At 41.4% G+C, this 59,691-nt stretch overlaps 6 protein-coding genes across 6 annotated transcripts; all 6 read right to left on the reverse strand.

Moving 5' to 3' along the window:
* Positions 1–5,022: 5,022 nt before the first annotated feature.
* LOC142204522 (olfactory receptor 5F1-like) lies at positions 5,023–5,928 on the reverse strand. The gene has a single exon (XM_075275839.1). It carries the CDS (start codon positions 5,926–5,928, stop codon positions 5,023–5,025), a length of 906 nt encoding a protein of 301 aa, XP_075131940.1.
* A 9,963-nt stretch (positions 5,929–15,891) lies between these two features.
* On the reverse strand, positions 15,892–24,200 carry LOC142204523 (olfactory receptor 5F1-like). Its single transcript, XM_075275840.1, has 2 exons — positions 24,142–24,200; positions 15,892–16,855 (listed from the first exon to the last, which is right to left on the reverse strand). The coding sequence occupies exons 1-2, from the start codon at positions 24,198–24,200 to the stop codon at positions 15,892–15,894; spliced, it is 1,023 nt and encodes a 340-aa protein (XP_075131941.1).
* Positions 24,201–24,797: 597 nt separating this feature from the next.
* On the reverse strand, positions 24,798–25,736 carry LOC142204524 (olfactory receptor 5AR1-like). Its single transcript, XM_075275841.1, has one exon. The coding sequence runs from the start codon at positions 25,734–25,736 to the stop codon at positions 24,798–24,800; it is 939 nt and encodes a 312-aa protein (XP_075131942.1).
* A 13,773-nt stretch (positions 25,737–39,509) lies between these two features.
* On the reverse strand, positions 39,510–40,460 carry LOC142204525 (olfactory receptor 5AR1-like). The gene has a single exon (XM_075275842.1). It carries the CDS (start codon positions 40,458–40,460, stop codon positions 39,510–39,512), a length of 951 nt encoding a protein of 316 aa, XP_075131943.1.
* Positions 40,461–48,999: 8,539 nt separating this feature from the next.
* LOC142204526 (olfactory receptor 5F1-like) lies at positions 49,000–49,950 on the reverse strand. The gene has a single exon (XM_075275843.1). It carries the CDS (start codon positions 49,948–49,950, stop codon positions 49,000–49,002), a length of 951 nt encoding a protein of 316 aa, XP_075131944.1.
* A 9-nt stretch (positions 49,951–49,959) lies between these two features.
* On the reverse strand, positions 49,960–55,700 carry LOC142204527 (olfactory receptor 5AR1-like). Its single transcript, XM_075275844.1, has 4 exons — positions 54,798–55,700; positions 52,929–53,053; positions 51,659–51,747; positions 49,960–49,991 (listed from the first exon to the last, which is right to left on the reverse strand). The coding sequence occupies exons 1-4, from the start codon at positions 55,698–55,700 to the stop codon at positions 49,960–49,962; spliced, it is 1,149 nt and encodes a 382-aa protein (XP_075131945.1).
* Between the last annotated feature and the right edge of the window lie 3,991 nt (positions 55,701–59,691).

Genomic DNA, 59,691 nt, shown 5'->3' on the forward strand with positions numbered 1-59,691 from the left:
CTGGGGGCATAAAAGTCACTTTATTTCATGGAAATCCCTGTCAGCTTGCGATTTTCGCAAGCTAACTTTTCCCCATAGGAATGCATTGGCCAGCGCTGATTGGCCAGAGTACGTAATTCGACCAATCAGCGCTGGCTCTGCTGGAGGAGGCGGAGTCTAAGATCGCTGCACACCAGTCTCCATTCAGGTCCGACCTTAGACTCCGCCTCCTCCGGCAGAGCCAGTGCTGATTGGCCGAAGGCTGGCCAATGCATTCCTATGGGAATGCAGAGACTTAGCAGTGCTGAGCCAGTTCTGCTCAACTACACCGTGTGCCGGTCAGCCCATCTGATATAGCAGAGCCGAGTGTGCACACTCGGCTCTGCTACATCAGATGTAGCAGAGCCGAGGGTGCACTAGAACCCTTATGCACACTCGGCTCTGCTACATCAGATGTAGCAGAGCCGAGTGTGCACACTCGGCTCTGCTATATCAGATGGGTTGACCGGCACACGGTGTAGTTGAGTAGAACTGGCTCAGCACTGCTACCAATAGGAATGCATTGGCCAGCCTTCGGCCAATCAGCGCTGGCTCTGCCGGAGGAGGCGGAGTCTAAGGTCGGACCTGAATGGAGACTGGTGTGGAGCGATCTTAGACTCCGCCTCCTCCAGCAGAGCCAGCGCTGATTGGTCGAATTCCGTACTCTGGCCAATCAGCGCTGGCCAATGCATTCCTATGGATTCCTATATCCACACTCGGCTCTGCTATATCAGATGGGCTGACCGGCACATCAGATGTAGCAGAGCCGAGTGTGCACACTCGGCTCTGCTACATCAGATGTAGCAGAGCCGAGTGTGCACTCGGCTCTGCTACATCTGATGTGCCGGTCAGTCCATCTGATATAGCAGAGCCAAGTGTGCACACTCGTCTCTGCTACATCTGATGTAGGAGAGCCGAGTGTGCACACTCGGCTCTGCTATATCAGATGGGCTGACCGGCACACTCGGCTCTGCTACATCTGATGTGCCGGTCAGCCCATCTGATATAGCAGAGCCGAGTGTGCACACTCGTCTCTGCTACATCTGATGTAGGAGAGCCGAGTGTGCACACTCGGCTCTGCTATATCAGATGGGCTGACCGGCACACGGTGTAGTTGAGCAGAACTGGCTCAGCACTGCTAAGTCTCTGCATTCCCATAGGAATGCATTGGCCAGCCTTTGGCCAATCAGCACTGGCTCTGCCGGAGGAGGCGGAGTCTAAGGTCGGACCTGAATGGAGACTGGTGTGGAGCGATCTTAGACTCTGCCTCCTCCAGCACAGCCAGCGCTGATTGGTCGAATTCCGTACTCTGGCCAATCAGCACTGGCCAATGCATTCCTATGGGAAAAAGTTTATGTCACAAAAATCACAATTACACACCCGATAGAGCCCCAAAAAGTTATTTTTAATAACATTCCTACCTAAATAAAGGTTATCCCTAGCTATCCCTGCCTGTACAGCTATCCCTGTCTCTTAGTCACAAAGTTCACATTCTCATATGACCCGGATTTGAAATCCACTATTCGTCTAAAATGGAGGTCACCTGATTTCGGGAGCCAATTACTTTTTCCGATTTTTTTCGATGCCTCCGGTGTCGTAGTTCCTGTCCCACCTCCCCTGCGCTGTTATTGGTGCAAAAAAAAGCGCCAGGGAAGGTGGGAGGGGAATCAAATTTTTTTGGAGTTTGCCACGTGATGTTCGATTCGAATCGAACACATCAAACAGCCTGATATCCGATCGAACATGTGTTCGATAGAACACTGTTCGCTCATCTCTAGTTAGTGGTAAACACTAATCAATATTTTTGTATTTATTTATTAAAAAAAATAGGAAATTTGATCGAAATTTGGAAAAAAAATGCAATTTTCAAAATGTGAAATTCTCTGCTTTTCATGCAGATAGTTATACCACCCAAATATAGTAATAAATATTATCTCCCATATCTCTGCTTTATATCGGCATCATCTTTTGATTGTATTTTAATTTATTTTGGACGTTACAAGGCTTACAAGTGTAACAGCGATTTTCCAGATTTACAAGAAATGTAACTATGTTTGTTTTTTTGTTTGTTTTACACGCTTTTTTTTTTTTTTTAAACTTTTTTACATTTGTGCTGTAAGCACACTAGAACCAGCGATCAGAGAGGATCACTGGTTCTATACTAACTATAGACTTGCAATACACGTGTATTGCAGTCTATAGAGGAAGCTAGCTATGCAGATGCATAGACTAGCTTTCTCTCATCCCAGCATCCAAGGGGTTAACCCTCCCCCCCATTGGAGCTCGCTCCGATGGGGGGAGGGATTAAGGAGCATCGTGTAGATGTAAATTACAGCTAGCACAGACTCCTTATGCAGCCGGCAGCATGCTTTATGGCCGGCCAAACCCCTAGGGTGCCATGATCACTATGGATCATGGCACCTTAAGGGTTAAACAGGGGGGGGGGGGGGGGGGTCGGTGCAATCACTGTCCCTGCTGCTACAGGGAAAGCCTGGCTGTCAGATACAGCCGGCCTCCCGTGGAGATCGCACGGGCTCTGCTTCTGAACCCGTGCGATCTCCATCACGTACAGGTATGTGGGAATGCGGGAACTAACCACATTCCCTGACGTACATTGTACGTGATTTAGCGTTAAGGGGTTAAAGCCAAGACTCTTAGAGTTAGAGCCATTTAACCCCTTTTCGTTCTGTGCTTTACTATTATGTTGCACTGAGCATATAGTTGAGAAGCTGTGCCTGCAGCATTATTTATGGTACTTGGCTGCGTTACAGAGCCAAGGCCTGGGACTGGCCGCTATAGTTGGTAGATACTAGTGCATCTCAATAAATTAGAATATCATAATTTTTTTTTTTTTTTTTTTTTTAGTAATTCAATTGAAAAAGTGAAATACAAATATTACAAATAGTTGATGATTATGCCAAAAGTCATTCTCAGAAAAGTGGAATATTATATAAGGCCAACCATAAAAAAAAATATTTAACACAGAAATGTTGACCAAATGAAAAGTCTGTCTAGTAAATTCACTCAATGCTTGGTCAGAGTTCCTTTTGCATGACTGACGGCATCAATGCAGCAATGTGGCATAGAGGGATCAGCCTGTGGCACTGCAGAGGTGTTATGGAAGCTCAGGTTGCTTTGATAGGAGCCTTCAACTCGTCTGCATTGTTGGTTCTGGTCTCTCATCTTCCTCTTGATGATACCCTATAGATTCTCTATGGGGTTAGGGTCATGCGAGTTTGCTGGCCAATCAAGCGCAGTGATACTGTGGTTATTAAATCAGATCTTAGTACTTTTGGCAGTATGGACAGGTGCCAGGTCCTGTTGGAAAATGAAAACTCCATCTCCAAAAAGCTTGTGGGCAGAGGGAAGCATGAAGTGCTCTAGAATTTCCTGGTAGATGGCTGCGCTGACTTTGGTCTTTATAAAACAGAGTGGACCTACACCAGCAGATAACATGGCTCCCGAAACCATCAGTGATTGTGGAAACGTCACACTAGACCTCAAGCAGCTTGGATTGTGTACAGACTCTCCACTCTTCCTCCAGACTCTGGGACTTTGATTTCCAAATGAAATGCAAAATTTACTTTCATTTGAAAACACCTTTTACCACTGAGCAACAGTCCATAACTTTTTGATGATATTCTAATTTATTGAGATGCCCGAGCACTCTACCTCAGGCGGATTAGCCTCCCTGGAGCAACGGGCTCCTAACAGCCTATGTATACTACACATAGGGAAACTTTGTGCGATGTGTTGCAATACTATGGTTAAAGTCCCATTGTGGAACAGTAAAAAGTAAAAAAAAAAAATATGTACATGTATTATTTGTATAAAAAATAGACAAGTAGTAAAAAAAAACACTTTTACATTTAAAAAAACACATAGCATAAACAAAAAATAAACAAACATGTTGTTATGTATCCCATGTGAGTATAAGCTCCTATTCCAAAATAGGGTTATTTATACCGAAAGTTTGACACCCATAAACCATATCTTTAGATCACAGAGTATTATGATTGGAGTCTCAGGGAAAGGGAATAAACATAACACTGGGGAACAGAAATTTCGGTGACTTAAATCTGTGACTTGTTTTCAACTCACTTTTGACCTCTGGATCCAAAAATAATCGCAGTTTTTGTCTATCATGTCAATTTTTTAAGCTACAGGATACCTATGATCTATGTTTGATTCCGCGGAGAGTGGTCACATTCTCATAAGGTGTAGAGAAAAAATTTGACGTGGTAGAAGAAAACTAACTACAGTTTTGAAACCAACATGCCAAATTTTCTATAAAACAGCTCAAAAATCAAACTCAACAGAAATTGTGTTACAAATTGTTCCCCAGTAAAACAGTGTTACTCACCTGTCCTGGCTTCATTGCCCGTTTTCCGGCATTAACATGTCTTAGGGAAGTCATGTATGACTCTGGCGAAACATCATGTGTCTCCCGCTGGCATTATTTTGCGTAATTATGCCAAAGTGACCACTGAGGCCCAATCACAGGGTTCAGCGGTCTCTGACATCATATATGACCAGAATATTTGCACCGAGTCCAGGAAAGTTGAGTAACACCGTTTATTATTTTTGATAATAAGAACCCTGGTTCTTCTGTCCGCTTGAGAAGTCGGACATCATCACTTGCAGACAGGGAAGGACGGGCACGGAGTGCAAAAGAACGCACCCGATGCCCATTGAAATAAATGACAGGTGTCACGGACACAGGTAGTGTCCGCTCCTAATGTCCGTGACAGATTTTGAGCGGACACTAGGAGCGGACACTACTTGTCGGACACCGACGGTAATGTGAACGCTCCCTTACCAGCATGTCTAGTGGTCTGGTTTCATTCATTCGAGAAGATGGATTGCAAAATATGATAAATTATCTATATTACACTTTTATGGTTGATTTTTGGGACCTCATTTAGCTACAGGTGTAGTAAAGCAATATTGGTGCCACATAGTGCAAGTATCTGCTATATCCGTACATTCAGAATCCTATTGATATTAAAATTGTTCCAGTGCTTTTATAACATCTTGATTTCTGAAGCTATAGATCATGGGATTCAACATTGGTATTATCACTGTATAGAACACTGACATGATCCAGTCCTGATCCACCGCATAGGCAGAATTTGGTCGTAAGTACGTAAAGAAGACAGGGCAGTAGAATAAGGCTACGCAAGTAAAGTGGGAGACACAAGTGGAAAGTGACTTGCTACTACCTCTAGAAGAACCAATCTTAAATATGGCAGATAAAATGTAGACATATGATGTCACTATACATAGAAAGGAGCCTACTTCAATAGAACCAGCCACGACAAATAAGAACACTTGGTTAAGAGTGGTATCTTTACATGACAGTTTTAAGATGGGATTAATATCACAATAGAAATGGTTGATCTGATTAGAATGACAGAACGGTAGGCTGAATGCAGCACATGTATGAATTAATGAATTAATACATCCTGCTATGTATACTGAGCAAACAAGACGAATGTACGTCATCTTGCTCATAATGACTGTATAATACAGGGGTTTACATATAGCTGCATATCGGTCGTAGGCCATCAGAGCAAGGATCATCCCTTCAGAGCTTACCAGGTCAATGAACAGGAACATTTGTGTTGCACAAGCCATAATAGAAATTGTCTTAGTTACAGAGAAGATATTGACCATAATGTTGGGTGTAATAGTTGATGAATAAAGAACATCTACTAAGGATAAGTTCATAAGGAAGAAATACATTGGGGTTTGCAAGCTTGGAGTTATTCTAGTCAGTACAATGATCATAAGATTACCCAGCACAGTCACCATATAGACTAATAGGCAGAGCAAGAAGAGAGGCAGACGAAGGTTTGGGTCAGAAGAGAGACCGGAGAGGACAAATTCAGTCACAAGGGTTTCATTCATTTTTGATTCAATAAAAATTCATTGTTTCATCTTATTGTATAGGCTTAGAACCGCAGTATAATATGCAGCAGCACACAACCTTCATTGCAGATAAAAGCATTGGAAATTGGTTATTCCCACTACTCTAATAAAGCATTTGCTTTTCACCTCTAGAGATATACAAGCTAATAGGAGCATGGTTCCCTGGAGATGTATTATTCTAGATAATCCCATAATATATAATTTGTGATTATTTGTTATTCTAAAAATCTATAGAGAAATAGACTTAATTTATTGCATCACAGTCAGCTTCAGGTTAGCAGGCAACATAATGATAAGCCTTTCATGTCTTTCACTTCCAACTTTTGACATGCACTTCCATGATAACTTGTCGAATCTATGCTGATATTTAAGTTGGGGGCCTTCATACCACATTCAATTGTTGCTATTGGCATATAGTGCCAGGTTCTGAGTGTGAATTCCTAAAATATATTGGGGCCTTCATACCACCCTCAATTGTTGCTATTGGCATATAGTGCCAGGTGCTGACTGTTAATTCCCCAAATAATTTGGGGATACATACACCCTACATCTCAGGCTCCTGCCATATTCACCCAGGTTGTCATTGTCAATTCCCTAAAAAAATTGGGGCCATCATACCACCCTCATTTGTTGCTATTGGCATATAGTGCCAGGTTCTGAGTGTTAATTCCTAAAATATATTGGGGCCTTCATGATGTAATTAGGATGCCAGTGCCTCAAGTGGCACTATAGAGGGCGCTGATTGAGAATGTGCAAGTCTAACTTCCATGATGTAATTAGGAAGACAGAGTCTCAGTCAAACACACCTATACGCTCCCTTTAACATCATGCCGACCTTCTAAGAGGCCTTTGTTTGCAATGATGTTGGGATTATACCAGATACAGTCTTCTCAGCCAAGGACAGCCGTTTCGATGTATTTGCATCTCATCAGCTTGGCCTCTTAGAAGGTCGGAAGGGAGCGCCCTCTATAGGTGTGTTTGACTGAGGCTCTGTCTTCCTAATTACGTCATGGAACTTAGACTTGCACATTCTCAGTCAGCGTCCTCTATTGGTGTGCACACTTGAGGCACTGACATCCTAATTACATCATGGAAGTCAGATTTGCATATTCTTTCCATGTTCCTTTGCAGTGGAGCGCTCATGGCTTGATATGCAAGTTAGTCATACATGTTGTTTGCACAAAAACACAACTCACAGAAGTTCTTTTAAGCACCAACAATGAGTAATAGGGATGTACTCCTGTGGCCAAATCATAGATAATCTGGTTCAGATTATGCCAATGGAAATGAAAATCCAAATTTGTGACTGGAATTAGTAGTGAGAACAGTAGAAACAGTCAACAAAAAGTGAACAGGTTTTTAACACAGAATAATGCTGCAGGACAAGAGCATCGATCTTTATAGTCATCTCAAGCATCACCTAGAATGAGGTGTCAGGTTTACGGGACTCTGTGGTTTTTACCCTTTATAACAACACTAAACCTAGAAATGAATGCTAAAACTAAACTAGAAATATAGTTGCAGCATTTTCTGAATGATCTTGATACAATCTTTAAGAGATGGAGTAGAAGGAAGAAAAAGGTTTATTCAGCGGGAGTGTGTAAAGAAGTAACACTTCCAGCCAGAAAGTAGGTCAGAGCGATATAGACACTAGGTACAGTGCTCTAACAGACTAATATGTCAAGAAATGAGTGGATGCAAGGAACAGGTTCGCTGTAAATTCCAAAAAAGAGGGGAATGCTCCATCAATCAGCAGGGCCTCATACGGCATACAGCCGATGGGGTAAGTTGTGTGGCATGGTAGTATGTTTTGATGTCTGGGAGGCCTATGCCACCAAAAGTCTTGGGTTTAACCAGAGTACGGAACATCACTCTAGGGCGGGAGTCCTTCCAGACATAGTGGTAGAAAGGCATACACAGTGTGGTAAAGAACGTGTGAGGCAGTGGGATTGGTAAAGTTTGAAATAAGTATAGAATTTTTGGAAGAATCATCATCTTCAACAGCTTAGATCTATGTGCTAGTGCTGGGACTAGAGTAAAGCGACAGTATGTTCTGTCCATACAGCCAACGGCTGGAGGATTCGTTATGTTTATATTTGCCTTCCCTGCATGGGACAAAGTCAGCCTGGTTTGGGTTGATCAATGTAGGTGAAAAGGTTTTAAAGCGGTTAGCCACTAGTTTGGCATAAAACTTAATATCTGCAGAGAGATGGGGTGGTAGTTGCCACATTGGGTGGGATCCTTGACTTCTTTCTGGATAATAGAAATATGGGCCTCCGGGGCTTGGGGTGGAAAACAGTGAGTGTCATCTACAGAATTGCACACTCTCAAAAAACATTGAAGCAAGATAGTACTTAATTATTTATAATAGGTGGCCTGGAGACCATTGGGATCATGGGATTTGCCAGACAGGGTGTCAGAGAGAGCCATCTGCAATTCCAGTAGGATAAAGGCATTAATATTCTGTTATTGCTGGGGACTTAGTGACGGACGAGTAAGGGAATGAAAGAAAATCTGTATATTAGTTTGGTCATGTAGGGCATCAGGAATCTGCTTATGCCTCAAGTTATACAACAACTGGTAGAAGGCGCAAAACTCGTCAGCTACAGCTGAAGTATCATAAAATCTATCTTCTGATTGAGAGGCTCTCTCAGTCATAAAACTTTGGTGTCGGTTTTTTGGTTAAATATGCATAAGTTTTCCGCCTTTGTTACCGTGCATATAGTGCTTTTGTGAGGATGTGAGGTAGGCTTTTTCTTCTTTCAGGTTTAAACAATCTTTAAAGGGATCCTATCTTTCACACCCTTTTTTTCTAACACGTCAGAATAGCCTTAAGAAAGGCTATTTGTTTCCTACCTTTCGTTGTGTTCTCTGCACTGCCGCTCACCTAAAATCCCGTTTTTTGTTGGCATGTTAATGAGTTCTTTGCAGCACTGGGGGCGGGCCCCAGTGTTCAAACAGTACTGGGGCAGCCCCAATGCTGCGAGAGAACTCTCCAGCGCCGCCTCCATGTTCGTCTGGAACGAGGTCTTCACCACGTCTTCTTCCAGCTGTGTCTTCTAACTTATAGGCCCAGGGCCAGCCAACTGCGCATGCCTGTTTTGCCAACTATTTTAAGGGGTCGGGTACGGCTTTAAAGAAGGCAACTCCGGATGCTTTACTAATTTTATTATATGAAGAATCAGTGACATAAAATAACAGAAGATAGTGTGATATTGCGTACACTTTTGTATAATACAAGTTACAAAGATTAATATACAAGGATTAAGATACAGAATCAACACCAAGAGTTTACATCATTATCTGCCTGGAAAAGAAAATCATCAAGCGTGGAGGCGACCGGCGAAGGCAGAGAATTATCTCCATAGCTTACATTACACATCTATATACAGGTTAAAGCTTCACCAGGAATTATAAGCATCATCTATCCGGCATCAGCTGGGAGAAGCGGGCCAGCGAAGATAGAGAGTTCCTGGGATCCACACTGCGCCATGGGCGTCCCCTTAGCACGCAGGTCCAGACACTTCTAACTTCACAGCAAACTTTCTCAGCTTATATCTTCTTGAAAACAAATGCCTGCGTAGCCCAGTGCTACGCAAACTAACAGATCAGTATTTTTCCAGTATAAGGGTGCATTCACACTGAGTAAACGCTAGCTTATTTTGTAAAGTAAAATTACACTTGTAAATTTTGCTATCCCATTGACTTCAATGACATTTTACAGGCGTATTTTTACAGGCGTATTTTTTACAGGCGTATTTTTACACTTGTAAAAAAATATCATTGAAGTCAATGGGATAGCAAAATTTACAAGTGTAATTTTACTCTACAAAATAAGCTAGCGTTTACTCAGTGTGAATGCACCCTAAGGCCTCCCCCCTCTGAATGGCCAGTTCTTCAGAGGTTAACCTGACACTGGGAAAATCCTTCATCGGATGTTGAATGCTCCTGGTGCTAAGCAAACCTGCATTCCCATCAACCAGTGTTATATGGTACAGCAGTCTCATAACAATATTCTGTGAGAAGCATTGATAAGAGAGCTATGCATAAATATGCAGCGTCTCTCACTAAACATTACCAAGTCTACAGAACTTACAGGCTAACTGTTACCATCTAATATTCTTAAAGGGATACGGTCAATATGGATTCCGGATGGTCAATTAATACCTTAGCACTACAATGCCCCCCGGCCACGAGAAAATGAGCGCTTACAATACTATGTAAGTGGCCATTTTTCCTGTGGCCACGAGCATATGAGCAAAGGCCTTAGTTGGAGCAGTGCAGGAACCACCTGGACAAAAAATAAGGTCTGACAAATGTAGTGCAGGGTCTTATGGAGGCACTCTTGTGGGAAAAGATGAGGACTGTTGTAGTGATGGCAGTGATTTTCAGTGGCTAGGATGTTGTATACCATGGAGCACAGAAGACATATCCACCCTCAATAATGGTAAATCCACTCCTCCAATTGTCACTTTTTGTAATAGCAGATTTTGAATTTACTGCTGAAATAAATATTACTGACACATAACTCCAGTTCCTTATACGTATTTTAACTCTTTAATAGGGTTGAGTGATCGTGTTCAGAAAAGATCGGATTCCAATCGGCGATCGAGAAAATTTCACGATCGCCATTGGAATTCTGAACATGATCTTTTTATGTGGGATCGAGATTGGTGATTTTTCCCACAATGCATTGCTTAGCCTTCACACTGAGTATACGATGTATATTCAGTGTGAAGGCTCTGCTGCAGTTCCATAGGAATGAATGGAAGCAGCCGACACACAGCCTTAACCCCCTGCGCGCCGGCTGCCTCCATTCATTCGAATGGAAGGCTAAACTAAATCTCTAGCAGCTACTTACCTCTAGAGATGGCTGCTCCAGTGCCCTCCTTCTTCTTGCCTCGCTGCCCCGCCTCCCAGGTTAGTGTTTAAAGCGCTAGGTAGGCGGGGCTTGTGGCTTAGAGTGTGGGCGGGTACAGGGCGGGGAGATGTGATGTCTCCCCTCCCAGTACCCGCCCACACTCTCCTAACCTGGCAGGGAGGGGGCAGCAAAGGAAGAAAAGCAGCGTGGAGCAGCAGCGAGGTGAAGAATGAAGGCACGGGGCACAGGACCAGCCATCTCTGGAGGTAAGTGGACACCAGGGGGTAGGATTTGTCAGCAGCGGTATTAATAAGCTCCCAGTCTCACTTGAGTAGCAAACAATGTGCGTTTATTTGCACAACAAACAGCTTATAACTTATAGTTGAATCCAGTTCTGTGAAGAGAGACTGCAGAAGTCCCTGCAGCCATGACATGTGGATGGAGAGAGAGAGAGAGAGAGAGAGAGAGAGAGAGAGAGAGAGAGGCAGGAAGAAGGGGTAGAACATCCTATCTGTGAGTGTCTTTTTTTTCAGCAGAACTTTGTTAACAACTTAACAATATGAACACAAACAGAATGTCTCATCATATAATACAGCAGTAGTAGTTGTTGCCTTACATATATATGCATTATTCCAACACCCCCACTCAACAACTACTTATTCTGTTAGTCCCATCATGGTCCTCAGTTCTTGGAACCTAGCTCTGATTTTCTCACTGCATGCAAGTTTAATGCATCCTTGGTTGTCCTGTATAGAAGAGCCCCTACTGCCTGTTGATATTTCCTCATTAGCAGCATTACTCCACTTTGTTCGTTCATGAGCAGGTAGTCCTTGCATTTCAGCCCATGACTGTGGTTCTGGCCCAGGTAGTTCCTTGGCAATATAGGATAGGCGTTTGGCTGGTATACCTTTATTTGGTCTTGATGATCTCCTAACTTCAGGTTCATCTGTACTTTCTGTTGTTCCTTCACTGTTTGAAGAGTCTAACCAAACTTCAACATCCTCCTTTTTGCTGTCTTCTGACTGTGGTAGTTGCTGCTTCATCTGGACTATTAGCATGATGTCCCAAACTTGGGCAACACAAAGTTTTCATCAATCACCACATCTCTGCTTATTGTGACCTTGTTTGTCTCTGGGTGTAGAATTCTATAACCTTTCTGGGTTTGGCTGTAGCCCACTAGGATACCTTCCTTAGCATGAGATTCCCACTTAGTTCGTTTTCCTTTGGGAACATGTACAAATACTTTACTTCCAAATATTCTTATGTGTTGTATTTTTGGCTTTCTGCCGTTCCGTAGTTCAAATGGAGTATTCTCTGTAGCTTTGCTTGGTAGTCTGTTCTGAAGATAACAGGCTGTCATGATGGCTTCACCCCAGTATGTTGTGGGCAAGTTTGCATCAAATAACATACTTTTTGTACTTTCAGAGTGTCCTGTTCTTTCTCTCGGCCACACCATTTTGCTCAGGGTTGTATGGTACAGTGGTTTGAAAGATAATTCCATTTTTCCTTAAAATACTGTGATTCATTGCTTGTATATTCAGTCCCGTTATCTGCACGTAGGATTTTTGGCATTCTCCCAAATTTATTGTATACTTCAGCTAGATATGTTTCAAGCTTCTCTGGGACTTCATCCTTGCTGTGAAGCAGATAGACAACTGTGTATCTTGAATGATCATCAATGAATGTGAGAAAATATCTCTTCTTTCCAGGAGTCTGAGTATTCATTGGACTACAAACATCTGTGTGCATTAAATCTATTGGCTTTTCTGTTCTTGTGGTACTTTTCTTAGGAAAGGCCTTTCTGGACATTTTCCCTTTAATGCAGCTAACACACTTCATTGTCTGGTTACATAGATTAATGCTGATACCTTCAGCTAGCTGTTCTTGAACTAACTTTTTTATTGCTTGTGGGTCTCTATGTGCAAGACGCCTGTGCCACACATGGATACAGTTCTTGTGCTGCTCTTGTTTAACACTGTACACACACTCTTTACAATTCAGCTGATACAGTTCATTTTTGATTTTCCCTTTTGCTAGTACACGACCCTGCTTTGAGATGATACAGCTATCATGTTTAAAAGAAACTTCATTTCCCTGTTTTGTGAGTTTCTTCACAGATAATAAATTACCTTCCAGATTAGGCACATACAGCATGTCCTTTACTGAGATCTTTCTGCTTTAAGTTGGAGAGATTTGACAATCAAGGTAACCATCTCCTTTGCCTTCTGAATTCATGTGCTGACCATTAGCCATAATCACTTTATCTGACTTACTTTGGTCAAGCTTAGAAAAGAAGTCTCTGTTATTGGTCATGTGACTAGTTGCTCCAGAGTCTATATACCACACGTGGTTTGATGTATATGTACCGACACTAAATACAGTTTCAGTATTCTCAGAAACATTTTGCACACCTTTAGCGGTTTTAACTCTTTGATGACTGCTCTGCTTTTTCATTCTAGCTTTCCAAACTCTGCAGTCTTTCTTTAAATGTCCTGGCTTTTTACATACAAAACATTCACGTGTTTCTTTCAGGTGGTTTCTACTGTCATATTGATCATGTGCCTTTAAGACAGATTCTGTGTTATGCGACTTGCTGCTTGCACTCTCTGTCTTGCGCTTGTATTCATCTACTAACTTTTCTCTGACATACTCCAATGTGAGCTCATCATCTGGGCGCACATCTAATGCAGTTACAAGTGTGTCATAACTTTCTGGCAGACCGCTGAGAAGTAATGCGGCTACATGGAAATCCTTCAGATTCTCCCCAATGCCTCGCAGGCGCTCTACAGTCTCTAGAGTGTTCCTTATATAGTCCTGTATATCCTGACCATCATGTAGCCTAAACTGGTACAGTTTCCTCATTAGATAGATCTTATTGCTTAGATTAATCCTCTCATGTACCTTTTGCAGTTGCTCCCACATGTCTTTTGAAGTTTCACATTTACATACATGCACAATCTGATTATCATCTATGCTGAGTGATATGGTACTCTGTGCTTTCTGATCCATTTCTGCCCAGTCTTGTGGAACCAGATCAGGTTTAGGCTCCTGTGTATATTTCCACATACCTTCTCTTATCAGCAGCATCTTTATCTTGAATTTCCAAGATTGATAGTTCTGGTTAGTCAGGCTTGGCACTGTGAACTTCATTGCGTTACTGTTAGACGCCATCTCTTCTTAGATTCACTTTGCTGTTTCCTTCTTTGTGCTCGCTCTGAATCTGTGAGAGTCTAGGATTCTGGGCGAGCTGTGAGAGTCTAGGTGCTGGGCCCATAACCTGTCAGCAGCGGTATTAATAAGCTCCCAGTCTCACTTGAGTAGCAAACAATGTGCATTTATTTAGCACAACAAACAGCTTATAACTTATAGTAGAGTCCAGTTCTGTGAAGAGAGACTGCAGCAGCCTGTGCAGCCATGACATGTGGCTGGAGAGAGACAGACACAGGAAGAAGGGGAGGAACATCCTATCTGTGAGTGTCTTTTTTTTTTCAGCAGAACTTTGTTAACAACTTAACAATATGAACACAGACAGAATGTCTCATCATATAATACAGCAGTAGTAGTTGTTGCCTTACATATAAACAAATATGAATTATTCCAACAGGATTGCTTTTAAAATCCGATCTCCGATTAAAAAAAAAAATCCCATTGACTTGCATTGGGATTGGAATTAGGATCGAGATCGGGTTCGAATGAAAAATGATCGGCAATCGGATTTTAAAATCGATCCTGAAAAGTCAAGATCAGCTCAACCCTACTCTTTAACTGTCTCACATTTTAGCTTTACACCGTTAACATTTTATCCCTCTCCGTTTTTCTATGTTCATAACTTTTTACATTTTATTTCAGCTTAGCTTTACAAGACCTTGTATTTTATGGGTACATAACACTTTTTGATCAGTTTGTATTACTTTTTGAAAAGTGACGTGATCATAAAACATCAATTCTGGCACCTGAATTTTATTGTCTAAGGGGCCGTTCACATGGAGTAACCTGCCGTGCATTCAGGTACGTATACACGTGTCAGAGCGCGGCACTTCAAAACAGATCCCATTCATTTCAATGTGCGCATACACATTGATATCAATGGGTTAAAAAGTCTCCCATTGATTTCAATGTGTATCGCGTGTATGCTGCACACATTGAAATGAATGGCATCTGTTTTGAAGTGCCGCGCTCTGACATGTGTATATGTGAATGTGTGGCGCGTTACTCTGTGTGAACGGCCCCTAAGATGTTTATCATGTAGAATAAATAACATTCTAATTTTATTTTAAGGGTTGTTATGAATGTGGTGGTACCAACTGTGTGGTTTTTTGTTTTGCTTTCCCCCTATCAATATGTCTTTGGAGTATGGGAAGCGCAGTGATACTGTGGTTATTAAATCAGGTCTTGGTACTTTTGGCAATGTGGACAGGTGCCGAGTCCTGTTGGAAAATGAAAATCCCATCTCCAAAAAGCTTGTGGCATAGGGAAGCATGAAGTGCTATAGAATTTCCTGGTAGATGGCTGCGCTGACTTTGGTCTTGATAAAACACAGTGGACCTACACCAGCAGATAACATGGCTCCCGAAACCATCACTGATTGTGGAAACGTCACACTAGACCTCAAGCAGCTTGGATTGTGTACAGACTCTCCACTCTTCCTCCAGACTCTGGGACTTTGATTTCCAAATGAAATGCAAAATTTACTTTCATTTGAAAACACATTTTACCACTGAGCAACAGTCCATAACTTTTTGATGATATTCTAATTTATTGAGATGCCCGAGCACTCTACCTCAGGCGGATTAGCCTCCCTGGAGCAACGGGCTCCTAACAGCCTATGTATACTACACATAGGGAAACTTTGTGCGATGTGTTGCAATACTATGGTTAAAGTCCCATTGTGGAACAGTAAAAAGTTAAAATATATATATATATATATATATATATATATATATATATATATATATGTATTATATGTATAAAAAATAAACAAGTAGTAAAAGAAAACACTTTTACATTTAAAAAACACATAACATAAACAAAAAATAAACAGGTGTAGTAAAGCAATATTGGTGTCACAGTGCAAGTATCTGCTATATCCGTACATTCAGAATCCTATTGATATTAAATTGTTCCAGTGCTTTTATAACATCTTGATTTCTGAAGCTATAGATCATGGGATTCAACATTGGTATTATCACTGTATAGAACACCGACATGATCCAGTCCTGATCCACCGCATAGGCAGAATTTGGTCGTAAGTACATGAAGAAGATTGGGCAGTAGAATAAGGCTACGCAAGTAAAGTGGGAGACACAAGTGGAAAGTGACTTGCTACTACCTCTAGAAGAACCAATTTTAAATATCGCAGATAAAATGTAGACATATGATGTCACTATACATAGAAAGGAGCCTACTTCAATAGAACCCGCCACGACAAATAAGAACACTTGGTTAAGAGAGGTATCTTTACATGACAGTTTTAAGATGGGATTAATATCACAATAGAAATGGTTGATCTGATTAGAATGACAGAACGGTAGGCTGAATGCAGCACATGTATGAATTAATGAATTAATACATCCTGCTATGTATACTGAGCAAACAAGCCGCATGCATGTCATCTTGCTCATAATGACTGTATAATACAGGGGTTTACATATAGCTGCATATCGATCGTAGGCCATCAGAGCAAGGATCATCCCTTCAGTGCTACCCAGGTCAATGAAAAGGAACATTTGTGTTGCACAAGCTACAATAGAAATTGTCTTGATTTCAGAGAAGATATTGATAATGATGTTGGGTGTAATAGTTGATGAATAAAGGACATCTACTAAAGATAAGTTCATAAGGAAGAAATACATTGGAGTTTTTAAGCCTGGAGTTATTCTAGTCAGTACAATGATCATAAGATTACCCAGCACAGTCACCATATAGACTAATAGGCAGAGCAAGAAGAGAGGCAGACGAAGGTTTGGGTTGGAGGAGAGACCAGAGAGGACAAATTCTGTCACAACTGTTTCATTCATTTTTTCTCCCAAAAATTCATTGTTTCTTCTTATTGTATAGGTTCAGTATTGCAGTATAATATGAAAGTGAACGATCCTTCTGCAGATGAAGCATTGTAAATTGGTTACTCCCACTACTCTAATAAAGCATTTGCTTTTCACCTCTAGATATACAAGCTAATAGGAGCATGGTTCCCTGGAGATGTATTATTTCAGATAATCCCAGAACATATAATTTATGATTATTTGTTATCTTACAAATCTATAGAGACTAAATTTATTGCATCAGAGTCAGCTTCAGGTAGCAGGCATAGAAGAAACTACAGGGTCCAGCAAATAAGGGGATTCATTTCCAGTCATCTTTATTCAGGGGTCAGTAGTAGAAGACTAGCTTAAAAAATAAATGTGGTTCAGTGGTTGACCAAAGAAAAAAGACAAATCAGAAGGAAAGCAACATAATGATAAACCTTTCATATCTTTCAATTGCAATTTTGACATGCACCTACATGGTAACTTGTCGAATCTATGCTGATATGTAAGTTAGTCATGCATGTCATTTGTACAAAAACCAACCCACAGCAGTTCTCCAACTTTTAAGTGCCAACAATGAGTAATAGGGATGTACTCCTGTGGCCAAATCATAGATAATCTGCTTCTAAACTAAACAAAAAGAACTGACTTGCAAATGATTATGCCAATGGAAATGAAAATCCAAATTTGTGACTGGTATTAGTAGTGAACTCAATAGAAACAGTCAAAAAGAATCAATCTAAAACCCTCACCTATCTGTCGCTACTGCTACTTCTACTACAGTTACTTCTGGCAAAATTACTTTAAAGGGATTCTATCCTTCGTAAAATGCATTTTTAGCTAAACATATGCCTGAATAGTCTTTAAAAAGGCTATTCAGGTTCTGCCTCTAGTACTGCAACTGACCCTACAGTTTCTTTTAAAAATGAAAAAAATTGTGTATGTAAATCAGCCCCACGGAGCACCCTGGGCGTTCCCCAGGGCCCCCGAGTCCCTCTCCCCCCTGTGTCATATCTCTGAAAACGCCCCTCCACTGCTTGTGCTCCATATATCCTCCTCCTCTGGACATTCTGTACCACCCTGTCTTCTCCATTCTCGCTCTGGCTGTTGAAATCAGCAACTCGTCCATAGAGGCGTCTACACATTGGCGAGTACTGGCTGCTCACCATCAGAGCAACGCCGGGAATTGCAGTTATCACTGCAGCCTTTTTGTTTTCTTTATCCGTACTGTTAGGTTGTTAGAGACAGTGCTTTACTCCTCATGAACCCTGAAACTTTGGGGGAAACGCGTAGAAATATGAGATTTAGCATGAGTAACATTAGCTGTGTCGGCCACGATTTATAATTATATATGTGCAGCTGACAAACGGGGGTTCCTTCTAAGGTCTCAGTATAAAGTATGACTTAGCCTCATTACTGATTGATTGATACATACAGATAGGCATTTTATCACCAAATGGGGCTTTGATACTGAGAGACCTCTGGGATGTGATACCGTATATTTGACACTGAGCTAGGGTGTAAGAATCACACACTATAGCGAGTTGTACGTTAGGGATACTGATTACCTATTAGATTGGCTAGATTCAGTTGAAACAATTGTAACGGATTGTGCAGTGAATCAACATAGACTGACAGTGTTGATGGCTACACTGAATCAATCTTATACAGGTGCTAATCTATAGATTTAGGTTGAATTCAGTGGATGGGATATGTGCTGTGATTCATTTACAATACTCAGAGGGGAGGTGGTCATCTTTTTACTCCATCTGAGGATCTGTATATTGTTTAGTGAACATTCAGCACACCCCAACCTACTTTACTTCATTGTGAGACACCAGTAATTTTTATTACATTTTTTTATTTTTAATCAATTCAAATAAAAGTTATATTTTATCTAGTTAGTTACACCGTTGTCTGGAATGCTCTTTAATATAAACAGTAGTAGACCTCTGTAGCGTAGTGCCTGTTATGTATTAAAAGCTGTGGAAGAAACCTTGAAAATACTCCTTGTTGGATTTGTGTGCACTCCACCCCAAATCCTCCCCACCTGACTGGTCCAGTACCAGAGGGCTGTACATTCATTTTAAACCAGAAGTGAATCTCAAAAGATATAAAATGTTTCAAGGGAGCCACATGAATGAAAATACTGAGGCTGAATCTGCATTGAGTGAATGAGGCATTTTATTGTCTTTTCTGCAGTAAAAACTACAATGAACAAATAACAATAAACATTACTTTGCAATAATTTATTAAACTAAAAAATTCACAGATCTGCCATTCCCTTCCAGGGGTGGTGGAACATGATGTGCTGGATGCGGCTACAGTTGACTCCCTGGGCCGCCTATGCCTTTCGTTTTTAGTTACTGAAACACCAATTCATTTCAGCTTTATACCATTATTGGCCACATGGGAATAACAAAGCCATGTGACCCGTAATGATCACGTAATGATATGCAGTTGACATCATTGGCCATTTTACGTGTTCGCACAAGTACATCCAAATGTAACATATTTTTCATCCATTTTCCATCCTTTCTTGTGTTTTATTGTTTGTTTGTCTTTCGTGTTTAACTGACTGATATAAAAATGTATGAACTGCCTTGGTCTTTTTTTTTTTTTTTTTACTCAACCCACTCCATTCCAAATCCATTTTTAGGGTGCATTCACACTACGTAACGCCAGCGTGTATCAGAGCCGTACACGCCGGCGTTACAGCAGGGCACAGCACTTCTTTCATTCTGTATTCTGCTCCTGAAAAATGAAAGCTACTTGAGGATTGGTTGCTATGGGCAACTAAAAATAAAATAAAATAAGTTTGATTTCAGACAGGTTTAGAAAATTTGTCCCAAAAACTTGTATTAGGTCCGTTTGATCATGAAAAAGGCCAAAAATGTGACATGTCCTATTTTTAACAGAATGATGTCATTCATGGTTTTAAAAAAACAACAAAAAAAAACAAAGCAGATAAGTGAATATATCCATTGACTTCCATTGTTTAGAAAAAAAAAATGTTTTAACCCCTTCCCAACATCTGCTGTACTATTACAACGAAAGTTGGAACTTAATTATGGTAGTCGATTAAGAGCTGAGTAACCACCATAACCACCGGATCTTTCCTGTATTATACAACAAAGACCCAGCACTAATGTCTGCAATCAGTGCCAACACTGATCACGATCATATACCCCTTCTCGACATCCGCCGTAATAGTACGGCACTGCTGGGAAGGACTTCCCGCAAACCGCCATAGTACTACAGCGGCTGCATGGTGCGCACACAGAAACTGTGTGCACATCATGCCCTGCGAGTGTCGGCTGTAACATACGGCTGACAATGCCCTGTAACACCTGCGGTTGGAACCGGATCCGATCGCGGGTGTTAACCCCTGAGATGCCGGCGGTCAACATGATCGCCGGCATCTCCAGGGTTTCACGACATACTGCCGCCGGTTTCGGGGGGTGCCAGTGTTGGTAGTGGGCAGTACGGGGTCTGATCAGTGACCCCGGGTCTGCCCCATCACTTACCCCCTTCACGTACCTGGTTGATCCTGCCGTAAAGGAAGCTGTCAGCCTGTGCGTCCACACAGGCTGACAGCTTCCTATACTCTGCAATACATGTGTAACACGTTTATTGCAGCTACATCTAGTGAAGCAGTGATCAGCAGATCACTGCTTCAATCCCCTATGGGGACAGAAAGAAAAAGTTATAAAAAAGTAAAAATAAAAAAGTTTAAATAAGTTTAAAATAAATTAGAACTAAATAAAGCCCCAAAAATCCAATTTTCCCATATAAAATGTTTCTTTATGTAAAATAAAGAAAAATAGAAAAAAACATTACATATTTGGTATCACTGCATCCGTAATAACCTGAACAATAAAATTAAAACATTATTTAACCCGAACAGCGAACGTCATAAAAGAAAACGCACAAAATAATGATTATTCACCACCTTTCCCTTACAAAATGTTCAATAAAAAGTAATCAAATGGTCAGATGAAAACCAAAATGGTACCAATAAAAAGCAGAGGTCATCTCGCAAAAAATAAGCCCTCAAGCAGCTCTGTCTACCGAAAATGTTATGCCTTTTAGAAGATGGCGATGCAAAAATAATAGATTTTTTTCCCCTAAATTGAATATTATTCTGCACAAATAGCAACGCAATAAAAAATAATACATATGAGGTATCGCCGTAATCATAATGAACCGCACAATAAAGGTAACATGTTACTTATGCTGTACGCTGCACGGGAAAAAAAAATGCTAAAAGCAATGCCAGAATTGATGTTTCCTTTTATATCCCACCCAGAAAGAGTTAATAAAATGTAGTCAATAAGTTACAGGCACCCCAAAATGGTGGCATTGAAAAGTACATCTAATACCACAAACACCAGTCCTAATATGGCCACATTGCCAGAAAATAAAAATAAAAATCTAGCTTGTACAATGTGAAGACAAAAAACCCTAAAATTCGCCAAATCATTAGGATGTAAGTGGCTGCGACTAGAAGGAAATGTATAAGCTGTGCGAGCGTTTTCAGGTGACACCACATATTTAGAGCTTATTACAGAGAATACACCAGCGCTGATCCCCCAGAATACTCCTCTTCCCTGTCCGTGTCATAGGAGCTAGTGGGAAAATAGAATGGGATTTGGTGTACTCAATTTACTCCGCACAGCTTAAATATTCACTTCTGGGTTACTAATGCTCACTACATCACTTGATAAATTCTTTGAGGGGTGCAGTTTTCAAAATGGGGTCACTTTCTAGAGGTTTCCACTGTTTTGACTCCTCAAGGGCTTTGTAAATGCGACATGGTGCCTGAAACTGATCACAGCCAGATCTGCCCTCTAAAAGCTCTTTGGCGCGCCTTCCCTTCTGCGTCTCGCGGTGCGTCCATATATTAGTTTACACCCACAAGTGGGGTACTATGGTAGTCGGGAGAACTTGCATAACAAATTGTGGGATGTGTTTTCTCCTTTAACCCCTTGTGAATGTGCAAATTCTAGAGCTAAACGAAAATAGTGAAATAAAATCAAATTTGAAAATTTCACCTCCATTTTGTCTTAATTCTTGTTAAGCACTTATAGGGTTAAAATACTAGGTATATGTTGTTTTGGCTTATTTAAGGGGTGCAGTTTTGAAAATGGGGTGATTTATGGGGGGCTTTAATACAAAGGTCTTTCAAAACCCCTTCATAACTGGATTAGTCCCTTAAAAAATGGGTTTTAGAAATTTCTTGAAAATTTTGAATATTGTTGTTTCACTTGTAAATCTCATAATGTCCGTAAAAAATAAAAGGGTGACTAAAGTTTGATGCCGACATAAAGCAGAGATCTGGGACATGAGATTTATGATATAATTTTGGCAGTCTGACTATCTGTATGCAATGCACATCATTTCAAACTTTACAAAATGCATATTTTTCAAAATTTCCAACAAATTTTCTATTTTTTTCATAATTAAACACAAAACACATCAACCAAAATTTACCACTAACATGAAATACAATGTGTTACAAAAAAAAGAATCTCAAAATCACTTTGGTAAATTAAAGCGTTCCAAAGTTATTGCCACATAAAGTGACATGTCAGTTTTGAAAAATCGAGCTTGGTCAGGAAGTCAAAAAGTGCCATTGGCGGGAAGGGGTTAAGGCCCCAACGCCTCGGTCAAAATTGAACAAAGGACCATTTTTGTGGAAGCACATGAGCACCACCATCTTTGTGTAAATCACCAGCACTCATAACAAGATTCGGTGCCGGAGATAAGTTGATATGACAGCCCAGAGCCTATTGAAGGCTACTAGGTTTGTCTCACATTAAAGGGGTATTCCCACCTCACATACTCATCAGTCATTACTGCTGTAAAATCTTCTTTCTTCCTGGTTTCTTGCATCATTTGGTGGGCGGGGTTTCACATGCAACCTGCTGTTTGGCTCCGCCCCAAATTTGTGTGTAGCTCCGTCCACCCATATTGGACTATGAAGTACAGGCAGCAGCAACTCCATTCTGTGTTACATACAGAGACTGCCTGTCTCTGCCATAATGAACACAATTGAATTAGCTAGCCTGATAACTGGGAGAACAGAAGAAATGAAAGCAGCTCCTCTCCCCTATCTGATAGCAGGAAGCTAGGTCACGTGGTGTAGACACAGGAATAGCTAGATACACAGGCTCGCTCCCCTGCACTTAGCACCTCCTCCCTCCCCCCTGAGAGCAGCAGATACATCACTTGACTCATGAGCAGGTAAGTCAGGGCTGTGGCCACAAAGAATTGAATATAGTAAGATAGTGGACAAACAAAGCAGTTTTGCTGAAGAAGTGTATTTAGGAAAAGTCTTACATCCACATTAACAAGCAGTATAGATAGGATCCTTGTGATGGGACAACCCCTTTAACTTGTATAACAGGTTGCTCTATGCTGATAATTTGGAATGGGGTCTAATAAATACAGTAAAAAAATATAGAAAAAACCCCATAGCAAATTAAAAATTCAAATCACTATCTTATTTACAGAACTTATTTACAGATAGCACACAATGCTTGTTCATGTGCTGAATGTGTCAGATTTCTTTTACATTTATTTATATATTTGCTTTTCTAACTATACTTCACAATGACTCTTGGTTTATTAAAAAAAAACAAAAAAAAAAAAACAGCATGTGGTTACTAACCCCTTCCCAACAACTACTCTAGTATTTCAGCCCATATTGGGACTTTACAGGTCAATTCACATGGAGGAAAATGGTGAGGAATTTGGTGTGGAATTTCAGTGCTGAAATAAAGCTTCCCACTGACTTCAATGGATTCCTTTTCAAAGAACCTATTTAAAGTCAATGGGAGGCTTTTTTTCAGTGCTGAAATTCCACACCAAATTCCTCACCATTTTCCTCCATGTGAATGGACCTTAAACTTGGTAGCTTTTCAGGAGCTGAGCATCTGCCATAGCTGTTGGGTTTTTACTGATTACAGGCATTAACCCTACAGATGCTCCTTTCCCTACCGGTATATCATATAAAAAAAACTAAAGTAAAACACATACACATTTGTTATCCCCACATGTGAAAATGCCCAAAATACAAACTACAATTGCTAATGAGAAAAAAAATCAAAAGAGGCAAACCTCTATTTTTTTGCCATTTTCTTCCCATAAAATATGAATATAAAGCAGAGCACTTGATGGTGCAAAAAAAAACAAAAAAAAAAAAAACAACACAAAATTTTTTAAAACAGCCCAGAGATACAGGTGTCAGATTATGGCAACTGAAATAGTTTTTTTTTTTCTTCGAAGAAAAATAAAAGTTACTTTTTAATCACTTCACCTGGTCGACGCTGGATCTTTCTGTCTTTATCAGCTTGTGGCATGCCCTTCCCATAAGAAACCAAGTACTGCTTATGAAATTACAATGTAAAAACAAAAACATTGCTATTACAATGTTTCTGCAGCAGAGGAACTTACAGAAGGACTACAAAGCCATTAAACAGATAGAGGCAGGTTGTGCAGCGATAGGGAAGAGCCGCAGCTACATTAGGAATACAATTAGAAAGTCACTTTATCCAGTTACATAGGGTGTACATAGCTAATACCAGCCCTTCTTATGTGATTGGTAACTAGAGTAAGCGCATTAAAGTGTGGTATCATATGGAAGTCTGAAGCTGAGGCCCCACATTGCGGAAACACAGCTTCTTTTATTGCAGAGTTGCAGATTGTTGCTTTTTTTTTTAGCCAAACCTAGGAGTGACGACAAAGGGAATGGGAAATCTGCTCAATCCACTCCTGACTTTGACTCAAAAAAAATGCAACAAAATCTGCAACATAAAAAGTTACGTTTCTGTAACTTGGGACCTTAGCCTAAATGTATCTATTCAGTAGATAGGATTATTCCAGTAAAGGCTCATTTTTTTTAAATTATTAACACATCCTCACCACTGATTTCGGTATGCCAAACAACTAGGTTCCATCTATATCGGTATACAGATAACGCTATTGATATTAAATTGTACTACTGCTTTCTTAACATCTTGATTTCTTAAGCTATAGATCATGGGATTCAACATTGGTATTATGACTGTATAGAACACCGACATGATCCAGTCCTGATCCACCGCATAGGCAGAATTTGGACGTAAGTACATGAAGAAAACTGGGCAGTAGAATAAGGTTACACAAGTAAAGTGAGAGGCACAAGTGGAAAGTGTCTTCGTCCTACCTCTAGAAGACCCAATTCTAAATATAGTGAATAAAATGTAGGTATAGGATATCACCACACAACAAAAACACCCCACTTCAAAAGGACCAGCCACCACAAACATGAGCATCTCATTGATATAGGTATCTTTACATGACAGCTTTAAGAGGGGATTCATGTCACAATAGAAATGGTTGATCTTGTTAGACCCGCAGAACGGGAGGCTAAATGCAGCACTGGTGTGAATTAATGAATTAATACAACATGTTATATATACTGAGCATATAAGTTGAATGCATGTAACCTTCTTCATAATGATTGTATAGTACAGAGGTTTACATATAGCTACATAGCGGTCATATGCCATAACAGCAAGTAACATCCCTTCTGAGCTTGCCAGGTCAATGAAGAGGAACAGTTGAATTGCACAAGCAATGATGGAGATTGTCTTCTTTTCAGAGAAGAGGTTGACAATGACGTTGGGTGTAATACTTGATGAGTACAAAAGGTCAATAAAAGATAAGTTCATAAGGAACAAGTACATTGGTGTTTGCAAGCTTGGAGTTATTCTAGTCAACACAATGATCATAATATTACCCAGCACCGTCACCATATAGACTAATAGGCAGAGCAAGAAGAGAGGCAGCTGAAGGTTTGGGTCAGAGGAGAGACCAGAGAGGACAAATTCAGTCACAAATGTTTTATTCCTCATGTTATTGTAGAGGTTCAGTATGGCAATTTAATAATAATATAAACTGAAGCAAACGTTTAAGTACAGAAAACAGTGGCACACCAGCTTCAGTGCAGATGACAGCACAGTATATTGTCTACCATCACAGCTCTTATACACCATGTTTTGGATCTCTAGAGGTGTGCAATGTAGCAGCATGGCTCCACAAGGATTTATCATTACTAATTGCCCCAAAATGTATTACTAATGATTGTTGCTGAATGTATTTATGCTAAAAATGTATTGCATTTATTGCATCAGATACAACTTTACAGCTAGGGCTAAAACTGCGACTTTTTGTAGCGCTACCAACCAATTAACTATTGAGCTATAGCTGTAGTCCAATTTATACATTGAAGTGAGCAATCTTGAATACTGCAACTGTCAATAAATATTTAAAATCAAATCGGTAGCACTACAGAAAGTTGAAGTGTAACACGGGCCTAAGGGCACACTCACACAACCAAATTTCAGGCATGAAAGTTAGTCCATATAATGGCAGGATTTACCAGCCTAACACCTTATGCCGAGAGAAAGACTCCTCGCAGTATAGTTACCTAAGCTGTTAGGAGGTCCTCATTCTCAGCAACATACTGTCTTGTACGTATTACAATATGATCCAGTATGTTGCTGGGAAGCAGGGACTCCTAGTATCATAGATAACTATACTGCTAGGAGTCGCTTTCCTGGCATAAAGTACAGGTCAAGAAATTCAGCCAGCACATGGACCAAATTTCACTGCTGAAACTCCTTCATGTGAATGCACCCTAAAACATGAGTAGGATCCATAAGAAAGTAGAGGTACAAATCTTTCCATTATACTTTGTATGTCCCATCCTTGGTTTTGGCTTTACCATCGGGCTTCGGGCAGAACCGACTGCAAATGTCTGTTCAGCCATTTTACTGTGGCCGAGCGTACTGTTCCTGTAAGCAGCCACAGTAAAATGTCCAAACAGACATGCGCAGTCAGCTCTGCCTGGAGCCCAATGGTGAAGCCAACTGCCCATGTGCCAGATTTACATCCCGAAGACAGGATGCCCGTAAGAAGACAATGCAGAGGACGCGGAAGTAGAAGATGGAGGTGGTGCTGGAGAGTTTTAAAGCAGCACAGGGGGATGCCCCAATGCTGTTTTAGCATGGGGGAACGCCCCCTGTGCTATCTGGAGACTCATTAGCATAACAAGACAGACCAGGATATCTATGGAACGGCAGCGTGGAGAATAAATCTAATGGTAGGGGAAGAAAAGCTTTTCTTAAGGCTATTGCTATGTGGTTTTAGTTGAAAAAGGGATTCTATTGATAGAATTCCTTTAAATATAAATATGCAAATCTATTCTCCAGGATTTGCATATTTTTTACCCAGAATCCCTAGCGGAGCAGGAATGACTTATAAGTCTCCGTACACCTATGTAGGCACACACTCTCCCTAATGTCTATGATTATCCCCTGACTTTTAAATATAAAGTATCTAAACCATCCTTTAAAAATATAAAGACACTTATCTCTAATAACCCTAAGAAATCTCCATAATGTATCAGGGCATGGGAAAAAACTAAAAAAACAGAGCTCACTGAATCAAAAGTAATTATATAAGTATAATTGTGTTCCATCTGTAGGTGAATTAACTTACACTAGGCTCGCTTCTCGGCCTTTTGGCTAAGATCAAGTGGTGGTGTCTGTTCAGTGACTCTATTGCTTGTTTCCTAGCCAAAGTACAGGTTCTCTGGGTACCCTCCCCCTCGGCCTGGCAGGATCGCCCGGGTTTATTGCCTGGGCTTCACCTGCCTGCTGCTATAGGGGGGGAGGCTTAGTCCCGGGGAAACGAGGAGGGATCCCCCCAAAGTGTTCTCTAGTGTTTCATTGTGGACCTAGAGGGACATATCTGCAGGTGCGGTTGCGGTGCAGTGCGACACAATGGCGGATCCTTTGGGTCAGGTGGACCCGAGGTTCCAGATTAAAGACTCCCTGAGATTCCAACTCAGTGCGGAGAGAAAGGATGGCATCCCTTTCGTGGTGGACGAAGTCCTAGGGAAAATCCTGGGTGTATATAAGGTCGACATCTTGGCGATGCAGGACTTTCAAAAGCGTGCAATCTATGATGTCACCTTCCACAAAACTGAAGTTTGGAGAAGAACCCTGATGAAAGCACGGGAGAAAATTCAGATTTTGAGAGAGATGGGAGTCCAAGTCCTGAAGCATCAGGATGAAAAAACGGTTCTCACCATCAAGATGTATTCTCCTTTCGTTACTAATCAGGAAGTGGATAGGTTTGTCAAATTTTTCTTTTCAGATGCAGAGTTTGAAGGACGTGTATACAATGAAAGAGGCATCTGGGCCATCAAATGGCTGTACAAGGTAAACTTTAAGTTTAATGAAAAGGGAGAGAAAATGTTGCCCCCGAGACGATTCCGTCTAGGAACAGTTAATGGTGATATTTTTTTTCGGGGCATAAGTGATTTTTGCAGGAGCTGTGGCAAATATGGCCATCTGGCAGAGAAATGTAATGTCACCTGTAGGAACTGCCACAGTACTAACCCCAAGACAAATGAGTGTAAAGGGGACAGAAGATGCAACTTCTGTCAGCAGCTCGGGCACGTATACCGGGAGTGCCCACATAACAAGCAGGAGGGAGAAGACCTACCAGAAGGTAATGAGGCCACAAGGGAGGAGGAAACAGCAGAGGAGATGGCTGAGGAGACCACTGGTCCCCCGCCGGCTCGCCAGGGGGGGGGGGCAGCTGAGGGTCCTCCTGCCGAGAGCACCGCTAGTCCCAGAAGCGTACAGGGTGCGACAGAGAGCCATGGTGTAGGTGTCGAGGAAATCGGTGTTAAGCGAAGGAAGGTCAGTCTTGGTGCGGACAAGCCCGGGTCTAATGAAACATCTGACCCTACTAGCCAGACTGAAGCACAGGTGGGTTCAATGAAGGAGGTCTCCCGAAAAAAAGATAAGGGAAAGAAAAAGAAGGGAAGCCAAGCCTCAGACAGGATGGACACCTCCAAGGGTTTGGGGGCTGTTATCCAGAGAGGGGAGGCTAGCCCGGAAGCCACGGATACGCCACCTTGTGCCCAGCCCCCTCCTGTAGAGAGACCACAAGTGGTCAGGAGGGAGGGGATGGATGCCTCTGGGAGACCTCCGGAGGACTCAGACGATGAGGACCTAAACGGTCAACCTGTGCCAGACCAGTCTGGGTTGTCACAGGTGGAATTTCGCTCTTTACACGACGCCAGACGCCATAGTGGGGTCATGGGCGGTGAGGACTCAGACGCTAGCTCCCTCTCCTTCCACCTTCCAGGTGGGTCCAGTGAGGATGAGGGCATGGTTACAGGGCGAGCTGGCGGGGATGTCTGATTTCCAGTGTGATATAAAGAATTGTGTCTTCTTGTTGACTTTCTGCCTTTTTTCTCTAATTAACACCATCAATGGCGGTCCTCCATGGTCTATCCCTAAATGTACGCGGTGCCAACAGTAAGAGCAGAAGACTGGCCCTTTTCAACTACCTGGCGTTCCTGGGAGCATCGGTTATCTTCTTACAGGAGTGTAACATTCCACACAAACCAGACTATGAAGAGTACCAAAAGGACTGGAGGTATGGGTCGTCGGTATGGTCCGGTTCAAATGAGCCCGGACATGCAGGAGTGGCCATACTTTTTAAAGGAGACGTTTTAGTGGATTCGGTTTTAGAGGATTTACCAGGTAGAATTTTATTGGTGAAGGTTTTAATTTCGGGCACCCGGTGGCAGTTTTTAAACTTTTATGCTTCCCCAGATAAGACGGAGCGGGCGAGGATGCTGGAGGTTCTGGCATTACACATCAGCACGTCGGAGCCCCTCATCCTCGCAGGGGATTTTAATTGCGTCCTTAAAGGTGAGCACCGGCAGACCACGAGCACAAGCAGGAATTACGACAAGACCTCCGGTATGTTGAAAAACCTAATTATGGATCATGGATTAAGAGACGTGTGGAGGAGCTGCCATGGGAACGTACCGGAGGGTGCCGGTGCCACCTGGAGCAACTCCACATGCAGTTCTAGGATTGATTTTATTTTTTGCTCCAAGGACGTACTGCCATCGAGGTGTGACCTTTTAACCAATGTTTTTTCTGATCACAAAATTTTACATTTTAGAGCAACAACGGATCTTAAACATTCTACCTGTCTTAACACCTGGAGGATGAACGTCTCCATTTTAGAGGATCCACGGGTTCTAGAAGATTTTAAGGCATTTTATCTGGAATGCAGGCGGGCCAAGAGTCCAAGGACCCCGATTACGGTATGGTGGTAGAGGATGAAGAAAAAGATCAAAACTTATTTTATTCGTCTAGGTAAAAGATTTGCAGAGGAAAGACGTAAGTTTTATGAGGAACTGAATGCCCGCCTGCAGGCCCTGCACAGATTGAGAGAACAGGGAGTGGAGGTTGGCCCCGAGCTTTTAAAGGTAAGGAAAGATATTGATAAATGCCTGGAGCAAAAGGGGAAACAGATCATCTTCAATGCCCGTGCCAAACATGTGGAAAAAGACGAAAAGTGCACCAGGTATTTTTTTAAGAAGAAAAATGTTAAAAAATCACACATTGAGGAATTGGACGGGGCCACCGATGTGCAGGGCCTTTTAAATAAAGTGCATGGTTTTTATTCTAATCTTTTTACAGAGAAGCCCGTGGATCCTTATTTTTTAGAGGACTCGTTAAAAGAAGTTACGGCTATTTTAGATCCTGCTTCCCAAAAGTTTTTAGATGACGATCTTAGTGAACAAGAAATTTTAGAAGCAACTAAGAGTTTTAAAACTGGGAAGGTGCCTGGGCTAGACGGCTTGCCTAGTGAGTTTTATGTAAAATTTTATGACATCTTAAAAAATGATCTTATTTGTCTTTTTAAGGAAGTTTTTAGATCAAAGATTTTACCCAAGTCCTGGCGGAAGGGGGTGGTGACTTTAATTCATAAAAAAGGTGAGAAAAATGACTTGAAAAATTGGAGGCCCATTACATTACTCAACATGGACTACAAGATTATGGCCAAGGTATGTGCAAATAGGTTAAAAAGAATTGCTGACAAGATTATACATTCCAATCAAGTTTGCGCCATCCCCGGAAGGAGTATTTGGGACAATGTCAATTTAATAAAGGATGTCATAGAAGATGTAAAAACCCGGAAAAGTAGAGTGGCGATTTTATCTATCGATTTTGAAAAAGCATTTGATCGTGTTTCCCATTTTTATCTTTTTAGGGTTTTAGAGAAAATGGGCATGCCGTCTAGCTTTTTATCCTCTCTTAAGGCATTTTATACGAACTGTACTAGCCGTATTTTAGTCAATGGTTTTATGTCCCAAGAGGTATTTTTAAACTCCGGAGTAAAGCAGGGGTGTCCCTTATCCCCACTGCTTTTTATCTGTGCCCTAGAGCCTCTTTTAGCTGCAATACGTAAGGACAAACAAATTCGTGGAATCCCCCTCCCGGGGGGTGGTGGACTTGAGGCCAAAGCAGTGGGGTATATGGACGATGTTGCGGTTTTATGCAGGGACACCCCGTCCATCGCAAAGACTCTAAGACAAATTGATTTTTATTGCTGCGCTTCGGGTTTTAAAGTTAATCTTAACAAGAGTACTATTTTACCTGTTGGACACTTTGATTTTAGGGACATACCAGTGACTGTTTCCGACTCTGTTAATATTTTAGGTATTTCTTTTAACGAGTCAAACAATGGTCTTAACTCCTGGAACATGGTGGCGGATAAAATCAACAAAAAATTGTGTGCATGGAGGATGCGAGATTTAAGTATGAGTGGGAAGGTTTTAGTTACTAAAATGGTGATTTTACCGATTTTATTGTATTTAAGTCTTGTCTTCCCTCCCCCTACTGTTTTACTCAGAAAGATAACAAAAGCCTGCTTCACCTTTTTTTGGAACTCAAAGATGGAGAAGCTAAAGCGGTCCGATGTGATGAAACCGACCAAGCTAGGCGGAAAAGACTTCCCTGATTTTAACCGGTTTCTTTTAATTAAGTTTTTTTCTTATGGTTTTAATGCTCTTTTTAAAAGTCACTATTGGTCTTATTTCGTACGTTTTAATCTTGGCTTTTTAATGAGGAGGTATGGTTGGTTTGAGATTACTTTAACAGCCCCTTATGCCTTTAACTTATCTCCCCATTACAGTATTTATAGCAAGATTTTAGCATTATTTAACTTGAGATCTAAGACCATAGCACAATTAAAGAATAGTAAAAAGCTAATTAAAGACCTGCGTACAGAAAATGAGATTTTATGCCCAGTTTTAAATTATGATGAAGACAAAACAAAGAATGTATGGAAAAATATTAACGCTCCTTTTCTTTTAAATCAACAGAAAGACCTGGCCTGGATGTGCGCCCACGGCTGTCTTCCGTGCAGAGCCTTCCAATATAGGAGGGGCTACGTGAGGTCCGCCATCTGTCCCAGGAACGCCTGCAACGGATTTGAGACTGTGAAACACATCTTCTGAGAATGCCACATGGCTCAAGCTCTCTGGATTAGACTGTTGCCTCTATTAAGAAAGATGGCGGACCTCCAAAGTTTGACTTTTGAAACTGTGTTTTATGGACTATTTCGGAGCCCCTCCCAGGAACAACAGGAGATCGCATGGAAGACGATGAACTGTGCCCGGGGCGCACTATGGAAGGCCAGGAATATTTTAGTCTTCAAACATGAAGTTTTATCACTGGACGATATTTTAGGTCTTTGTTTTAATGATATGCATTTTTATTACCTTTTAGACAAAAGAGCAAACCGACCGCTTTTAAGGAAATGGTTTTTATCTGAGTGGAATACTGCCATTTAAACCGCCACCATGTGTCCATTTTAACCCATACCTTGTAAACCTTGTATATATGTAAATGATTGATATATTTTGTAAATGGAATGATTTGATGGATTTTTTTACTATGCACTGTGTGAAACTATTTTGATTTTGTAATCTTTGTGCACTTTATGATTTATAGATTATTGTAAACTTGTTTTATAGAAAAATAAATGATGCCCCAGTGGGGGTAAACAAGTTAAAAAAAAAAAATCTGTTCTTATCAGAAGTAGCTAGTAGGCGAAACTGCTGGTGATTGCGGTCCGCTAGGCCAGTCACAGCAGGAGTAGGCCGAAAACTATGGAGATCTGAACGGAGAACCACTTGAGGCGTTGTCGATGGGGGACGTGGCTAGTACGCCGGCTCCGCCAGTGGTTTTAGCGTCGGGCCACTGTAGGGAGCTGGCAGAACGCCACAGACGCTGTCGACACGACCACCAAGGGGGACAGGATGCTCCCTTGGGGATCTTAGCTGGAGGTCGGTGAAACGCTCGAAGGTCTCTGGTGTCGTGCCCTGGGGGTTGAGTGGCCCCCAGGGTGCCTTAAATCACTGGGCGTGGGAAACCCACTGATTTGGGCACTATTGCGTGGCACTGGATTACACCATTTGAGCACCCCACTCCTTAATGCCTGGTTTACCAGCATTGGAGTAATTTTTATAGATCCGGAGGTAAACCGGGCTCTGATGGGCACTTTACCACTTATTTAATTGTTTTCTCACTTTTTTATTTTACACTCTGTCACCTTTTTGTGTGTCGACGAAGGGATGCTGTACCCTTTTGGGACGCTTCCCGACGGTTGTCCGGGGATGAGGCCTGTAATGGGTCTCCCCCCTCTTTCAGCTGACCTGTCCTGGGGAACCAGGGCAGGCGCAGACTTCTTGCCTGAGCCAAGGAGTATCTCTGGTGGTGGCAGCCCGGAGAGAAACTTGGCGACTGGTAATCCTGAGTACCCTTGGTGGTGGCAGCCCGAGGGGAAAACGGATGTGTTGGTTGGGGCCATCCTGCTCCGGCAGATGGCCCTTTCGGATACTCGACCCCACTCGATCACCTTTTGGTCCTTGTGGGGAAGAGTTTGAGTCAGGAACCTCTCTCCCCTTTAGGGGAAGGGTACGTTTTTGGCAAGCATCCTGGGCACGTTTTTTTTAGTGTGGCACCCACACTTTTTTCGTGCACTTGGTGTTTTTGATTTGGCACAGACGGAGACCTTCAAGAAAAAACTTACACTAGGCTCATACTACCCTGTTTCCCCGAAAATAAGACAGTGTCTTATATTAAATTTTGGTCCTCAAGATATGCTATGTCTTATTTTCAGGGGATGTCTTATTTTATTTTTGTGTGCTGCTGCCACCACTGTGCTACGCTAAGATGTGTTTGCTGCGCAAAGACTGTATGAAGAAAAACATTGCAGCCGACTGAACGCTGTGTGCGGTGCACAGGAAAGATCACTGCTGCCGCTGGTATTATACCGTACATTGTACCCACTGTTCCTCAGGTGTGGAATGCGCTGGGAGATTGGACTCCCCGATGCATTTGATGCTTAGTGTATGCACAGCGGTCATCTAACAGCTCATCCTACAGCAGCAGGAACAGTGGATACAACGTATCGCAGCGGCATCTGCAGCACACGGAACATCGCACACTATGTTCAGCCGGCTGCAATGTTTTTCTTCATACAATCTTTGCACAGAAAGATTATTATTACTGGGGGATGTCTTACTTTTGGGGGGTGCCTTATTTTAGGCAATTCAACAAAACCTCTGCTCTGTCTTAGTTTCGGGGGATGACTTATTTTCGGGGAAACAGGGTAGTGTTCGGCTATCCATTGTTCTGGTCTCCTGGAGTCCAGAACAACAAAATAGACCTTTAAAAAATGGATATGTGTTTAGAGTGGCTGACAAGGGCTGCCTTTCTTTTGTATATAGCTTACTTAATATCCCGTCCCCTGACAATAAGTTTGACTTTATGGAGGCCTGGGAGCGAAACCTTACCACCCAGACCCCGGCCCAATGGGTTGACTGCTGTACATCGATCAGCAAAGGCAGGTGTCAGGTCACCCTCATGGGTGTCTGACTTGATAAAGTCTGGTCTCCTTGGGTCAATATGTCTTGCTTACTGAGTCTTCTATTCTGTCTTTTCTCCCCACCCTTCTCTTTAGGCGGACTCTTAGGAGACATTTCTTGCTGCCCAGGACCATAGTAGCAGAGTTATATTTAGGGCATGCCAAACCACTACAACATTATCATTAACTGCTTCTGCTTCATCCTGGGCGGCATAATGACTATAATATTTTCCCATATTTCTGGAATCTTAATATGTGTAAACTTACAGCCATTATATTTTTCAGTGCAGCACTGGTCACAGCCATTGCTTTAAGGTTGCTATTCTTACAAGTCAAACTGTTTGAGTCTGCAGCCTGTCAGTGTCTTGAAACACTGAGTTATTCATAGTACTGTCTCATTATCTAATCCTGTGCTGAGGCAGTGTGTTTATACTGTGCACTGAGATTTCTCAGAGACTTGCAATTATGGTAACTTGGTTAGTTCTCAGTGTACCGGTTTGTCTGCTGTGTCTCTGGTTAATAATTTTGCCTTGCTTTCTTGGTTATCCAATTTCTTACTGATTTGGCTTCATCTGTGAACTCCTAAAAATGGAAACAAACCAAAACACAGCTCAGACTCACTTATTGGTATGTCCAATAAATGTGTCCAACCTCTGGTCCTCGAATTTCAGTCTCCTCGGCTGGAGACGATATGTACAAAGAACAAAGAAGCTTTTCAAAAATCCAGCACTCCACGAGGGGAATCAATCAAATAAAGTTTAGATAAAACTTAGCCTTTAATCAGTCCATGAAAACTGGATATACAAAAATGTATCTTCAGTGAAAAAAAGACATGAGAATCTCTTACGTGTTTCAGGATCTCTAATCCCTTACTCATAGCATAAATCATATGAAATAACACCATTAAAAACCATTTTTGTTTCTAAACCCCCCTCACATTCACTGATTAGTACATCGAAACCACATGATGAATTAACCCTATATACACAAAAGTCAGCTTAGATGTCATCACGAATAGACGCTTTGATGCATTCAATAAGTATAAACGTATTGCCACTAGAGATGAGTGAACACTATTCGAAACAGCCGTTTCTAATTGCACGCTCCCATGGCCGCTTCCATTCATTTCTATGGGAGCATGCTATTCGAAACGGCTGTTTCGAATAGGGTTGGCTCATCTCTAATTGCCACTAGTGACCAGTAATGAAAATGAAAACTAGCGATAATCACAGTCGTTGAAAATATAACGTCACTCACTAATCTCAGATATTCAAAAGAAATATATGTTCATACTGTTTATTCCCCAATGTCTATCTAAAGATACCCAAGAAATAGTCTACTGACTGCAAATAATCCACGTATTACAAATAAAATATAGCTAATAATATTGTAAGTAACAACTATATATTAATAATAACTATATATCTTATTTTTGATATATCTCACAACAATGTCATATTTGCACTAGAAGAGGACATTTATCAACTCAAAAGTAAAGTTTTTGACCTAGAATATCATCCCAGGTGGAACAATAGAGAGAGCAGAACTCTCCAAGATTCCAAGTGTATATTTGTGTCTAAATGCTGAAAAAGCATTTGATAGGGTCCACTGGGGATATTGGAGGCAGTGTTAGATAACTTTGGCCTGACAAATTTGATGGCCTTGTATCCCTCCCTTAATGCTAGGGTCCTGACTACAGGGGTTACCATCTTCGGGTTTCAAAATTTTGAATGGCACTTGACAAGGTTGCTCCTTTCATCTGTTATTTTTGCAGTAGCGATGGAACCCTTGGCAGAGGTTATTTGTAGTTCATCACTGCAGGTATCATGATTTGTAATGAAGCCCATAGTGTTAGGCTTTACGCTTATGATGTAATCATGTGCATGAAATCTGAAAGGTTGCAGAAGTTATGCAGATTCTCACCAACTTTGCTGCTGTTCTAAAATAAACCCAACTAAATCTCTTATATTGATTATATACATAGCTCCTGATGTACGATGTCTCTCCTCTTAGTTACCCTTCACATGGACTAAATATTGCATACCTTATTTAGGACCACACCTCAGTTACTCGACCCAACACATTCTAGGTGAGAACCTTTTAAAATCCTAGGCAACATGAAGCCTGAGCTGGAACTCATTAGTAAGGTGGAGCTTTCTTGGATAGCTTACATATCTCCCTTTAAAATTCTGTTCCTACCCAACATTTTTTTTTTCTTTAATGTAGATTGTGAGTCCCAATATAGAGCTCACAATGTACACTTTTTTCCCCTATCAGTATGTCTTTGGAGCATGGGAGGAAATCCACGCAAACATGGGGAGAACATACAAACTCCTTGCAGATGTTGTGCCTGGTGGGATTCAAACCCAGGACTCCAGCGCTGCAAGGCTACAGTGCTAACCACTGAGCCACCGTGTTGCTCCCCTGTTCCTACCTAAGATTTTGTATCTCTTTAGATGTGCCCCTATGAAAGCATCTAAAGCCTTGATTCACTCAATGCAATTTATAATGTTTAAGTTCATTTGGGCACATGTGTGTTGTGGAAACATAGCTATTTTTGTTGAAGATTTTGTTTCGTTTTTTGAGCCAAAGCCAGGCTTGGATTGAGCAGAAAATAGAAGCATAAGTGTTCCTATATATTTCTTTATCCTTTTGTAGCCATTTTTGAATTTGGCTCAAAAAACTGCAGAAAAATCTGCAACAACAAAAAAAAACATTTCCACAACAAGGGGCTTCATCCTCATTTGGGTTTTTCAATTACACTTACAAAACAAAATACATTGCGAAAATGAAGCCAGAGGGGTTCAGGAGAGGAGAGAAAAAGGTTGGAGACTGATGGAATTAGCTTCTAAATGGCATTGTGAAATTTCTGTTTTAGTTTTGATACCTGTAATCTGCAGAAGATCAACAAAGCAAAACGTTTAATGCCCAAATATATTCAGGAAATTATTTTTTACAAAACTTTTAACAAGCTTGGCATAAATCAATAGTGTATACATGAGAAGTAACACTATTTCTGGCCATTATATGACATTGTGATGTGCATTATTTAGAATTTTTCCTCTGTACAGTTTCTATCTGTAGTTTCCATTGTTTTATGAGCTTGATGGGTGGAAACTAGCTGCCATACACTGCAGAAATAAAGTAGAGACAAATCTATTCTACATCTCTCATATAGACTTAGAAACACACAAGTGCTGAACTGATACGAGTCGATTCAGCCGTGATAGGTCATATTTAGCTCCAGCATCAGACTAAACAGGCGGTTTTCTCTCTCTGTTCCTATTGACTATTTTCCCCTCTCCTCTTTATAGACTTCCATATATATACATGTGTTGGATCTGTGAACACATTTAAACCATGACTAAGAGGTAGCAAGCCTCGAAACGCGTCGGTTTTTCTTACCCATCCATCTTGTCTATACTTGTACATATGTTGTATATACGCGGTTTTTAAGGGAGCATGTCTCCACAATAAAGTTACTACTTTTACATTAAGAAGCAACGGAGTGCTGGACATCCATTCTTTTGCCATTTCCTTCTTGCCTTACCGGAAGGTTCTCCGTGCATCTCCAGTTTTCTTCATGGGTCTCATCGCTTCAAATTTCAAGTAAGCCTTTAATATGTATTTTTGGATATGCTATGTGGCTGTGACTACACTTTTTTCTATAGACTTCCATAGTTTAAACTTCCTGTTTAAGACCTGTCTAAATTATGTTATCTGTATTTTCTGCATTGTCCTTGACAAAAAAATCACAAAGTTTCTCATAATCACTTAATTTATTTAAGATAAGTTGAAAAGTTATTAACCACGTAAATGAAAAAAAAAGTCTGCATATTCCACTACAGTGTGCTAAGCAGTTTTCTGCATAATATCTTAATACTGAGTTTACTATATTAATGTTATGGTTTCAGGTATTCAGAATATTATTGTAAGGATTGGAGTCAGGGTCAGGCAGTGCAAAGTGACACAGCTGGGAAAGCAACACTGTGCAACTAATGACAAAAGGGGGTCGCAGGCCCTGCAGCTATAACTATGCTGTAATATCTGAGATGAGGCAGACCAATGCACTTCCTAATTGAAGTGCGCCTACCACGGGGAAAGGAGGCCCTGAAAGTCCTAGGGACTGGAGTCACGGGGTCACACCTAAACAGAAAGCACAGTGTAAATGCAATGCAAAATAAAAGACTAAACAGCATGGAACCAGGGAGGACCACAAGTCCCAGCAAGACACAGAAGAGAAGGCGAGGTCAGACGAGCAAGAGGTCAAGCCAGGAGATATAATAAAAGGTACCAAATCAAAAGACAAGGGATAGTCAAAAATACAAGTCGGGTCTAAAAACCAAGAAACATATGGAATACAAACAGACAGGGAATCAGACTGAGCAGGGGGACCAGGAAACACAAAGTGAATGGCTGGCAAGGATCCATGCCTGGGTGGGGATAAAATAGCAGCAGAGAACACACCTGATGGCTAACGGCATGGAGACTGAAGGCAAGGAAAAGATTAACCCTTAATGACCTAAGCACACCCAATAGAACTCCTAACACGTTTCCCAGGGAGACGCCGCGCAGCAAGGAGACCGCGGCGACTCCGTATCCTGACAATTATCATGTATACAGGGGATTTAGATCTCTCAATTAATCCATATCCAACACGCAAAAACGAAGAGATATGATAGAGCAACAGACAAAGAAAGAAAGAACAAACTACCTGTAGATTTCAACGTTTGATTCTTTGTTTCCCCACAATACACCTCAGTCTTCTGCTTATTCTTCTCTCCTTGTTCCCCACTGAGCCAAGTGTTCATGTTTGTGGAGGAAGGGGAGAGATAACATTTGGCTAGACATCTAACATACAAATGACAGCTTCAATGAGTCTTACATTTATTTCGAATACTGTTAACATGAAATGGTACCATAGCTTGTTTTACATCTTGATTTCTGAAGCTATAGATCATGGGATTCAACATTGGTATTATGACTGTATAGAACACTGACATGATCCAGTCCTGATCCACTGCATAGGCAGAATTTGGTCGTAAGTACATGAAGAAAACTGGGCAGTAAAATAATGCTACACAAGTAAAGTGGGAGACACAAGTGGAAAGTGACTTGATCCGACTTCCTGAAGATGCTATCTTAAACAAGGCAAAGATAATATACGTGTATGATATCAATATACAAAGGAAAGAACCTACTTCGATAGAACCAGCAACAACATATGCCAAAATCTCATTAATATATGTTTCTTTACATGACAGTTTTAATATGGGATTAATATCACAAAAGAAATGGTTGATCTTATTAGAATGACAGAACGGTAGGCTGAATGCAGCACATGTATGAATTAATGCATTAATACATCCTGCTATGTATACTGAGCAAACAAGGCGAATGCATGTTACTTTATTGATAAGGATTGTATAATACAGCGGTTTACATATTGCTGCATATCGATCATAGGCCATCACAGCAAGTAACATGGCTTCAGTACTTGCTAGATCAGTGAAGAGGAAGAATTGTATTGCACATCCAAGGATGGAGATTGTCTTATTTTCAGAGAGAATATTGGCCATGATGTTGGGTGTTATACTTGATGAATAAAGGACATCTACAAAGGATAAATTCATAAGGAAGAAATACATTGGTGTGTGCAAGCGTGGAGTTATTATTATCAACACAATGATCATAAGATTACCCAGCACAGTCAACATATAGACTAACAGGCAGAGCAAGAAGAGAGGCAGACGAAGGTTTGGGTCAGAAGAGAGACCAGAGAGGACAAATTCAGTCACAAGGGTTTCATTTTGCATCTTCATTTTAGTGTCCCTGTCTGTAATAAAGTATGCACCATATTTATCTTGTGAATCAACACAATCATAAATAATGCTAATAATAATCATAATAATAATCATAATGCTAAAGAACTGGGATTGTTTAGTTTGCAGAAGAGAAGGCTGAGGGGAGATTTAATAGCAGTCTACAAATATCTGAAAGGTAGTCACAGTGCAGAGGGATCTACCCAATTCTCATTAGCACAAGGAAGTACAAGAAGCAATGGGATGAAACTAAAGAGAAAGAGATACAGATTAGACATTAGGAAAAACTTTCTGACAGTGAGGGTAGTGAGAGAGTGGAATAGGCTGCCACGGGAGGTGGTGGGCGCTCCATCAATGGAAATCTTCAAGCGGAATCTGGATAAACATATAGCTGGGATGATTTAGGAAAACCTGCACTCGCAGGGGGTTGGACCCGATGGCCCTTGAGGTCCCTTCCAACTCTACCATAAGAATAAGAATAAAAAAATTGATATTTGTTCTAAAATCTGATGCTTGTTCTATAGCACATGGAGTATATGACTGTATCACTGAGCTTTTATTTCTAAAGCTATTCAGTCTTAGCCCTTTGAGATTAAACATTAAACAGAGAAAATTCTGTAAGGATTTATTTAATGAATAATTGCTGTGTCCCATAATGATTTAGATACTATGCCCAGACATACTATGCTAATTGGAAGAGAGATGAGCCCAAAATAATTTGTAAATGTTCCCCTTTGCACCCGCTGTTCCCTTAGCAGCAATTTAAGCTACAGAAAATTTTCCAAAGCCCATTGAATCAAAGAAAATATCTTGTGATGTTGAGCAACAAAAGGAAGTTGCTTCATTGGGAATATAGACTGGTTATCCCCCCACCCAGAACTAAAGTCTTTAACCTTTCTTTTGGGTCAAGGTATTCTGAGTTGTATCATGACCGTAAACTGTGAGTGCAGAGTACTGCACTTGGGAAGCTGTGGGGAACTATCAGAAGGTTGTGCCCTATATCATTTACAAATGGTCCCTTTCACGTCTGTGGTGACAGCCTCCATGCTTGGCAGGATCAACCAAGTAGTGTAGGGGAAGTAATGGGGGAGACCCGAGGTTACTGATCAGACCCCAGACTTCCCATTAGCAACACTGGTGCCCCCAAAACATTGTGGGGGTCAATCAGAACCCTGGAACATAAAAAAAAAACGTTGAGATGCCGCGGTCATGTTTGACCGCGGTATCTCAGGGATTAACACCCACGATCGGACCCAGTTCCGACCGCGGGTCTTATAGGACAGTGTCAGCTGTAACATACGGCTGACACCCGTAAGTCAGGGAGCCCACACAGTTTCTGTGTACGCACCAAGCTGCTGCCGTAGTACTATGGCAGTTTGTGGGAAGTCCTTTCAGGCAGCGCCGTACTTTTAGGGCGGATGCTGGGAAGGGGTTAAAGGAATAGCAGCTGAATTGAGAAAGCTGACAAGTAGCCTTAGACTCTACCAGCCAGAATGGTTCTGGATTATAGGTAGCTTATTTTCCTTGCAGTCTGTGATCTTCCAGCTTGCCATTACAATTTCACTTTCTTAGTCCAGCCTGTCTGCACAATTGATATCATTCCTAGGACACCACAGAGGTAGATTCTTCTCAGAATATCAGTAGATATGTAATATTTCCCAGTCCAAAGATTAATTGCAATCTATGTATTGATTAGAATTATATAGGGTATAACTTGTTCACTAATGGCGCTGGTCTCATAGTCTGTACGCACTGTGCCTGAACTTAAAGGGGTTTTCCCATCTCGAACTTTCATCAGGCTGCCTGCAGTGTCTGCTTCTCACTTCCTGTATTTCTCCTCCCTCCCCCTCCCTCCTGCTAAACGGTGGGAGAAGTCTCAAAATGCTTCTGAAGATCAGATAATATGTAAATGCTCGTACAGAATGGACTCAGTGTTATCTGTGTGTTTACATAGAGAGATAACAGACGGGGCTTTATAAGCAAAATCCAATTATCTGAACGGATTGTCCTGCTGGCAAGAGCACTAAGTAAGTGACATCACTTGTTCTATTGGTCCATGGTTATAACATCGCTGTGTAAACATTAGGGGGAATAAATTTACATATCAAGCAAACAAAGTAGAATTTCTAAAGCAACACATTTAGGAAAAGTCTTCAATTTACATAAGCTACCAGTACAGATAGGATCCTTGAGATAGGACAACCCCTTTAATCAAAATTGGCTCAAAACTGTGAGTCTACTTTCCTATACCAAGATGTACCTGCTGTCATTGCTATGATCAGAGGGAGACTGAAAGAACAAAGGTATCTAGATAAATTACCAAGTTTTTCCCTCGTGGTCCATCTCAGGCCTCTTGCTCTTCTTTCTGCCATGCTGCAACTACGTTTCCTGCCCTGTCACTGGTCTCTTCTGGTGCAAAACCTCAAGTTTTTCCAGTGCTGGTGCTTTTGTGTATATCTCTGGAGTTTTCTCACAAAACAAACAATGCAAAAGATCATAGACTCCCTGCAATTATCACTGCAAGAAGACTTTAGATCCATTTTGCTGAGCTGAAACATGATATGAAAGATTTGGGTAAGTGCACCTCACACATAGAATCCAAGATGGCGGTTTTTAATACATCTCAGACCAATGTCATATATGGCACTAGAAGAGCACTAAAAGAGGACATTTATCAACTTAAAAGCAAATTTATTGACTAAGAATACCATTCTAGGTTGAACAATATTCCTGAGACAGTCCACTGACCGAGATCTGTGAGACTACTTTCATAAATTCCTGAATAAAAAGAACATAGCACATGATGGGAAAGAGGCTACTTACATCTCCTTAAAGATTATTAATCCCTCAAATTGTTCAAAGGCCTTCCTAAAACCGTGTTCTTACCAAAAAATGACTAGGCAAAAGAATTTAATTAGGACGTAAGAAAAACACTCAACATACCATGAAGTACAAAAATACTAAATTTTATTAACACAAATACAAAAAAATACATAAAATCCCTAATCTCAAAGATAAGGAAAATGTTCGTTCTTGTACCGTGTTAGCAAGTGGGTTGGAAATATAAAAAAAAACAAAAAAACTTGATAGTCTTCAGTAGTTGATACCTTTTTAATGGCTAACTCATAATGACAAATTACTGACGTTTCGGAACCTCTTGGGTCCTTTATCAAAGTAAATTTACTTTTTTGTGTTTTTTTTTATATAATCTCAAAGAAGAATACAGCTGTAAAATAAATACTAGTGTCAGCAAAACACCGGAAGCGGACCTAACCATGTACCCCCAAGAGGTAAGCATATGTAATCATACCCATGCATATGAAGTTATAATGTAAAGTACCAAGGTATAGTGTAACAGTATATAGCAAATGGAAAAGGCATATGTATAGTATCAAGTAAGTATAAGGAAAAACTCCTAAAATAAGAGTGAATATCATTACCACTGCCATATACGAATACACACCCAGCATAAGTCAACATAATTAACTTGCTATATAGCCACAGATGCAAGCAGGGCACAAAAACATGATAAACATCAGGTACTAACGTCCAGTCAATGACTGGTGTACTCAAAGCATGGGGCATGGGCTAAAGGGTAAACAAACATGAACGTACATACCCACTGTAAAGAATATCTCATGGAACCAGGTGGAATAGGACCGCACGCTGAATCAACTGGAGTACGTTATATCACACAATTCCATTCACGATGGGATTAAATGCTTAGAGCCCTATCTAAATTCTGGCCAATTTTACAGGGAGATCCTATTCTCACACAGAACATTTATTCCTCTCCAAGTATCGTTCCTCGGAGATCCAGAAACCTGAAGGATTTGCTGGTCAGAAGTCACCATGAGGTGAGATAGCCTGGATTTTTTGATGCAAGAAGGCCCAGTGATGGCAGTTTCTTGTGTGGCTGTTGTATGGCCTGTCCTAATATCCAGAGAACCACAAATTTTTGTAATGCTTTTGTAATTGTCCTGTGTCCCCTGTGTGCAGTCCATGCTTTTAATTCATGGAAACACAAGCCACAAAATAGGACAGAAATAGGACCTGCAAGTCGTGTGTATGGGCCAATAGAAAAGAATGGCTCAGTGTGCTATTCGTGAAATACATGGATAGTACACTGACCCACACCATGTTAATCTCCAAGGGGCCTAAGGCTATTTGCAGACGACCGTGTGTATTTTGCGATCTACAAACTAGTAATTGGTCTTCAGTTTTTGCGGACAGAGTGTCATCAGTGTGTCTTCAGCATTTGTGAAGTATGTAAAAACGTACAGCGTGTCTTCAGTATGCTATCAATGTGTGATTCTAGTTTGCAGATCCACCATAAAAAACACAGGTGACATCTAATTATATCTTGTCCGTGAAAATGAACGGCACACTGATGACACATGGAGTATATCAGTGTGCTGTCCTAGGTTTTTAGTCTCTCATAGGTATCTACGGGCGAGTCCGTTCTGAAAAAACTGAACAGAATGGACCTGTTCTATCTGATGCAGTACAGAATCACGGCTGACACACTGATCAATGAAAACCATGGTCGTGTGCGTGTGCCCATACAAATGAATGGGTCATTGGGTGTTATGGTCAGCAGGATTTATTAAAAAAACAAAAACAAATGAAAACCCTACGGAGCCCTCTGGGCCACTGACTACTAACCAACCTGGTGTGAACACAGGCTAACAGTTCCTGTCACTGCCAGCTAAAATAAAGAACCAGGTGCGCTCTGTTAACATTCACAGAGGCATGCAGTCAGAGCAGCCGCACAAATAAACAAACTGGCTAGCCTGAACTCCAGGACTAGCCAGAGACCAAGTAAACCCTGTGTGTGGTAGTTCCACCCAACCACCCAGGCAACTACTGCCAAGCCCACTCCCAGTCACCCTGTCTGAGAAGTTTTGCTACCTGGCCCTACTGACTTTAACCACACACATACAAGGCAGCATGCTGCCTGACTGACTGTGGAATTGCTAGCTCAGGGGTCATTTACTAGCTAGGGCAAACTAATAATATTTCAGGCAGGAACCCAAGCGCGCACACACATCAATTCAGGTTTCAGAATGTGATCATAGAGCGCCGGGCGTCCAGACCAGCCCCCTTATATAGGCAAGGGGCAGTCACCAGAAGATAGCCCAGCTGCCCAATCCGAGCGTCTATTGGTCGACTCCTATGTCGATCACCCAGTCGACCACGCCCAGATGCTGCAAGGCAGATTAACCCTTGCAACCCTGGACTGTGCAGAGGAACTGACAGCGACGCCCATATCATGGCCGCAGTTACTGCACAATCCTAACACTACCCCCCCTCCACGGCGCAACGACGCCATGCGTCTCCGGGAGGAGTGAGCCAGACACGATCCCTTGGGGACAACTCCGTCCCTGACCTATGTCTGATGTCAGCTGTTGCTCTGCTCCTGGCCTTGGCCTGACTCATGGCAAAATAAACAGGCTGTGGAACTTTGCCATTTGGTACAGGACTTGGCAAGTCAGGGGAGTAAGAAAGTCCAGTCCTAATATCCTGCCCACATACTGTGCCGACTCTCAGTTTAAAGTTTGGGTTTTTTCCCACTTAATTCTTGCGGCCGCAAACCCTGGCTGGCACCTGATGGCAGGGGATAGTGAGACTTAATTGCAGATTCATGCCTCCTGCTTCTGCCTTGAGGCAGCGTTGCCCTTGGCAACCGGTCAGTGGAGTAATTCCCAGGCCTGTGTTTTAGCAGAGACCCAGTTGTTTTTACAGTAAAGACCTCTGCAGGTTGAGGGGGTAAGACCTCCTGCTTTGAAGGCCTCACTGGAGGGACGGCTGATGGTATAGCCTCCATACACCTTCCCTTGCACTCAGGACTCCACTTATTAATCTCCCCTTGCCTCCAGTCTATGACTGGTGAGTGCCGACGTAACCAAGGGAGACCTAGAATTACTGCATCAGATAAGCCCTCCAAAATTTGGAAAGAGAGCTCCTCTGTATGCAGTGTTCCACTCTGCAGAAGCAACGGTGGCGTCTCAAATCGGATCTGCGGCCGAATTTGAGACCCATCTACCACCGTAACGTTAATGGGGGTCTTAAGAGCTCTCATGGGAATACCATTTTGCTGGGCGAATTTGGCTGACATGAAATTCCCCATGGCCCCAGAGTCTATCATTGCTCTAGTGTTTACCCAACCATTATCCAGCTTAAGGGCTACTGGGAAATGGACACGATTATGGGACTTTTGTGTACCAAGTAACCCACCCCCGATGGACACTTGGCTAGCCTTCTTTTCCAGTGGGGTTGAGCATTGAGGAGCAATATGCCCTGGCCTGTTGCAACGGTAACAAATTACCCCCTTAATTTTCCTACTCCTGCTGCCACCAGGAGTGAAAGCACAGGAGGTGTCCATAGGTTCAGTGGACTCCACTACGGGCGTAGCAGTGGTAGATTTTATGACCCCCCTCAGAGACAGGAGGTTATGCTCGAGCCCCCGCTCCACTCTATCAGACAACTGTGTATCCACACAAGTAGCTGAATTTATTAGGGCAGAGAGGGAGGTAGAAGGCTTTTGGCCTGCTAGTTCGTCCTTTATATTTGAGGACAAACCTTCCCAAAAAATTGCCACCAGTATCTTGTCTGGCCAATCCAGCTTGGATGCCAAGGTTTGAAACTCGATAGCAAAGTCCGCTACCGAGCTCTGGCCTTGCTTTAAACGTAAGAGCTGCGAGGAATAGGTAGACTGGGGCATTGGGCCATGAAACACCAGGCGTAGTGCTTCACACAGCGCGGCTAGTGTAGCCAAGTCCGCTGCATCCCGTTCCTTTAACGGGGTGACCCAGGCCAATGCTCTCCCATTGAGCAAGGAAACCACAAAGGCTACTTTAGATTTCTCATCTGGGAAGAGACTGGGACAAGCTTCAATGTATGTTTTACACTGGTGTATGAATCCCCGACATCCCTGCGGCTCACCAGCATACCGCTCCGGAGGCAGGAGTGGACATGGTAAGGCTGCAGGGGTCAGCAGACTACCAACCAACTGAGCCATAGCCTGAACTAACCCTTGAGATAGGTCAGAAAAATTAATTGGGGCAGCAGGTAGAGATTGCTGCAAGTGTTGCTCCACCGCTCCCAGGCGTGTATTCAGGCTCTCAACAAGATTCACTAAATGCGTTTTTGAAGCCATTTTGCGGCGGGACTCTGGCTCTATGATACTGTTATGGTCAGCAGGGTTTATTAAAAAAAAAACAAACGAAAACCCTACGGAGCCCTCTGGGCCACTGACTACTAACCAACCTGGTGTGAACACAGGCTAACAGTTCCTGTCACTGCCAGCTAAAATAAAGAACCAGGTGCGCTCTGTTAACATTCACAGAGGCCTGTGCAGTCAGAGCAGCCACACAAATAAACAAAGTGGCTAGCCTGAACTCCAGGACTAGCCAGAGACCAAGTAAACCCTGTGTGTGGTAGTTCCACCCAACCACCTAGGCAACTACTGCCAAGCCCACTCCCAGTCACCCTGTCTGAGAAGTTTTGCTAGCTGACCCTACTGACTTTAACCACACACATACAAGGCAGCATGCTGCCTGACTAACTGTGGAATTGCTAGCTCAGGGGTCTTTTACTAGCTAGGGCAAACTAATAATATTGCACGCACGCACACATACATACATACATACATACATACATACATACATACATACATACATACATACATACATACATCAATTCAGGTTTCAGAATGTGATCATAGAGCGCCGGGCGTCCAGACCAGCCCCCTTATATAGGCAAGGGGCGGTCACCAGCAGATAGCCCAGCTGCCCAATCCGAGTGTCTATTGGTCGACTCCTATGTCGATCACCCAGTCGACCACACCCGGCTGCTGCAAGACAGATTAACCCTTGCAACCCTGGACTGTGCAGAAGAACTGACAGCGACGCCCATATCATGGCCGCAGTTACTGCACAATCCTAACATTAGGCTATCTGTGAAAAACATGGATAGCATATGGATCTCGCCCACGGTCGTCTGCAGGGGGCCTTAACCTGCGTTTGCCTCTCTGCTCCTATTCAGTCTTTTCCCCTCTCCTCTTAATAGGCTTCCATAGACATGCATTGTCTTTGAAAAAATATATTACAAACTTTCTCATGATCACCTAATTTATTTAAGATAAGTTTATTTGACCGCATAAATGGAAATAAAAAAGTCTGCATGTTCCACTAGAGTGTGCTTAGCAGTTTTCTGCATCTTATCTTAGTACTGAGGTCACTATATGAAATGTTATAGTTTTAGATATTCAGGATATTTTCATTTAACTCTATGCAGGGAATTTTGATCTCTAGATTAATCCATATTGAACAAGCAAAAACGAAGAGATATAAAATAACAACAAAGAAAGGAAGGACATGCTAGATTTCAACATGTTTGATTCTTTGTTTCCCCACAATACACCTCAGTCTTCTGCTTATTCTTCTCTCCTTGTTCCCCACTGAGCCAAGTGTTCATGTTTGTGGAGGAAGGGGAGAGATAACATTTGGCTAGACATCTAACATACAGATGACCAGCTTCAATGAGTCTTACATTTATTTAGAATACTGTTAACATGAAATGGTACCATAGCTTGTTTTACATCTTGATTTCTGAAGCTATAGATCATGGGATTCAACATTGGTATTATGACTGTATAGAACACTGACACCATCCAGTCCTGATCCACCGCATAGGCAGAATTCGGTCGAAGGTACATGAAGAAAGCTGGGAAGTAGAATAAAGCTACGCTAGTAAAGTGGGAGACACAAGTGGAAAGTGACTTGATCCGACTTCCTGAAGATGCTATCTTAAACAAGGCAAAGATAATATACGTGTATGATATCAATATACAAAGGAAAGAACCTACTTCGATAGAACCAGCAACAACATATGCCAAAATCTCATTAAGATATGTTTCTTTACATGACAGTTTTAAGATGGGATTAATATCACAATAGAAATGGTTGATCTTATTAGAATGACAGAACGGTAGGCTGAATGCAGCACATGTATGAATTAATGCATTAATACATCCTGCGATGTATACTGAGCAAATCAGACGAATACATGTTACTTTATTGATAAGGATTGTATAATACAGCGGTTTACATATTGCTGCATATCGATCATAGGCCATCACAGCAAGTAACATGGCTTCAGTACTTGCTAGATCAATGAAGAGGAACATTTGTATTGCACATCCAAGGATGGAGATTGTCTTATTTTCAGAGAGAATATTGGCCATAATGTTGGGTGTAATAGTTGATGAATAAAGGATATCTACAAAGGATAAATTCATAAGGAAGAAGTACATTGGTTTTTGCAAGCCTGGAGATATTCTTATCAAGACAATGATCATGAGATTACCCAGCACAGTCACCATATAGACTAACAGGCAGAGCAAGAAGAGAGGCAGACGAAGGTTTGGGTCAGAAGAGAGACCAGAGAGGACAAATTCAGTCACAAGGGTTTCATTTTGTATCTTCATTTTAGTGTCTCAGTCTGTATTACAGTTTGCACCATATTTATCTGGTGAATAAACACAAACATAAAAAATATTTAAAACAACATCAATTTTAAGAAGAAAAAACAGCACAGCAAATGCAATCTGATGCTTGTTCTATAGCACATGGAGTATATGACTGTATCACTGAGCTTTTATTTCTAAAGCTATTCAGTCTCAGCCCTTTGAGATTAAACATTAAACACAGAGATAATTCTGTAAGGATTTATTTAATGAATAATTGCTGTGTCCCATAATGATTTAGATACTATGCCCAGACATACTAAGCTAATTGGAAGAGAGATGTGCCCAAAGTCATTTGTAAATGTTCCCCTTTGTACCCGCTGTTCCCTTAGCAGCAATTTAAGCTACAGAAAATTTTCCAAAGACCATTGAATCAAAGACAATATCTTGCGATGTCAAGCAACAAAAGGAAGTTGCTTCATTGGGAATATAGACTGGTTATCCCCCCACCCAGAACTAAAGTCTTTAACCTTTCTTTTGGGTCAAGGTATTCTGAGTTGTATCATGACCGTAAACTGTGAGTGCAGAGTACTGCACTTGGGAAGCTGTGGGGAACTATCAGAAGGTTGTGCCCTATATCATTTACAAATGGTCCCTTTCACGTCTGTGGTGACAGCCTCCATGCTTTGCAGGATCAACCAAGTAGTGTAGTGGAAGTGATGGGGGAGACCCGAGGTTACTGATCAGACCCCAGATTTCCCATTAGCAACACTGGTGCCCCCAAAACATTGTGGGGGTCAATCAGAATCCTGGAACATAAAAAAAAAACGTTGAGATGCCGCGGTCATGTTTGACCGCGGTATCTCAGGGATTAACACCCACGATCGGACCCAGTTCCGACCGCGGGTCTTATAGGACAGTGTCAGCTGTAAGATACGGCTGACACCCGTAAGTCAGGGAGCCCACACAGTTTCTGTGTACGCACCAAGCTGCTGCCGTAGTACTAAGGCAGTTTGTGGGAAGTCCTTCTAGGCAGCGCCGTACTTTTAGGGCAGATGTCGGGAAGGAGTTAAAAGAATAGCAGCTGAATTGAGAAAGCTGACAAGTAGCCTTAGACTCTACCAGTCAGAATGGTTCTGGATTATAGGTAGCTTATTTTCCTTGCAGTCTGTGATCTTCCAGTTTGCCATTACAATTTCACTTTCTTAGTCCAGCCTGTCTGCACAATTGATATCATTCCTAGGACACCACAGAGGTTGATTCTTCTCAGAATATCAGTAGATATGTAATATTTCCCAGTCCAAAAAGTTAATTGCAATCTATGTATTGATTAGAATTATATAGGGTATAACTTGTTCACTAATGGCGCTGGTCTCATAGTCTGTACGCACTGTGCCTGAACTTAAAGGGGTTTTCCCATCTCGAACTTTCATCAGGCTGCCTGCAGTGTCTGCTTCTCACTTCCTGTATTTCTCCTCCCTCCCCCTAAACGGTGGGAGAAGTCTCAAAATGCTTCTGAAGATCAGATAATATGTAAATGCTCGTACAGAATGGACTCGTTGTTATCTGTGTGTTTACATAGAGAGATAACAGACGGGGCTTTATAAGCAAAATCCAATTATCTGAACGGATTGTCCTGCTGGCAAGAGCACTAAGTGACATCACTTGTCCTATTGGTCCATGGTTATAACACCGCTGTGTAAACATTGGGGGGAATAAATTTACATACCAAGCAAACAAAGTAGAATTTCTAAAGCAACACATTTAGGAAAAGATGTACCTGCTGTCATTGCTATGATCAGAGGGAGACTGAAAGAACTGAAAGAACAAAGGTATCTAGATAAATTACCAAGTTTTTCCCTCGTGGTCCATCTCAGGCCTCTTCTTCTTCTTTCTGCCATGCTGCATCTACGTTTCCTGCCCTGTCACTGGTCTCTTCTGGTGCCAAACCTCAAGTTTTTCCAGTGCTGGTGCTTTTGTGTATATCTCTGGAGTTTTCTCACAAAACAAACAAAGCAAAAGATCCTAGACTCCCTGCAATTATCACTACAAGAAGACTTTAGATCCATTTTTGCTGAGCTGAAACATGATATGAAAGACTTGGGTAAGTGCACCTCACACATAGAATCCAAGATGGCGGATTTTCATACATCTCAGACCAATGTCATATATGGCACTAGAAGAGCACTAGAAGAGGACATTTATCGACTTAAAAGCAAAGTTATTGACTAAGAATACCATTCTAGGTGGAACAATATTCCTGAGACAGTCCACTGACCGAGATCTGTGAGACTACTTTCATAAATTCCTGAATAAAAAGAACATAGCACATGATGGGAAAGAGGCTACTTACATCTCCTTAAAGATTATCAATCCCTCAAATTGTTCAAAGGCCTTCCTAAAACCGTGTTCTTACCAAAAAATGACTAGGCAAAAGAATTTAATTAGGACGTAAGAAAAACACTCAACATACCATGAAGTACAAAAATACTAAATTATTTTATTAATTAACACAAATACAAAAAATACATAAAATCCCTAATCTCAAAGATCAGGAAAATGTTCGTTCTTGTACCGTGTTAGCCAGTGGGTTGGAAATATAAAAAAAAACAAAAAAACTTGATAGTCTTCAGTAGTTGATACCTTTTTAATGGCTAACTCATAATGATGACAAATTACTGACGTTTCGGAACCTCTTGGGTCTTTTATCAAAGTAAATTTACTTTTTTGGGTTTTTTATATAATCTCAAAGAAGAATACAGCTGTACAATAAATACCAGTGTCAGCAAAACACCGGAAGCGGACCTAACCATGTACCCCCAAGAGGTAAGCATATGTAATCATACCCATGCATATGAAGTTATAATGTAAAGTACCAAGGTGTAGTCTAACAGTATATAGTAAAAGGAAAAGGCATACGTATAGTATCAAGTAAGTATAAGGAAAAACTCCTAAAATAAGAGTGAATATCATTACCACTGCCATATACGAATACACACCCAGCATAAGTCAAGATAATTAACTTGCTATATAGCCACAGATGCAAGCAGGGCACAAAAACATGATAAACATCAGGTACTAACGTCCAGTCAATTACTGGTGTACTCAAAGCATGGGGCATGGGCTAAAGGGTAAACAAACATGAACGTACATACCCACTGTAAAGAATATCTCATGGAACCAGGTGGAATAGGACCGCACGCTGAATCAACTGGAGTACGTTATATCACACAATTCCATTCACGATGGAATTAAATGCTTAGAGCCCTATCTAAATTCTGGCCAATTTTACAGGGAGATCCTATTCTCACACAGTACATTTATTCCTCTCCAAGTATCGTTTCTCGGAGATCCAGAAACCTGAAGGATTTGCTGGTCAGAAGTCACCACGAGGTGAGATAGCCTGGATTTTTTGATGCAAGAAGGCCCAGTGGTGGCAGTTTTTTGTGTGGCCGTTGTATGGCCTGTCCTAATATACAGAGAACCACAAATTTTTGTAATGCTTTTGTAATTATCCTGTGTCCCCTGTGTGCAGTCCATGCTTTTAATTCATGGAAACACAAGCCATAGAATAGGACAGAAATAGGACCTGCATGTCGTGTGTATGGGCCCATAGAAAAGAATGGCTCCGTGCTATTCGTGAAATACATGGATAGCACACTGACCCACACCATGTTCATCCCCAAGGGGCCTAAGGCTATTTGCAGACGACCGTGTGTATTTTGCGATCTGCAAACTAGTAATTGGTCTTCAGTTTTTGCGGACAGAGTGTCATCAGTGTGTCTTCAGCATTTATGAAGTATGTAAAAATGTACAGCATGTCTTCAGTGTGCTATCAATGTGTGATTCTAGTTTGCAGATCCACAAAAAACACAGGTGACATCTAATTATATCTTTTCCGTGAAAATGAACGGCACACTGATGACACATGGAGTATATCAGTGTGCTGTCCTAGGTTTTTAGTCTCCCATAGGTATCTACGGGAGAGTCCATTCTGAAGAAACTGAACAGAATGGACCTGTTCTATCTGATGCAGTACAGAATCACGGCTGACACACTGATCAATGAAAATCATGGTCGTGTGCGTGTGCCCATACAAATGAATGGGTCATTGGGCTATCTGCAAAAACATGGGTAGCACATGGATCTCGTCTGCAGGGGGCATTAACCTGGTCACTATATTAAATGTTATAGTTTTTGGTATTCAGGATATTTTCATTTAACTATGTCTATGCAGGGAATTTTGATGTCTACATTAATCCAAATGGATTGCATTTGAGGCTTGAGAAAGCGCATATAGTTGCGTGAAACGGCTGTTGCCTTTTTGCCATTTTGATGCTGTCTCTCCCTCCCTTCAAGAATTGTTTTTAAGATGTGATACTTAAATAAAGAAATCTTTTTATGAAGATAAGCCGTTATGTGGGTGAGTGCCCTTCCAATTTTTCTACATTATCACATTGCCTTGTCTCTGGTTGTGTAGCACCTCCACGGCTCTCTACATTCAAGGTTATATCCTTTTGATTTACCTCCAGCCCACCAGGAATCATATTTTACAGATCCAGCAGTGCCATCCTATTGGTTCTTCTTTTCTGGTTCATTAATCCATATCCAACAAGCAAAAATGAAGAGCTATAATAGAACAACAAAGAAAGGAAGGACATGCTAGATTTGAACATGTTTGATTCTTTGTTTCCCCACAATACACCTCAGTCTTCTGCTTATTCTTCTCTCCTTGTTCCCCACTGAGCCAAGTGTTCATGTTTGTGGAGGAAGGGGAGAGATAACATTTGGCTAGACATCTAACATACAGATGACCAGCTTCAATGAGTCTTACATTTATTTAGAATACTGTTAACATGAAATGGTACCATAGCTTGTTTTACATCTTGATTTCTGAAGCTATAGATCATGGGATTCAACATTGGTATTATGACTGTATAGAACACTGACACCATCCAGTCCTGATCCACCGCATAGGCAGAATTTGGACGTAAGTACATGAAGAAAACTGGGCAGTAAAATAATGCTACACAAGTAAAGTGGGAGACACAAGTGGAAAGTGACTTGATCCGACTTCCTGAAGATGCTATCTTAAACAAGGCAAAGATAATATACATGTATGATATCAATATACAAAGGAAAGAACCTACTTCGATAGAACCAGCAACAACATATGCCAAAATCTCATTAAGATATGTTTCTTTACATGACAGTTTTAAGATGGGATTAATATCACAATAGAAATGGTTGATCTGATTAGAATGACAGAACGGTAGGCTGAATGCAGCACATGTATGAATTAATGCATTAATACATCCTGCGATGTATACTGAGCAAACCAGACGAATACATGTTACTTTATTGATAAGGATTGTATAATACAGCGGTTTACATATTGCTGCATATCGATCATAGGCCATCACAGCAAGTAACATGGCTTCAGTACTTACTAGATCAATGAAGAGGAACATTTGTATTGCACATCCAAGGATGGAGATTGTCTTATTTTCAGAGAGAATATTGGCCATAATGTTGGGTGTAATAGTTGATGAATAAAGGATATCTACATAGGATAAATTCATAAGGAAGAAGTACATTGGTTTTTGCAAGCCTGGAGATATTCTTATCAAGACAATGATCATGAGATTACCCAGCACAGTCACCATATAGACTAACAGGCAGAGCAAGAAGAGAGGCAGACGAAGGTTTGGGTCAGAAGAGAGACCAGAGAGGACAAATTCAGTCACAAGCGTTTCATTTTGTATCTTCATTTTAGTGGCTCAGTCTGTATTACAGTTTGCACCATATTTATCTGGTGAATCAACACAAACATAAAAAATATTTAAAACAACATCAATTTTAAGAAAAAAACAGCATAGCAAATGCAATCTGATGCTTGTTCTATAGCACATGGAGTATATGACTGTATCACTGAGCTTTTATTTCTAAAGCTATTCAGTCTCAGCCCTTTGAGATTAAACATTAAACACAGAGATAATTCTGTAAGGATTTATTTAATGAATAATTGCTGTGTCCCATAATGATTTAGATACTATGCCCAGACATACTAATTGGAAGAGAGATGTGCCCAAAACCATTTGTAAATGTTTCCCTTTGCACCTGCTGTTCCCTTAACAGCAATTTAAGCTACAGAACATTTTCCAAAGACCATTGAATCAAACAAAATATCTTATGATGTTGAGCAACAAAAGGAAGTTGCTTCATTGGGAATATAGACTGGTTATCCCCCCACCCAGAACTAAAGTCTTTAACCTTTCTTTTGGGTCAAGGTATTCTGAGTTGTATCATGACCGTAAACTGTGAGTGCAGAGTACTGCACTTGAGAAGCTGTGGGGAACTATCAGAAGGTTGTGCCCTATATCATTTACAAATGGTCCCTTTCACGTCTGTGGTGACAGCCTCCATGCTTGGCAGGATCAACCAAGTAGTGTAGGGGAAGTGATGGGGGAGACCCGGGTTTACTGATCAGACCCCAGGCTTCTCATTAGCAACACCGCTGCCCCAAAAACATTGTGGGGGTCAATCAGAACCCTGGAACATAAAAAAAAAAAATGTTGAGATGCCGCGGTCATGTTTGACCGCGGTATCTCAGGGATTAACGCCCACGATTGGACCCAGTTCCGACCGCGGGTGTTATAGGACAGTGTCAGCTGTAACATACGGCTGACACCCGTAAGTCAGGGAGCGCACACAGTTTCTGTGTACGCACCAAGCTGCTGCCGTAGTACTATGGCAGTTTGTGGGAAGTCCTTTCAGGCAGCGCCGTACTTTTAGGGCGGATGCTGGGAAGGGGTTAAAGGAATAGCAGCTGAATTGAGAAAGCTGACAAGTAGCCTTAGACTCTACCAGCCAGAATGGTTCTGGATTATAGGTAGCTTATTTTCCTTGCAGTCTGTGATCTTCCAGGTTGCCATTACAATTTCACTTTCTTAGTCCAGCCTGTCTGCACAATTGATATCATTCCTAGGACACCACAGAGGTAGATTCTTCTCAGAATATCAGTAGATATGTAATATTTCCCAGTCCAAAAAGTTAACTGTAATCTATGTATTGATTAGAATTATATAGGGCATGACTTGTTCACTAATGGCGCTGGTCTCATAGTCTGTGCGCGCTGTGCCTGAACTTAAAGGGGTTTTCCCATCTCAAACTTTCATCAGGCTGCCTGCAGTGTCTGCTTCTCACTTCCTGTATTTCTCCTCCCTCCCCCTCCCTCCTGCTAAACGGTGGGAGAAGTCTCAAAATGCTTCTGAAGATCAGATAATATGTAAATGCTCGTACAGAATGGACTCGGTGTTATCTGTGTGTTTACATAGAGAGATAACAGACGGGGCGTTATAAGCAAAATCCAATTATCTGAACGGATTGTCCTGCTGGAAAGATCACTAAGTAAGTGACATCACTTGTCCTATTGGTCCATGGTTATAACACCGCTGTGTAAACAATGGGGGGAAATAAATTTACATACCAAGCAAACAAAGTAGAATTTCTAAAGCAACACATTTAGGAAAAGTCTTCAATTTACATAAGCTACCAGTACAGATAGGATCCTTGAGATAGGACAACCCCTTTAATCAAAATTGGCTCAAAACTGTGAGTCTACTTTCCTATACCAAGATGTATCTGCTGTCATTGGGAGACTGAAAGAACAAAGGTATCTAGATAAATTACCAAGTTTTTCCCTCGTGGTCCATCTCAGGCCTCTTCTTCTTCTTTCTGCCATGCTGCATCTACGTTTCCTGCCCTGTCACTGGTCTCTTCTGGTGCAAAACCTCAAATTTTTCCAGTGCTGGTGCTTTAGTGTATATCTCTGGAGTTTTCTCACAAAACAAACAATGCAAAAGATCCTAGACTCCCTGCAATTATCACTGCAAGAAGACTTTGGATCCATTTTTGCTGAGTTGAAACATGATATGAAAGATTTGGGTAAGTGCACCTCACACATAGAATCCAAGATGGCGGTTTTTGATACATCTCACACCAATGTCATATATGGCACTAGAAGAGCACTAGAAGAGGACATTTATCAACTTAAAAGCAAAGTTATTGACTAAGAATACCATTCTAGGTGGAACAATATTCCTGAGACAGTCGACTGACCGAGATCTGTGAGACTACTTTCATAAATTCCTGAATAGAAAGAACATAGCACATGATGGGAAAGAGGCTACTAACATCTCCTTAACCCCTTCCCACCGACGGCATTTTTTGATTTTCGTTTTTGACTCCCCTCCTTCTAAACCCCATAACTTTTTTATTTCTCCGCTCCCAGAGCCATATGAGGTCTTAATTTTTGCGAGACAAATTTTTCTTCATGATGGCACCATTAGTTAGTCTGTATAATGTACTGGGAAGCAGGAAAAAAATTCAGAATGGGGCGGATTTGAAGAAAAAATGCATTTCTGCAACTTTCTTACGGGCTTTGGTTTTACGGCGTTCACTGTGCAGCCAAAATGACATGTCCCCTGTATTCTGTGTTTCGGTACGGTTCCAGGGATACCAAATTTATATGGTTTTATTTACATTTTGACCCCTTAAAAAAAAACCAAAACTGTGTTAAAAATTTTTTTTTCTAAAAGTCGCCATATTCCGACGGCCGTAACTTTTTTATACGTGTATGGGGATGCATAGGACGTCTTTTTTTGCGGGGCCTGGTGTACTTTTTAGTTCTACCATTTTCGGGAAATGTTATTGCTTTGATCACTTTTTATTCAAATTTTTATCAGAATCAAAACAGTAAAAAAAACGGTGGTTTGGCACTTTTGACTATTTTTCCCGCTACGGCGTTTACCGAACAGGAAAAATATTTTTATAGATTTGTAGAGCGGGCTATTTCGGACGCGGGGATACCTAACATGTATATGTTTCACAGTTTTTAACTACTTTTATATGTGTTCTAGGGAAAGGGGGGTGATTTGAAATTTTAATACTTTTTATATATATTTTTTTTTACTTTTTTTTTTTTTCTTTGCATTTATTAGACCCCCTAGGGGTGTTGAACCCCAGGGGTTCTGATCACTAATGCAATGCATTACAATGCTAATGCATTGCAATGCATTGCAAAAAATCATCCTTTCTTTTGCAGGCTGCATAGACCAGCCTGCAAAAGAGGATTTGCAGACAAGCCTGGGAGCCTTGTACAGGCTCCCAGCTGTCATGGCAACGGGACGTCGGCCCTGGAGCATGCTCCAGGAGCCGGCGATCCCGGGCAAAATGGCGGCGCCCATGCGCCGCCGGGAAAATGGCGCCTCCGGCGCCTTTGACCGTGGAGCCGGAGGGGCTAATTAGAGCTGGTTGTCTACTGCTTAAAGCAGTAGACACCCGGCGGCTATGGCGGCCGCCTGGCTCCTGGGCGGTCGCCATAGTTACAGACCCGACATGCGCCGTACTATTACGGCGCATGTCGGGAAGGGGTTAAAGATTATTAATCCCTCAAATCATTCAAAGGCCTTCCTAAAACCGTGATCTTACCAAAAAATGACTAGGCAAAAGAATTTAATTAGGACGTAAGAAAAACACTCAACATACCATGAAGTACAAAAATACTAAATTATTTTATTAATTAACACAATTACAAAAAATACATAAAATCCCTAATCTCAAAGAAGATTACAGCTGTACAATAAATACCAGTGTCAGCAAAACACCGGAAGCGGACCTAACCATGTACCCCCAAGAGGTAAGTATATGTAATCATACCCATGCATATGAAGTTATAATGTAAAGTACCAAGGTGTAGTC

This window comes from Leptodactylus fuscus, chromosome 5, assembly GCF_031893055.1.
Source record: "Leptodactylus fuscus isolate aLepFus1 chromosome 5, aLepFus1.hap2, whole genome shotgun sequence".
Classification (NCBI taxonomy): Eukaryota; Metazoa; Chordata; class Amphibia; order Anura; family Leptodactylidae; genus Leptodactylus; species Leptodactylus fuscus.

Excerpts from the sequence above, each read along its gene's own strand:
- LOC142204522 (XM_075275839.1), bottom strand. The coding sequence starts at position 5,928 with ATGAATGAAACCCTTGTGACTGAATTTGTCCTCTCCGGTCTCTCTTCT.
- LOC142204523 (XM_075275840.1), bottom strand. The coding sequence starts at position 24,200 with ATGCCACAAGCTGATAAAGACAGAAAGATCCAGCGTCGACCAGGTGAA. Across the intron at positions 16,856-24,141 it reads CCAGGTGAAGTGATTAAAAA|AAGAAACAATGAATTTTTGG; the intron begins GTAACTTTTATT and ends CTATACAATAAG.
- LOC142204524 (XM_075275841.1), bottom strand. The coding sequence starts at position 25,736 with ATGAGGAATAAAACATTTGTGACTGAATTTGTCCTCTCTGGTCTCTCC.
- LOC142204525 (XM_075275842.1), bottom strand. The coding sequence starts at position 40,460 with ATGAAGATGCAAAATGAAACCCTTGTGACTGAATTTGTCCTCTCTGGT.
- LOC142204526 (XM_075275843.1), bottom strand. The coding sequence starts at position 49,950 with ATGAAGATACAAAATGAAACCCTTGTGACTGAATTTGTCCTCTCTGGT.
- LOC142204527 (XM_075275844.1), bottom strand. The coding sequence starts at position 55,700 with ATGAAGATACAAAATGAAACGCTTGTGACTGAATTTGTCCTCTCTGGT. Across the intron at positions 51,748-52,928 it reads ATTATCTTGACTTATGCTGG|TTCTTTCAGTCTCCCTCTGA; the intron begins GTGTGTATTCGT and ends TTGTTCTTTCAG. Across the intron at positions 49,992-51,658 it reads AATTCTACTTTGTTTGCTTG|ATAAATATGGTGCAAACTGT; the intron begins GTATGTAAATTT and ends TTTATTCACCAG.